Raw genomic sequence first — 72,089 nt, 5'->3', positions numbered from 1 at the left:
CGTACAACCCGTGGCAGATGCGGATACCTGATGCACAAATGGAAAATAAAATGTTTTATCCATTAGTGTGCGACAAAACAGACCGTAGCCCAACATAATAACGACGCAATGCCCCGATCCACAAATACCAAGGAGACATCACAACGATACACGACTGCGCTGGCTCCTGACGCGGTAGTCTGGGCTTGTACCACCTGAATGTGAAGCTGCAGTCGTTTCTCTGCATCTGCATGAGCATCCGCAGCACAGAACAAGGAGAATAACAAACTGCGCATCGTCACAATCGCCAAGGAAGCACGGACAGGTGGCAGGCAGGCGCCGGGCGGCGAGCCGCCACCAACGATTGGCCAACCTTTGGCTCTTAAGATGTTTTCAGAAAGTGACCGCGTGCTCGTGCACGTGGGCGCCTGGAGAACACCCCGCGGCACTGGGATGGGCTGAGACTCTGAACATCCACGCAGGGAAGGAACAGATGACGGTGCGCGCGCTTTGCCGCCCTTGCCGCCCTCTGCTGGCGAGCCGGTGTGGGGAGCGCGCCGTGACGCCCCGCGGAAAGTAGACGAGTCTCGCAACATTCGCGCGATCCCACGAAGCCCTTCCCTGAATCCCTGGCCTCCAAGTGCGGGATTGCAGGCCACGTGCGTGGCCGCCACCACCACCCCCCACTACCAAAAAAGATCCCCCGTGTAGCCTTAACAGACTGTAGGGGCAAGTGCAGTTAGCGAGCACCTCATCAAGGCCGGCACGGCACACGAGGAGGGTAGGTGGCCTACATCACGCCAGGCCGCCTTTGTCTCCCCAGTGGCGATGTTTACACACCGCACCAGGTACTCATTTGAGGCTGAGTCGACCTAGGGAAGGCCCAGGACCGTTCAGATAATCGTCACTGGTGTTGGCTGTGAGCGGGAATCGAATCTCGGGTCGCCAGGTTCGTAGCGCAGCGCGCTAACCGCTACACCACCGCTCCCCATTACTTCCGCGACCGCCACCCCCGCCACGGCCACCACCGCCACCCCTGCCACGGCTGCCGCCACCACTGCCGCACGGCCACTTCGCTCTGCGCGCGAACCGATCTCATCCCGACGCTCCATCTCCGCGTTGGGTTCCCGGGAATCTTCCCTCCTTTGGCTGCCATTCCATCGCCGGTTTCGTCCCTTGGCCGTCAACCCTTTCTCGTGACTCGTCCTCCGTCAGGCCCGCTTGCTTGTGCGCAAGTCAACCAAAATGTTGCGACTTTCAAGTCAGTCCTCTGATGTCTTCCCTTTGTCCGGAGGCCACGTTTCTGGCGCGTGCAACCCTCTGGTTCATCCTGGCGAACCCAAAGACGGTGGTCACCGGTGCGCTTCTGCGGCCGTCTGGAACGCTCTTTCTTTCGATATTAGGAAGCTACTGGAGCTGTGTACTTTTCAATAATCTAGATTGAATTGTCTTTTTTTTTAGAACTGCTTTGTTGTGTTTAGTGTGTTGTCCTTCCCCCGCTCCTCCGATGAGCGCGGTTTGGCTACGTACGGTGCGAGAGAAGTTCAACGTACATCACGTGACATACTCCACACTATTGCCTCCACGAGTCTCAACTCTCTGCTCGTTCGTCTGGCCGGCGTCCTGATGGTGTCATCTGAAAGAGACAAACCAAGACCTCTGCCGGTGTTGGACAAAGGGAACCCGCTCCACTCGGCTTCCCGAGTGGTGGAAGGATCATCGCCAGTGAAGTTTGCGTTCACTTATCCACTCCCACCCTCCCCGTCGGGACGTGTTCGGCAGCTGGGCAAAGTGGGAACAGCTGCCCTGTGTCTGCATGACTGTAGAGCAGCGATTTGATCTCGCCCCCCTCCCTGCCCTTTCCCGGGGGAGGGAGGGGGGGTGACCGCAGGCTGCGGCATGGGTACCGTGCAGGGGAAATTTCATTTGCTTGCGAAAAAAATCAATGCCACGTTGTGTGACAACAAGACACCGACTGATACACACCGCGCGTTACCAACACAGTCGTGACAGGAGGCATGGACACGTGATGTGGCCTCAGTCACTTTCGTCGCATTTTCTGGTGATGGGCCCGGCTCCACATCCTTTCGGATGGGGGGGAGGCGGTGGGGGGGGGGGGGGGTAGAGCTGCTGTGTGTGGGGGGTCACCGTAACAGAGATTCGCCGCTAAGGTGGAGAGTGAACGTGGGGGGCAAAGGGACATTTGGTGGTGCAGGGCCCAAGATCGACCACGCTCCAGCCTTGGGCCCTGAGTGGTGGGCTGGGTGCGGAGTTGGGGGGGGGGAGGCAGCGGGAATCGAGGAGCAGTGGTCTTGATTGAGGAGCCATCGCTGCTCCAAAAGTGTTGAGAACCACCGTTCGTGGAGAGAATGTAGCCCTCTGTTAATGCGCGACGGACCCTCGGAGGAAATGCCACGCGGAGCCCCGTGGTGTCATTTCCGACGTGTCTCGCCAGGAGATGTGAGGCTCATTGGAGTGAAAGTTCATCGCCTTGACGTCGATCCCGCGACATGGCCGGTGAGTAAATTGAATAAATCCCCAATGTTGATGTCAACGCATTAGTTTGGTGATGCTACTGCTGCTGCTGCTTTGGCAGTGCTGCGCACGCACAATGAATGGCATAAAATGCAAATATAATAGGTGACGTTTTGGGCAACGGTCCTTCTTGAGAGGCACCTAACGAGTGCAAATTACAACATTATTATTATTCATGGCACAACAAGAAGGGCCTTGGACTAAAACGTTGGCCGATTATAGATGTGTGTGTGTGTACATGAGAGGTAACGCCTTCAGTAAGAGCCACACGGAGCACTCGGCAGCAGTGGCATGGACACACGGGGGATGAGCCGCGCCACGCTGCCCCGAGCCATTCCTCGGCAACACGGGAGGCAGCAGCAGCAGCGATAGGCACGAGCACACGGAACTGCGTGAGAGGGCGGTGGTGGGTGGCGCGAGGCACGCAGCCTCGAAGCGCGCTGCTCGGAAGGTCGCAGCAGCAGCAAGAGGAGGAGAGAGAATGAGAGAGGGGGGGAATGGTGGCCTCGAAATGTGAATGCAAACCACATGTTGAAAAAAGACCCCACGGCCAATCCCACCGATACTGGGTTTCAGGCCGGGAGAGCGATGTGTGTTGGTGTGTGTGTGTGTTGGTGTCTGTGTGTGTTGGCGCGTGTTGGTGTGTGTTGGGGTGTGTGTGGGTGTGTGTGGGTGTGTGTGTGAGTTGGGGTGTGTGTTGGTGTCTGTGTGTGTTGGCGCGTGTTGGTGTGTGTGTGGGTCCGTGTTTGTGTGTGTGGGTGTGTGTGTGTTGATGTGTGTGTGTGTGTTGGTGTGTGTGTGGGTCCGTGTGTGTGTGTTGGTGTGTGTGGGTGTGTGTGTGTTGGTGTGTGTGTATGTGTGTTGGCGCGTGTTGGTGTGTGTGTGGGTCCGTGTTGGTGTGTGTTGGTGTGTGTGTGGGGGTGTGTGGGTGTGTGTGGGTGTGTGTGTGTGTTGGCGCGTGTTGGTGTGTGGGTGTGTGTGGGTGTGTGTTGGTGTGTGTGTGTGTGTTGGCGCGTGTTGGTGTGTGTGTGGGTCCGTGTTGGTGTGTGTTGGTGTGTGTGTGGGTTTGTGTGGGTGTGTGTGGGTGTGTGTGTGTGTGTTGGTGTTGGTGTGTGTGTGTTGGTGTGTGTGTGGGTCCGTGTTGGTGTGTGTGGGTGTGTGTGTGTTGGTGTGTGTGTGTGTGGGTGTGTGTGTGTGTTGGTGTGTGGGTGTGTGTGTGTGTTGGTGTGTGTGTGGGTTTGTGTGTGTGTGTGTGGGTGTGTGTGTGTTGGTGTGTGTGTGTTTGGTGTGTGTGTGTGTTGGTGTGTGGGTGTGTGTGTGTGTTGGTGTGTGTGTGTGTGTTGCTGTGTGGGTGTGTGTGTGTGTTGGTGTGTGTGTGTGTGTTGGCGCGTGTTGGTGTGTGTGTGGGTCCGTGTTGGTGTGTGGGTGTGTGTGTGTTGGTGTGTGGGTGTATGTGTGTGTGTGTTGGTGTGTGTTGGTGGGTGTGTGGGTGTGTGGGTGTGTGTTGGTGTGTGTGTGTTGGTGTGTGTTGGTGTGTGTGTGGGTGTGTGGGTGTGTGTGGGTTTGTGTGTGTTGGTGTGTGTGTGGGTGTGTGTGGGGGTGTGTGTGTGGGTGTGTGTGGGTGTGTGTGTGTTGGTGTGTGTGTGTGGGTGTGTGTGTGTTGGTGTGTGTGTGTGTTGGTGTGTGTGTGTGTTGGTGTGTGTGTGTGTTGGTGTGTGGGTGTGTGTGTGTGTTGGTGTGTGGGTGTGTGTGGGTGTGGGTGGGTGTGTGTGTGTGTGTGGGTGTGTGTGGGTGTGTGTGTTGGTGTGTGTGTGTGTGTTGGTGTGTGTGTGTGGGTGTGTGTGTTGGTGTGTGTGTGGGTGTGTGTGTTGGTGTGTGTGGGTGTGTGTGGGTGTGTGTGTTGGTGTGTGTGTTGGTGTGTGTGTTGGTGTGTGTGGGTGTGTGTGTTGGTGTGTGTTTGTGTGTTGGTGTGTGTGTGTGTGAGCGCCAGTGTAGCGGTGAGCGCGCCGCACTACGAACCCGGCGACCCGAGTTCGATTCCCGCTCACGGTCAACACAAGTGACGATTATCTGAACCGGTCCTGGGCCTCCCCTACGTCGACTCAACCTCAAATGAGTACCTGGTGCGGTGTGTAAACATCAGCGCTGGGGAGACAAAGGCGGTCGTGCGTGATCCTGGCCACCCACCACCTTCCCTTGTGTGCCATCATAGGTGCTGCTACACGCTGACGTCACTTGTCCCTGCTAAAGGCTATACGGGGAACCTTTACCTTTGCTGTACATGTGGCGGCGTGGGGGAATGAATGGTGGTCGCGTTCGCATTCATCTTGCCGGCGATCTCACCCAAGAGGATCAGAATGTACTTGCTCAGGAAATGCTGGTCGCTCTTTGCGTTGCTCAGGAATGGATGTGCGCTGCTTACACGCGGTGGCTATGATATGTCAACTCCCTCGCCTGGCGTGCAGGAGGTCGTGGGTTCGATCCCGACCCTGACGCCTGCTGCTGCTGCTGTATATTTGGGTGTCTCTCTCCCCGTGGTCGCCTGGATTTCTCTCCGGTATTTCCCTCCACATTTTAAATCAACATCGCGCGTTTAGACTATTTGGCTGCGATACATTTCCACGTGACGATAGGCCGCTTCGTTGAGCTGTTATTTGTGATGACACGCGAAACTAAAGTATGACACTTTTTTCATTTTACCAGATGAGGCTCCACTGAGATATAGCTCCTTTTTTTAGAAGTGACCTCGCCATCACAAATGATAGCTCAACCAAGTGTGGACATTCATAGGCGCTAAAATACTCTTAAACGCGTGATGTCGATTCTAAATGTGAATGGAAAAATCGGAGGACCCGGACAAAAATCACGCGACCACGGGAAGAGAGACACGCAAACTCCAAATATACAATAGGCGTCAGGGTCGGGATTGAACCCACGGTCTCCTGCATACCAGGTGAGGGAGTGAACATCTCATAACCATCGCGGCGCCCACACAACGGTGCCATCTGTCAATCCAAGGCAGACGGAACGGGTGAACTCGAAGACCACCGGGCTCGAGTCTGCAAAGCTGATTGGAAAAAATGTAAACGAATTTAAATGAAGCCCAAATAAATGTCCAAGGTACGGGTACAGCCCTGCCATCGCGCGCCTACGCCACTGATGGTGCAAGGGTCCCCATTAGACGGAGGCTTTAGCGAGTTCGTTTTAAAGGGTAAAGTACTTGGCCTACTCTTCCACCGGGGTGAATCAACCCATTGACACAGGTGGGTGGGCAGAGGCGGTGGCGTTTGGGGAAAGTCGTCCCCGTAATTATTTCAGCTGCCACTCCGGATGGCTCGGCACGAACCGTTGCGCCAACGGCGGCATCCCCCAATAAATGTATTGCGTTTGTTATCGCGACACTGTCCACTCTGCGTGTTCACTGGCAACGTGGCTCGCACGCTCCTTCTCCATGTGTGGCCATTCACGGATAAGATCACTCAGAAGCGCCCAAAGCAATGGAGATTCGGCAATTCGACAAGTCTATTTATTACATTTCAACAACCAGTGACCTGAAAATAAATACAATTAGGCGACGTTTTGGGCAATGGCCCTTCTTTACCGGCACACAGAAAGATTCGCGCCCGACTGGACATCTGTGGGAAAGAAAAACAAAAGCTTCATCGCTCATCGGATTTCACCTCCAGTCTAAAGAAATGTTTCAATTCTGATGTGCGGTGGTGGTGATGACGAATTGACAGGTGACAGCAAACAGTGGCTCGCGACATCAGCAAATCCATGATAGGTTAACACTTTACAGAAACGGGAGGATTTATCCACGAATCTGGCTGCCGCCTGATGATGCTTGTTGTAATTACTGGCCAAACGTCGTACTCAGATTGTAAATGTTGTGGGTTTGCTATCCAACACACCGGTGTGCTGTACTAGTATAGTACACTACACTATACACTAGTGCTGTACTAGTATAGTACACTACACTATACACTACACACTAGTGCTGTACTAGTATAGTACACTACACTATACACTACACACTAGTGCTGTATTAGTATAGTACACTACACTATACACTACACACTAGTGCTGTACTAGTGTAATAAAAGGACTCGAACACTTCTTTCTGTCTTCGTGTCTTTATTCAGGTTCACGTCTTTACCCACACGGCACTCTGTTATAACTCCTGTATTTGTAGCCCCCGGCTATTCACTGCTATTATAGCTTCCTCACCCCTCTGACTCTCTGCTTCATCTACTGTAACCTCCTCCCTGCAGACTTGCTGCTACCCCTATGTGCAGACCCTCTGGCTGTCACTGTATGCAGACCCGCTGCCCACTCTCTCTGTGCAGCCCCGCTGCTGACTGCAGCCTCCTTGCTGCTTCGGGTCGGTCACCGCTGGCCAACGGTGCCGATCCTCGCTTCCCCCGTGTTCGTGGCGATCTCGCCACACCCCGCTTCGCCCTACGTGGCCTTCCTCTGTTCCTGGCTCCCAGTCACTCCCCCTGCTCTTCCGGTTCCCCTCCTTCTATACTCAACCCCTCTCCCCCCACGTGACCTAACTCCTCCCCCCCTGACGGCACCTCAGAAGGGCCGTTTACAACCGCATTACATCACCCTCCCCCCTAAAGAAAATCCAGCCGACCTCGGCTGAATTGCAACCTGAAAAGCAATGCGGGTGTAAAGGGCCAACACGCAAAAAGACACGAAGCATTGAAGAACATTATAACAATAACACAACACAACACAATCTAACGAAACGTGAGGGATTTCGAGCGAGTACGGGTAGCCGGGCCGTCCCGGACGGTCGGCGGCCCACCCGCCGAGCGGGAACGTGGAAGGGTTTTAGAGGCGACGGGCGCAAGTTCTTCCGTCGCCATTGGAGGCCCGCCACTGTCCCGCTCGCGTCCAGAAACATCCCGTACTCGCGTCCGCGGAGGGATAGGAAGAGCTGCAGGTCCCGTGGGTTCTGCGGCTCCGGTCGGCGTCCCACAAGCGGAAGGTCCTCCTCCCTGCGCTGTCACGGCCGGCTTGTCTGTGAAGGGTACGACAGGCGCTCTCGCAAGGTCAGCAGACACAGGCAAGGGCGAGTCGGCAGCAACAGACCCCGGCAAGGCAACTTGGGGAGATGACGCATCCGGCCGTGGGGCAATGTATGGCTTCAACCGGGACGTGTGCACGAACCAACGCCGTGCACCAACCTGAACACGCGCCGACTGTGGGTTAGGAACCTCAATGAGGCGGACCGGACCCTGCCAAGGTCGATGTAATTTAGGAGATGTACCTGGCCGCACCTGTGGGCAATGAAGCCAGGCCAGGTCCCCCTTTTTCCAGGGACACTCCCCCTTTGAACGTCGGGCACACCGCTCATTCCTGGCCTGAGCCTTGGCAGTAGCCATGCTGGCATTTTCCCTCGCCTCAGCGACACGCCGAACGTTGTCCTTAATATACTCAGGAAGAGGCTTAACAGGCCCCCTCGCACCGGTTCCCAACTGGTCATGAATCGGCGGCACGTTCTCACGGCCGTACATAAGGAAAAACGGCGAGTATCCAGTAGCCGCGTGCGGCGTCATGCGATACGCCGAAAGCACCCCAGGGATATGCAAATCCCAATCAGATTGGTTTTCCCCGACTGTATGGCACAGCATGGCGGACAGAGTCCGATTCAACCGTTCCACCATACCATCCGTTTGCGGGTGGTAGGGGGACGTCCGTATCTTTTTAGTTCCAAGAGCCGCACACACCTCCCCCAACAATTTAGACGAAAAGTTACGTCCCTGATCCGTAAGGAGCCTCTCCGGAGCCCCTTTGTCCATTACATACCCAAATAGAAAGGCGTCCGTGATAGACGCCGCTGACTGGTCAGGCAAGGGCCAGGCCATCGGCCAGCGAGAGAGGTACTCCACCCCCACCAGTAAATACTTATTCCCTTTAGCTGATGGCGGAAAGGGTCCCAAAATATCTAACGCCACCAACTCATTAACCCGAGATACTTTAATCGATTGTATCGGCGGAACATATGGATGTTTAGGCGGCTTACGGCGGGCACAATCGGGACACGCGCGAACGTGACCGACGACATCCGTCGTCATGCCGTGCCAATAATAGTCTCGTTGCAGCGTCAATAGGGTTTTCTGCACCCCCAGGTGTAAAAGTGTGTCACAGTGCAAAGATCGAATCAACTCATAGCGCAATGACGCAGGCACAACGAGACGCCAGTGTTCCTGTATCCCTTCCCTCCACATCAGTAATCCATCTCGGAGAGCAGTTTCCGAATTACCACCCGCACCGACTTCCTTACCCGCCTTCTCCGTTCGTTTCCGTAACGACACCAAAGAATCGTCCAACATTTGCTCCCGAATCCACACAGACCTTGGAAGACGCAAAATCCCGTCAGCCGGTCCCCCTTCAACCGGTCCCGGTGTAAGCGGAGGTTCGAGAACATCCACTGCCCGCGCGACAGGTTGAGGGGGGGGCTGAGCCGGTCCACACCTATGCGTCCCCGACGCACACGCACAAGGGGATTGTTGCGGCAACCTGGACAGTGCGTCCGCGTTAGCGTGACGCACACCCTTTCGATGGTGAATTTGGAAGGAGAATTCTTGCAACGTGTCCAGCCATCTCGCCAATTGTCCGGATGGCTGGTCCATCTTAAGAGCGTACTGCAAGGCCGCATGGTCCGTTCGGACAATAAACGACCGACCGTACAGATACGGTCGAAATTGGCGGAGAAAATACACAATAGCCAAAAGTTCCCTGCGAGTGACGCAGTAACGAGTTTCCGCGGGAGACAAAACCCGACTCCCGTACGCCACCACACGCTCAACACCACCTTTTGACTGGGACAACACCGCCCCAATCCCGGTGTCACTCGCATCAGTATCCAGAATGAAGGGATGTTCAAAATCCGGATAATCCAACGTCGGCGCAGTAGCCAGTAGGTCGCGCAGGCTCCGAAACGCCGCCTCCTCCGGCGGTCCCCACACAAATTTGTGCCCCTTCCCAGTAAGGAGATGCAAAGGCCTGGCGATAGTAGCGAAATTCGGAACAAACCTCCGGTAATATGAGGCGAACCCCAAAAACCGACGCACATCACCCACCGTGGCGGGGGTTGCCCAATCCCGGACACACGCAGTTTTCTCTGGATCCGTGGCCACCCCGTCCGCACTAACAATATGTCCCAAGTATCGAACGGAACGTTGCAGTAGATGACATTTCTTAGGCTTGAATTTCAAATTAGCAGAACGCATTCTGGCAAAAACGGCCTCCAACCGCAATAAATGCTCATCAAATGTGCGGCTGAAGACAATAATATCATCTAAATAAATGAGACATGTCTCCCACTGCAACCCCGTCAATACCAACTCCATCAATCTCTGAAAGGTGGCAGGGGCTGCATTCAACCCCATCGGCAGACAGTTAAATTGGAACAACCCCTGCGGCGTACGGAACGCTGTCTTTTCCCGCGAGGGCTCGTCAAGGGGAAGCTGCCAGAAGCCCGAAGAGAGATCTAGCGTTGAAAAAAACTTAGCCCCTGACAAGGCGTCGAGAGAATCGTCCATACGCGGCAGGGGATACGCATCTGCCACCGACACTTTATTTAACTTCCGAAAATCCACACAAAATCGTAATTTACCATCTTTCTTTTTAACCAACACGACAGGCGCACCCCACGGGCTATTAGACGGAGATATAATATCCGCTTTCAACATGTCTTCCACTGCCCCTCGAACGTGCTCACGCTCAGCCGGACTCATCCGACGCGAGTTCAAGCGGATAGGGGCCGCGTCCCCCGTTTCGATGTGATGAGAGAGCAGCGAGGTGCGTCCCAAGTCCAAATCGTCCGAGCTAAACACATCGGAATAGCTCGCTAATAATTTATGAATCGCACAACGCTGCTCAGCGGAAAGGGCCGAATTTTCCGCACATAATTCGGCGATCCAACGATCGTCCACCCCTCCGTCGTGTGAAACACCACCCACCAGCCCCCCGTCCGGAATGTCACTCTGAGCCGTAAACGCCGTAGTGGCGTGTGCCACAACGGTACCAGCCGGCACACACACGCTTTCAGAAGTCGCATTTAACACCTGCAAAAACGGGCGCTGATCCGGACGGACAATGGTTTGCGCCCCCACCAGTGCCAATCCGCCCGTAACAGCGGCGGACGGCGACAGCAAAATTCCACAAGCACTCTGCCGACCCGGAACCGGCTTCCGGTATCGTAGGGGAATGAGCATCTGCGAGCCAGGTGGAATATCAACTGAAACTTCCGATAACGCCTGCACCTGGGCAACCGGAGCCGGTCGCCCCCAGGTGGACTGTAAAAACGCCAATTTGCGGCCCCCTGGCAGTTCAATGCAATTTTCATTGATTCTAATTAAAATGGGCATCTTAGCCAAAAAATCCGTGCCCAACAAGCAAGGAACCGCCAGGGACCTCGAAATTAACACAACGCCCGAGGCCGAGACCCCCCCGATAGAAATATTAGCGTCCACCTGTCCCACGATGCCCATACTACCCCCGTTCGCAGCGATGCAGGAAGCGTAAGCCGGCCTCACGGCCCCCGGTGGGATGTTCAAAAGATGGAATATGACATCCGAAATAATGGTCGCGGACGCCCCGGAATCCACCAAAATACGCACGCCCACCCCTTGGATCGACCCCGGTACAGTGGACGAACCTGTAGCGGCCGCGACAACCCGCCGAGCCAACTTACGCCACTGCGTTATCGAGCGACAAGGCGCAGATACTGGCCTCCCATATTTTAGAACATCCGCGTCGCACAACAACGGCGATGAGTGAGGTGTCAGGCCTTGCCGGGTGTCTGGTGCGCACCGACTTGCCTGTGCCGGAGGGTCTTTCTTTGGGACGTCCGCGATCGAGGCCTCCTGCTGGGGCGGCCCCGGAACCCGGGCCCAGCAGTCCCTGGCATAGTGGCCCCGACGGCCGCAGCGGAAACAGTCGACGTCGGGTCGGCGTGCAGCAGGCACCCCGTCCCGACGTGGCCGCGCCGGCGGCGGAGCCCGCGGCCCCGGCTCGCTTCGAGCCGGCCACGGAGTGGAGGCGGCCGACAGCTCCTTTGGGCCGGTCGCATCCGGCACGTACACGGCCTTTGTAGGGTCCCACCCTACGGCCCCCCCATCGACGACAGGACCGCCCGTCCACGCCGTGACTTGTTTCCAGCGGCGGAGATTGAACTGGGCGTCCAAACACTTAGCCGCGGTCCGGGACGTGAGTTTCTCGTGACCGCAAGCCGGCATAGGAATGCCCAGATCCCGGGATAACTCCAACATCTTCCCCAAGATGAGAGGTTCCAGCAGGTCAGGCTCCGTCTCCGGGTAAGCGGCCATCGCGAGTTCCAGCACGGCGCCCCTGTACGCTACAGGCGACTCCTCCGGTGCGCGTTGCCGCTGCACGAAGCGGCGATGGGCGTCATCCGGTGGCTCGTACGCGTCCGCCATTTCGTCGAACACTCCACGCAATGTTTTCTTCTTCGCAGCTTTTATAGAGCGAAAAAAACGAACAGACTCATCGTCAAGGAGAGTCGGAAGCACCTCCAGCGCCTCGGCGTCCGTCCACCTTGCCGTTCGTACCGCCGCCAAAAATCGACAAGCGAACGCACTCCAATCGCCCCCGATGGAGAACTCCTTAACAGTTGTAAGGTGACGACTGCGGCTCCTTGGCCTGCTTCCGTCCGTCACCGACTCTTCCGGCGGCAAGTTCAGCAAGGCGTCGCAACGCGGTGTCGCCAAGATGGCGGACGATCTTCGTGGCGGCCCCAAGATGGCGGCTTCCCGCCTTCCGTGGTGCGCCACGCCCAAGATGGCGTCTTCACGCCGCGTGGTCGATGGCGGCGCCATCGAAGACGACCCGGGCTCCTGCCGATCACCACCATCACCTTCCAACGCCGCCCTTGGCGTGACAAGGTCACACAACTCCGTGATGACGGTTTTTAGGGTCGCCAGTTGCTCCGCCATCCGGGTCCATCTTAAATCTTCGTCCTTCAACGCAGATGGGTCGGGCGCAGCGGCAACCTCCTCCACACCCGGGCCCTCACGGATCTCTCCCTCCGCCGAAGTGAAGCCGACCTCAGGAGGAAGATCGTCGTCGTCCGATGATGAAGCCGACGCCGGAGATGGGATATTCTTCTTCCTCAGTTGTTTCGCCATGCCGTTTCACTTCTGACTCCAGTGTAATAAAAGGACTCGAACACTTCTTTCTGTCTTCGTGTCTTTATTCAGGTTCACGTCTTTACCCACACGGCACTCTGTTATAACTCCTGTATTTGTAGCCCCCGGCTATTCACTGCTATTATAGCTTCCTCACCCCTCTGACTCTCTGCTTCATCTACTGTAACCTCCTCCCTGCAGACTTGCTGCTACCCCTATGTGCAGACCCTCTGGCTGTCACTGTATGCAGACCCGCTGCCCACTCTCTCTGTGCAGCCCCGCTGCTGACTGCAGCCTCCTTGCTGCTTCGGGTCGGTCACCGCTGGCCAACGGTGCCGATCCTCGCTTCCCCCGTGTTCGTGGCGATCTCGCCACACCCCGCTTCGCCCTACGTGGCCTTCCTCTGTTCCTGGCTCCCAGTCACTCCCCCTGCTCTTCCGGTTCCCCTCCTTCTATACTCAACCCCTCTCCCCCCACGTGACCTAACTCCTCCCCCCCTGACGGCACCTCAGAAGGGCCGTTTACAACCGCATTACACTAGTATAGTACACTACACACTAGTGCTGTACTAGTATACTACACTATACACTACATTATACACTACACTATACACTACACTACACACTAGTGCTGTACTAGTGACGAATTGGCACGTTCTGTTTACTTTACAAACCTTACTAGCTGGCTGTGTCGGGTGGTGGCGGATTTAAAGACACATTTATATATTTTTGCGATCTAACCCAAAAAATCTATATCACGGATGATATTTGTGGCACATTAGGAATGGACCACTCTTTTAATTCTTTCCTCGTGCAGCAATGGAGTAAAGTGTGGTTTTGTGAAGGTCCTTGTGCGCTGTGCAGAACATCAATGGACGTGTGGACACCAGCATGCGATACTGAGTCGGGCCTGTAGGTGGCTGGCAGGGCTATGGAGTAACCTGACCGGTACACCAGTCACGTGGCTAATGGCGACTCGGAAACTGCTGTGACACCACGTGTTGTTGCATTTTACAGATTACCACAATAAATGTGTTTGCCCTCGATTTGGAGCACCTGCCCACGTCCTTCATTTCGAGTGTGCAACATATTGGTCGCAAAAGCCTGCTACCTCGTGTTAAACTTCACAGTTGTGTACACTTTGTGTTCAAGCGTCTAATTCTCCCGTCCAGTTTCGTGACGCAAGTCTCGAGCGGCAACGCGCATCAAAGCCGTGGCGAGGGCGCGACGCTTTGCCGCACTTCCCCTGCCCATTCCGGAGTGCGTTCGAGAATCGGAATCTTGATGTGGGCTGGAGGAGCTATTAAAGCTCCCCCCCACCCTCCCCACAGACGTCCAGTCGAGGCGGGTCAGAAAGTTACGACGACGCAATCACGATGGGGGGTGGGGGTTGCAAAGTAACGTTCATAAATCAGTCGCAGTTGTTCGTTCCTTTGCTCATCCGCATGGCGATTGACAACCATGCAACAGAGTCGATGTGTAAAGTAGTGTCAGTGTTGTGAGCCATTTTATGGGATTCAGAGTGGCTGGAGTGCAGTCCGCAGTACAAGTCAATTGAGGTAAAAATTACGAATTTTGCCCTCCAAAAAACAAAAATACCACGTGGTGCTTTCTGGAGAAAAAATAAAAACTTCACCGCATTGATATTTTGGTGGAGTCCTTGATCGTCAATTCATAGAGGAGATATCGACACCTTCGAAGTGATGTTGGGACTTGATTGAGAGCCCCCCCCCCAATCCCCCCGCAACTGCTGTCAGGGGCAGAGAAACCAGAGCTGTGCCCTCCTCACGTCTTGAGTCTAGTTACGTTCTTCAGTCGCAGTGGAGGCATTCCGTGAGTGCGGATGGCGTCTGTGTCAGTTTCCATTGACTCGGAATGCCGTGAAAATCTACAAGCTGCCAGGCATAATGGGAATCGATGTCTTTTCTGGAATCTGATTGCTATTGTGGTTAGTGGTAAAAAGAAATGTAAATGCCACTTTGCTCTGTACGTGTGCGCACCGCTGCCAATGCAGCAGCAGCATCACCAAATAATTCCTCATTATCTGCTGCTTTCACCACTACGCGGTGTTTTTTCTCACTTGCGATGCTTTTTAAACACTCGACCTGCTTGTGTACAACATCTCCGCAGCATGTTAGGGTGCGCCACGGTGGCGAGATGTTAACTACCTCGCCTGGTATACGGGAGGTCGTGGGTTCGATCCTGACTCTGACATTTGCCGTTTGCATGTCTCTCTCCCCGTGGTCGCGTGGATTTTTCACCGGGTCCTCCACCTTTTCCCTCCACATTTAGAAACATGCGTTGAGACCAGTGGTTCTTAGCCTTTACTGCAGCCCTGTGGTTCTCAATCGTAAAAGTATGTTTCATACATAGTTTTGATGAAACAAAGTAGTTGTACTTATGTGTGCGTACTTAATGTGTTTCGATGATTTACCTTAAAAAAAAAACCTGGCCATGCCTCGCACCCCCAGGGAGTGCATGCACCACCCCAGGCGAAGAATCACTGGTTTAGAGTTATTGGCTGCTATACATTTCCACATGAATTACTTTCATGAGAAGGATGTGCTCAGCGAGCCTTAACTGTATCTGGGCAACCCCATCTGAAGTAACCGATTGAATCCAAAACTATACGGGCTCACAGAGAGCGTTGTACATTACAGGAACTCACAACTTTGACCCGCAGGTACAGGTTTATTGGAAGCAATTTCAGCACAGCCCCACACACACAGTATAAGCCAACATGCAATATGCAACTGCAAATACGTGCAACGAAGTGTGTGTGCTTTTTTTTACGTGAGAAAAGTTTCCACCCGTGTTTGAGAAGTCCCCAGCACGCCTCACGGCTGCGTCGTTCTGACGTGGCTTTGCAACGATTAAGAACACATCTGCAGACTGTTGCCAAAAAAACAGAACGGGTACTTGCCAGACTTGTGCTCAATTTTTCCTCAGAAATTCTCTACCGGCTTTACCAGTATATAAAGGCGTACCAGACCGCGTATTTCCATCAAGCCAGGCGGTGGCCTTTAAAAATCAGCCTGCAAGCTTTTAGGAATGTGGAATTTGTCACCAATGGCTCAGTGCCACCAATGCAATCGAGCACTGTAGCTGATGTCTGGTTGACTGAGGAGATTCTACAACTGGTCGTCATTGGCAGCAGCAATGGGTGCAGATGGTGGCCACGTGACTCAATGGGGTTTACGGTGACCACGTGGTTCAGCAAGTTCAGAGTGGTCTCATCACACCACAATGTCATCACTGTTGAACTACAGTCGGAAGCTGGCTTTCGGCCACCCTTAATTAAAGAGGCCCACAAATGCAGCGACTTAATTGTATCACAAACGATTGTTTGACCGTGGTTCTATTTAAAAAATAAATGCTTCGGCCCGACCGATCTCTAAGACGCACCCGTCAACAACTGACACACACGGCAAGCCGCCCAAGCGCCGTAAAAACTACCGCGTGAGAGGCAAAGTTAAAGTGACTCCGGGAGTAGTTCTGTAGTCATCTTCCGGGGGCCCATTCCCGGTCCCTGACGGGAAGCGAGGCTCTGCCATAACCTTGGGGGGGGGGGGGGGGAGTTCTGCACCCCCCAGACACGATTCATGGTAAAAGCACGCGCACAAAACGCGTGCGTGTACTCAACGCATCATTTCCTTGGCCGAGTTGAAACCTGGTTTTAAAAGCAAACCGGTCATGCCTGCTGAGCGATTTGTGTTGTAAAAAAAACGACCTGAAGTAACGTAAAAAAGAGGCTCAATCCTTCACAAATCGGATCAAACGTTATTACATATTCACAGAGATTCGAGACGAACTGAGAATGAGAAAAGGAAATACGCGTGCGGCGTGCAAGGCAGTGACGAGGAGGGGACGATCACGGCGACAGGAGCGGCGGAGAGTCGGGTGCGCGGAAACCCACGAAGGCTGCGACGTGGCGATGTAAGACAGAGGAAGAGAGAGAGAGGAGCTGAAAAGATAAAAGTGCGGCTCTTCATGTGCGGTTTCGTTTTTGAATTCGTTGCGTTGCACTCCCAAGGTGAAGCCGCCGACACCACTGCGTGCAAACGCTATCATTCGCCGTTTAAATACAAATCGGTGGCAACGGTTGCGGAGTAGGCATTCACCAGAGACCCAGAGGGCCAGTGGCTGAAACGCGGCGTGTTTCCGTTGGAACCGATGAGGCAGCGTGAATGTGGCATTTTATTTTTATATTGTGTGTATGCATGTGTGTACGTCGAACTCCGTTCGCGCCGTACGTAGCCAACCGTGCTATTCGTTACGGCGGCAGATCGGTGTCCGATTAAAACATTGGTGAACACCCAATACACAGCCCAAGTTCGATCTTAAACCAGGCGAGCAACTGCTGCCCACTATTCAGGCCATCAAAACAGCAAAAAGGGAGTGCTATTTATTTTAGTTCAAAGTAAAAACCATTTGAATAATTAAACCTGCATGGCATTTACACAAGTTAAAACCAAGGTGCTTTTTTAAAACAATTAATTGTAATCTCCTCGGGCTATAGAAGACAAAAGAAGAAGTCTGCTCTTGTTTGTAATTCAGCTGCACATCAGGTGCACAACATTAACGCGTTACCAACCAATCACAGTACACCTTTATAATGTCAGCTAGCAAAGGTCCAAAGCCAACCCACGTGTTCTCAACTGCATGCAGTAGGCCACAATTACGAATTATTATTATTGAACCTGTGTATCCAAGAAGGGGTCTCACTGAGAATCTGGAGCGGATCTGGAGAGTTTGGAGGGGCACCACAGTGGCCAGATGTTAACTACCTCACCTGGTATACAGGTTTTCATGGGTTTGATCCCAATCCTGACGCCTGTACATGACGAGTTTGCATGTTCTCTCTCCCTGTTGGCGTGGATTTTTCTCTGGGTCCTACGGGTTTTCCCTCCACACTTAGAAGCGTGCATTTAGAGTACTTGGCGGCTTTCTATTTCCACGTGATAAGTCACTTTGTGAAGCTATCGTCACTTCCGAAAGAGTGCTGTATAGTTCAGCGGGCCTTACCTGGCTAAATAAAAAGTTTAGTTTTATATGATAGTCCGTTGAGGCCTTCATCCAGCAGCGGATTATTGATCATCAATGATGATTGTTTGGCCAGGAAAACCTCTGAAGACTCTTTCAGGAGGGCCATGCCAAGTTTTCACAGTCGTGGGTGATGTTGCTATGTTCACTCTCAATTCAGTCATTTTCACTGAAATGTTCAGCATTGGGATGCTTTGACCAATACCAGTAGTGACATTGTATTTTTTTTAGCTCTGGGAGGATACCGTAGAAAACACGGAGGAAATCCATGCAGAACAGGGGGAGACAGAACACATACAATCTCCACGCAGAATACTCTTTGGTTCTTTCGGTAAAGTCACGTAGGTAGAAAAATAAAATAAAACATATATCACGAATAATCCCGCAGCAGAACTGCTTAACCAGACAGAACACGCCGCAGTAGAACTGCTGAACCAGACAGAACTCGGTTCAGCAGTTCTACTGCTGAATAATTTTGTCTGCCCGAGGACGATCGCTTGTGTTGCGATCGAAACGTCGTGATAGATTATTTTTTTATTTTATTTTATTTTTCTACCTACGTGACTTTACTGAAAGAACCAAAGAGTTTGGATTCCTGCAGTCACGAAATCTTCAAATCAAGATCCACACAAAATGGCACCCCGATTCTGGAAGAGAACTCGGCACGCAGGCGTTACCACCGTGCCACCCTGCAGAGATTCCACGATTGCTTCGTGTGAACGTGCAGCTCAGCACACGGCAGATGCCTGCGCAGCGCGACTCACGACCTCCTCTTGATACCAACATCCAGGACGGTCACGTCAATGTGCCACTTCTCGGTGGCTGCCCCAATAGTCTGGAACGCCGTCATCCCTCTGCACATTCGCAGCATCACCTCAATCGTCTCCTTCAAGAGACACGTAAAAACTCACCTCTACAACCACGCTTTCGAACGACTCCGAGCTTGGATCCGCGCCTCTGAGTGAATTATTTATCTTATTGTCGTTAAAATGCAGGCTTAGTTTATTTCCTGAAAAGTTGTACGCACTTGGAAAATGTGGTGAACCGTAAGTAGAACTCTGAGATGACCGACATATTTCATTAACCGGCACCCTCCGTTCCCCATGGAATGCCGGATAACAAAACTTTTTTGCTGAATTAGTATTAGAAATTGGGGTTAAACGTTCAGGATTAAGAGACATTGTTAAAGGTTAGGATAACGGTTAGAACAAACAGAGGCAAGGGCTAATTTATTGTTTGGCGGTGAAGTTACAAGCAGACGCTAGGGGATCGGAGTTAGTGGATGGGGTTAGGATTAGCGTGAAGATTAAAAGGTAGGGTTAACGTTCGGATTATAAAACCATGCTGATGATTGGGAAGTTAAAGCCGGACTTGTGGTTAAGGGCTCGGAATCTGTGGTTGGGCATAGGGTCATGGTTATGAGAGAAAGTCTAGGGTTAGGGAGAGGGGTTTTAAAGTCTGGGGGCAAATGTTTCGGATGAAGAGACGATGCTTAGAGCTGGGCATCACGAGACGGAAGGTTGGGGGACAGGGTCGGGTGGCCAGGGTTTAGAAGAGAGGGGAAGATGGTTTTGAGAGGAGGTTGTAGAGGCGACAGTGGACGAGGCGAGGGGGGTAGTAGGGGATTGAGGGAGGGGTGTGCCGGGGCAACGGCGTGGTCACGTCAGAGGAGCCTGTAGAGCCGCACTTGGCTCTGAATGTCGGCGCGGCAGAGGGGGCAGGAGGTGAGCAGCGCCCCGCAAGCGGCGCAGCAGCACACGTGTCCGCAGGTGAGGAACACCGTCTCCGGCTGCACGAGGCACACGCAGCAACCCACCCGGGGGGTTACACACGCAGGACTCGGTGCGCTGGAGTCACTCTGTAGCGCGGGTGAAATCTGTTCTGCCCTCCACCCGGTGATCGTGAGCACGCTCAACTTCCCACAAAGAGGTGCTCGTTTTATCTTCCTCAGAGGGATGTGTTTGTATGAATGTGTGTTAGTATATATGTGTAAGTATTTATTCCTGTGTTTGTACATAACACAGGCAAATGTGTATGTGTACATGCATGTGTACACATGTGTATAGGCATGATTGTGCATGTATTTGTATGTGTGCATGCGAGTGCTCCTGTATGTGCGCATGCATGTACGTGTATGTATTCAAATACATAATTGTGTATTCCTGTGTGCGCATGCACGTATGTGGATAAATGTATTCAAACACACACGTGTGTACGTGTTTATTCCTGTGCGTGCACGCTAGCGTGGTGGGCCTGTAAACCGCGCGACGCGCGCGCGCACGCACCTTGCGCTCCATGCACACCACGCACTCGGCCTGCTCGGCCCAGGGCGAGGGAGACAGCGGCGGCAGCGGGGAGAGCGGCGGCGGCGTCCACGTGGGAGAGGGCCACTCCGGCACAGCCGGGGCCGTCGGCTCGACCGGCGCCCTCCCCGTGGCAAACGCGGGCAGGCTGGCGAAGGTGGCGCTCGCCAACGCTGCACGCGCCGACGACGCGATGGGTGCAAGCAAACGGTGGCGAGGACGCCGAGCGGTGAAGGAGGCGAGCAGAGTTCGATTCCGCCGCTCCCTACGTGCAGGCTGATGCACGACTGCAGGCCCCGGTGATAAAATAAACTTGTGCTGCACAGGGACAGCTGGGCACTGGGGATGCCCTTTGAACCGTTTAGATAAATAAGCAATAAGCGGCGTTCATCTGCCAGCGGAAAGGAGGGCGGCGCTATTATCAACAGCGAATGACTCGTCGCTGTGAGCGGTGGGTACGTCATGAGCGATGGGTACGTCATCAGTGGTGGGTACGTCATGAGCGGTGGGTACGTCATGAGCGATGGGTACGTCATGAGTGGTGGGTACGTCATGAGTGGTGGGTACGTCATGAGCGATGGGTACGTCATGAGCGGTGGGTACGTCATGAGTGGTGGGTACGTCATGAGCGATGGGTACGTCATGAGTGGTGGGTACGTCATGAGTGGTGGGTACGTCATGAGCGATGGGTACGTCATGAGCGATGGGTACGTCATGAGTGGTGGGTACGTCATGAGCGGTGGGTACGTCATGAGTGGTGGGTACGTCATGAGCGGTGGGTACGTCATGAGCGGTGGGTACGTCATGAGCGGTGGGTACGTCATGAGCGGTGGGTACGTCATCAGTGGTGGGTACGTCATCAGCGGTGGGTACGTCATGAGCGGTGGGTACGTTATGAGCGGTGGGTACGTTATGAGCGGTGGGTACGTCATGAGTGGTGGGTACGTCATGAGCGGTGGGTACGTCATGAGCGGTGGGTACGTCATCAGTGGTGGGTACGTCATGAGCGGTGGGTACGTCATGAGCGGTGGGTACGTTATGAGCGGTGGGTACGTTATGAGCGGTGGGTACGTTATGAGCGGTGGGTACGTCATGAGCGGTGGGTACGTTATGAGCGGTGGGTACGTCATGAGCGGTGGGTACGTTATGAGCGGTGGGTACGTTATGAGCGGTGGGTACGTCATGAGCGGTGGGTACGTTATGAGCGGTGGGTACGTCATCAGCGGTGGGTACGTCATGAGCGGTGGGTACGTTATGAGCGGTGGGTACGTCATGAGCGGTGGGTACGTCATGAGCGGTGGGTACGTCATGAGCGGTGGGTACGTCATGAGCGGTGGGTACATCATCAGTGGTGGGTACGTCATGAGCGGTGGGTACGTCATGAGCGGTGGGTACGTCATCAGTGGTGGGTACGTCATCAGCGGTGGGTACGTTATGAGCGGTGGGTACGTCATCAGCGGTGGGTACGTCATGAGCGGTGGGTACGTCATGAGCGGTGGGTACGTCATGAGCGGTGGGTACGTCATGAGCGGTGGGTACATCATCAGTGGTGGGTACGTTATGAGCGGTGGGTACGTCATCAGCGGTGGGTACGTCATGAGTGGTGGGTACGTTATGAGCGATGGGTACGTACCTGAAGGACCCAATTTCGCCTGCGACTCGACCCTCTGCTGGGCCCCCTTAATCAGCGCCACACGGACCTCCTCGTCCGCAAGCCCCATCTGCACCGACGGCACGCCACAAGGAAACAATCCGCCTCCTCTCTCTCTCTGTGTGTGAAGCGGCGATCCATATGGCGGATTTCATCGCTCCGTCTCTTTGGCGGACGAACATCACGAGCACGTTTGCCCCGTCCGCTGCACTCCACCGTTGGGGTATTATTTATTTGATTAGATTAGATTGCAACAAAATTCGAGCCCGATAGAGCGCACCGCGAGGCTCACGTGACCGGGCAATCGCAATTCACGGAATACGGTTCCCGACGCTACTGGACCCATGCGAAGGAGGGTGGGGGGGGGGGTAAAAGATGGGGAAAGGCCTCCCCCCCCCACCCCCCCCGCTGCCCAAGCGAGGGACACCAAGTCGGGGGAGAAGATGAAAGGTTAAATGGGAAGGGGGATAACAGGGGAGGGGGGATATAACCGAACTGATGAGGAAACCCGAGGGTAGATGGGGGAGGAGGGAAGAAGGGGGGGGAGAGGAGGGGGAGGAAACAAATAAAAACCCTAAAACCAAATAACAAACAAGCAGCTCGTGACCATCCACCACTCCAAGTCTCGCTCCACGCTTGGCTACGGAGGGGCTATTCCCCCTTTTTTCCAGTCCCTGTTCCATCATGGGGTCCTCACCACTGACTACTCTGTGCCCTTCAAGTAACGAGAGTCCTGTACAAGCCCATGATTCGTTCACAAACATCGCACGTCTCTTTCTACGTCTCATGATTGTCGTGCACATAAATTGACGAGATGTAAATTGTGACCACCCTGAACATTAACCATCTCAGAGATCCTGACGACAAGTCATTACAACACCAAATGTGAATTAACCGCAGGAGACGTTAGAAAAACTTAATGAATAAACCTGCAACTTTGGGGTGTAGATAATTACAGTAATATCCCGGGTTACGTCGGGGGATGCGTTCTTGAAAGGTGCGACGACGAATATCGAATCGACGTCAATCAAAGCGATTGACAGGACAGCGGGTGGAGGCGGTGGATAACGAGAGGACGGACGGTGCTGTCAGCGACGTAAGTAGGGGGATGAGGCGACACAAATCACTTCACAATTGGGACATATCTGTGGGAGGGAAGCAACTGTAAAAACGAGTGACGGACTGCGGTCCGAGTGATGGGAGTAAAGAGGTGGACGAGGGCAGGAGCAGCGCTACACGACGGCAGACAAAGCTCGAACGAGCACGCCAAGGGGGGCGTACCGCAATCAGATCCTCGTGCATCATCGCCGCCAGGGCGGCCAAGGAAACGCGATGGCGAGCGAACAGGGGTATCAGGCCTGGGGACCCAGTCTCGGTGAGGAGCTCCTGCAGCCCGACGTCCAGTAACGACTCCTGCAAGAAGCAAACACACCGGGTCTCTCCCGCGCCTTTGGGACCGGGTGACTGGAGGTGGCTTGAGGCCCAAGCCTTCTTAGTCACGGCTTAGCCCGGACTCGGCTCTGGCTCAAGCGAGCTGTAGCTTGAGCCGGCTCTGGGTCACAGGGTCGCAGCTCAGCTCAGAATTTCTCAGGAGCTGAGCCCGAGTCGAGCCACGGCCGAGCCGTTCACTCACGCGACTCTGACAGCAGCTGAGCGGCTCAAGGGCCGAGTTGAGCCATGTTAGAGGCAGAGTGACTCATAATGGCCATGTCAACGCCACGAAGTACCCACATCGGAGTCGAGCTTGCAGCTGCGAGGTTTTCAAGTGTAGCAAGTTGCTAGAGAGTCATAGTTTCAGCTTCGCAGTTGGCGTTACATATCCCATGACGTCATTCACAAAAGCAGGCCATTGTGTGCCAACGTCAACTCCCAAATTGGCCAAGTTCAAAAGTTACACCGCAAACACCTCGATTGGCAGATCAGTGCCTGAGATCACCCTTGAAAGTGAGACTGTCCTGGTGTCTCGAGTTCACACCTGATTTAACAAAATAAACTTGAAACTTCAATTCTAGATTTGAAGCTTTCGTGACTGCAAGGATTAATACTCTTTGTTTTTTTCGGTAAAGTCACGTAGGTTAAAAAAGAAATGTATTTGTTTTCTTTTTTAACCTACGTGACTTTACCGAAAAAAACAAAGAGTTTGAAACTTCAACTTGAAACTCAGCCTTGTCACCAATGATTGCACCGAAAAAATCCATCATTATTTTGCATTTAAGATCATCACTACTGACTTTACACAGATGTACAGTCATTTTGTCTATGAACCAAAAACAATATCTGCCCACCAATGGGTCGTCTGGTTGAATGTATCACAACCAGAATTTGCTTATTAAGCAAGGCAGACATCAGATCAATTTCAACGCCATCGAGTCTCGTCGTACCGCATGTGCTGCTGCGCGCCTATGCTCCAGTGGCTGATATAGCAAAGGGCAAGTCGATCATGAAGATTCGTGTAATCCTCTGGGCTGGCCAGGAGAGGTGGCAGAACAGCAAATAGGTTTGTGATCTCTGCTGTAGACCTTTAAGAGTTACCTGCTTGAATGAGTTACGTTTTCTCCGTGTTCTCTATTTAATTCTGACACAAAAAACACTCCATAAGATCAAGTTGGCCTCATATTTCAATAGAGGACACTCCAGAACAAGAGCGGTGAGAACAAGGAAGGCTTTCCTGTATAAAGTATTATTACTGTCATTATTGCCCACAAAATTTACTTATGCAATTACCAACATTTCTACATTTTATTAATCAACCAATGGACTTTTTCAATTCTATATTTAATATATCTATTCTATTAGTTGTAATGGGATGTCCTATCACAACTGTTGGGATCAATATAATGACATAGATATATTACCGTAGAGATAACACTGGTCAACAAAAAAAACATTTTTTTCTGGCCTGGACTTTTGCAGCTGTTTTAGACTAATTTCAGGGTCCCGATTCCAAATCTGATCTCAGATTTGCTCTTTCACATCTCATTTTTATGCTATTGGCATACCCCATTTTCATTGATTTTACCCGAAATTAACTGCCATTTATGATTGCAAGTTGATGTGAGTCAGTGACTGCTTTAGTGTTAAAATATGGTGCTGTATTTTTAGGATGGTGTGTTTATAATATCATTTTATGTAGCCTATCCACATTTATTTAATATTTTTATTCTGCAGTTTTTATTGAAATTGCAATATTTGATATCTCAAACCCGATGTGATAGACAAAAACTAATGCCAGATTTGGAATCAGCACCCCAAAATTACCTTAAAACCGTTGGAATACCTTATGCCAGAAAAAGTGTGTTGACCAGTGTAATAGATGTAATGTCGGCATACGTGCCACTGTGTGTTTGCTATGTAGGTGTCACGTGACACATTGGACACTCTCACAAACGAGATGCTGCATCTCCAGGGGTTATCAAAATTAGGCGAGAGGTTTTAAAACACAGGCGTCCCTCGCATAACGCGTGACGTGCGTTCAAGAAAAACAGCTCGCAAGTCGAATAGCGCTGCGTGAAGCCGATCTTCCCATAGGCAAACACGTCGTACACGGAGGTGGCGTTACTGAACAAAAAAGTGAGTATCATTTAATTTAATAAGTTTCGTCCTGGATTTACAAAAGACCTATGCAGCAGAACCCCTCTTAACGACGGTGCTTGGTTGCACGACACCGGTCGTGAAGCGAGCCCAGGAAACAGACTTGGTCAGACCACTTTGGAGTTCGCTGATTGGCCGAAATTGTCTGTCGCGTGCTCGTCGCTAACAGAGGAATGGTTGGTACGCTTGTCGTTAACAGAAGTGGTCGTTAAGAGGGGTTCTACTGTAAATGTTATACTTAATAATATGATTAACATTACAAGCAATACTTAACATGGAGTTTAATAACAATACTAATTAAGATGAAAACATTACTTCATAAGGAGTAACTTCAGGGCTTCCTGAACGCTTTTGTGGGCTGCTTGCAGTAGCAGCAGCGCGCATAATGCAGAGGCGGCGGATCCAGGATAGCTGTGACACTGGGCGGTGCCATGACGCGGTGATACCATGAAGAAGTATTTTCTTGTTTACGTTTAAATGTTATCATTGAAAATTATACATCAAATCTTTAAGATAAATGTAACAATTTTTTTGTTTAAAAAAAAATAATTGAGCGCGTAAATGTGGAACGCATCGCACAAGTGTGAGGTATGTCCCTAAAACAGAATCGGGTAACTGCGAACACGCGGTACGGTCGCATTACGCGAGTGACGCCTGTATTTAACAAACAAAAAAATCTTCTTGTTTCTTTCGGTAAAGTCACGTAGAAGGGAAGTAATAAAATAATAAAAATAAAACATAATAAAACAATTCTCACGACGTTTCGGCTACAACGCAAGCAGCCGTCTTCAGGTGAAGAATGAGACACTACCAAACTAGGAGCTTATATATAAGCTGCATTGGGGGTTGAAGAGCGCCTTAACAAAAAGAATGTGCATGTGAAGAGGGATTTAGCATATTCATGGAAAATGCGTAGGCGTTGGGCGGGGGGGTGTCAAAGTCATATTATGCCCATGCATTATGCAGGATCAGCAGCAACCAAGGGGGGTGCAGGGATTAGCAGTAACAAAGGAAAGGAATGTTAATGATATGTAGCTGCAGTTACTCAACAACCACGTAGAAAACTAAAGTATAAACTACATAAAAAACTAAAGTATAAACTGCATCGCACCATCAGTATACTTACTATACTCTATAATAAGCTGAGTTACTAACAGCAAGTAATACATTACAATTTTACCTCGTAAAAATTCTATAATATGCTTCCATCTAAACCTTATTCTCTTACATCACACGAGCATATACCGTACTATATACTGCCATAGATAAACCCAACATTAAATTATATACTGTATTGCTGTAAACCAACCTATATCTTATACATTTAATATCACACTATGTATTATTCTACACACCCTAATGTGTATCGAAATGGTTTATTACGTCCTTCCAATGATTGCTGAGCCAGAATCCATCTTCTCGGTTAAAGTTGTCTCTGTGTTTGTATATGTGGATCGCCTCATGAACGAATCTCTCATGATAGCCAGATGGCTTGCAGAGAACCTCTGTCTTGGAGAAGTCAATATCATGTGAGCCCACTGAGTTGTAACAGTGATCTGCCACGGCTGAGGTGTTAGTCCTACCGTGTTTCAGGTCAGCTTTATGTTCACGGATGCGGTCCGAGACATGTCGTTTGGTTTCCCCAATGTAACTGCTACCACAGAGGCAACTTAGTTTGTAGACGCCAGGGTACTGTATGTCTGGAACCACATCTTTTACAGACGGTACCAGATCACGGATTTTATGTACTGTGTTGAATCGGACCTGGATCTTGTGTTTAATCAGGATTTTGGAGATCTTTTTTGTGACCCCAGCAATGTAGGGTAAGGTGATGGTCTTGAAAGGCTCCTCAACAGGATCCTTCTTGATGGTTGGAGTGATGGCTTTGCGGATTGTATAGTCGGAGTAACCATTTGCCTTAAGAGCTTGGCGTACGTGTTTGAGTTCACTGGAAATGTGTTCATGGTCGGAGATGCATTGGGCTCTATGATATAGAGTCTTGATGAGGGAATTCTTCTGAGATGCGTTTATTAAAGGCAATCGCTGGAACACCCGTGATGTTGCCAAGTGTCACTGGCAGGATGGCGGCCACCTAAAGCATTGCCGCTGGCGTTAACAACGGTGCGCTGTGTGTCGCAAACCTGCAACCGCAAAGGCTGGGGCTTGGACTGCATCAGGCGCTGGTACTGCACGAGCCAGTAGTCCATCGAGTCCTCCTCGCGCTTCTTCTCCATCTCCTCCTGCACGGGGCCATCACAACAACAACAACGACGTCAACAACGACGACAGCAACGCAGGTGGAACAAGAGTTGGGCCGGCCGAGTGGATCGAGGGGCACGTGTGCTCGGTGGATTGTTACATCACAGGATTTGGAGATGGCGACACCTTTTTGAGGCCTTCATCCAGCAGTGCATTCATCATCATAATTATTATTCCTATGCTCGCTTCGCCCGGAAGGCCTCACCGACTCTCAAGACTCATTTTTAGGAGGGTCATGCCATGTTTTCACAGTCAAGGGTAATGTTGCTATATGCAATGCCAATCGAGTAATTTTCAGGTACATTTTCAGCACTCAGATGTTTGGCCAATGCCACTTACATCTCATGTTTTTTTTGTTTTTTATGGGAGGAAACCGGATAGCCCGGAGGAAACCCACGCAGAACAAGGGGGAAGAACATACAAACTCCATGCAGAAAGGCGCCCGGGTCGGGAATCGAATCCGGGCCCTTTTTTCTGCAATGCAGGAGCGATGCCACTGGGATCATCATTGTCGTCATCGCGGCCGACGATGACGATGATCATGGCGCAGAGGTCGCAATCGGGTACCCGATAACCGTACCCGATACCCGGCTACCCGTACCCGGCCGGGTATCGGGTAGGGTATCCGTTTGCAACCCTGGTGCGGCCAGGTAGGGTAAGGAATCAAAACCCGTTTGCGACCTCTGTCGTGGCGACGCTAACGAAGAAGAGCGTTGCACTCCGCGCTCGGCGGCTGGGATGAGGATGGCGCTGTGCTCTTCGGCTCTGAGATCGATGGGGAAAAGAAGAAAAAAGAGGGGGGCAGAGTTCACACTCACGAGCAGATCCTGCAGCTGTAGCTCCCGTGCTCCCTTCTCCTTGAGCAGCTGGTGCAGGAGGTCCCCCAGCGCCTGCCGCTCCTCCACCAGCACCCCCTGCCACGACGCACGCCGAGAGGGGCCATCCGGTCAGCAGTGGCGAGATGCGTCGCAAACCAATGACGGTGCATCTTAGGGGCCGTATTCTTCGTCACGGCTCAGCTCTGGCTTGGCTCTTCCTCGAGTCGCTGGGTTGCTTCGAAAGACGCACGAGCGGCTCAGCAGTGGCTCGGCTCAGGCTCAGCTCGTGGAAATCCTGAGCGTGGCCGAGACCACGCTCAGAGCCGTGGCTCGCTTGAGCAGTGGCTCACTTGTCGCTGAGCAGCGCTCACCTGCATCTGCTCCTGGTCCTGACCCTTCCTCTTCATCTCCAGCATAGAGATGTGAAGCAACTCCTGCTCGATGAGACCGATCTGAAATGAGACACAGCGAGGCTGAGGGGCGCATCAGTTACCCGTGACCACAAGAGCCACGGCTCAATAAATCAGAATAACAATATTTATTTACACTGGAGAAATCCGATGAGCTGTAAAGCTCTTTTTCACAGATGGCCAGTAGGGGCTGGTAAGAACGTTACAACAGTAAAATAAAAAAAACACAACAGTAGTGCAAAGTCCAAGAAAGGTTAACAAATCAGCCAAACACATTCAAATAAAACTGAACCATTCCCATTCTACCAAGCAAAGCCCACTGAGGTATTCACTTAGTTCTCAGAAGCGATCTGGCCACAAACGATAGCCGAGACGCAGAGCCGCCGCCGCCGCAGCCGAAACTCCCGGCTCGAATTTTGGAGTCAGCAGCGCGCGATAAAATCAACTCGCAAGGTTTCAGCGAGTTTAACGATTGCCGCCCGGTCGCAGTGAAAACATTTGTTATTAATTTAATTATCCATATTCCAGACGAGGGTTAAGTATTTTGCTTCGATTGACGCGTGTCACAAGCTCTTCAGAGTGCAAGAAAGGGCGCCGTCTATTGCTCGAGTGAGGCGGTGACCCGAGGAGTGGCTGTACCACCGCATCTTGGCAACGCCAGATAATTTCCAGTCAAAGCAAAAGAAGGTCACTCTCCACCTGCACGGGAATTCTGAGCGTAAATCTTATCCGCAAGAGATGTGGTTCTCACCAGGCGAATGCTACAGGACGCTACGCTGTCACGGTAAAACCTTCATAGGTTCAAGTTCTGACTGTACTGAGACATCACCAGAGTTTAGCCCCATTAAAGCAATACCATTGGATGTCCCGATGTTCCGCGCAAAAAGCAGACACCAACCGCTTTGCCATTAACAAGCTATTTGGTGATATTGCGTCGGAAGTGGTACATAAGCACGAATAAACAAACACTCGCATTCGTCAAAATAACCGTGGCCTTCAAAGGAAATGAATAAATAACTATCTTTAAACGGCCCATCGTCATCGCACATGAAGGAGGGTCGTTGCCCCGCAACATGCGCTACGAAGTGCAACTGTTATTTAAGGCCGTGGTGTTGATGACCAATGCTTTGATGTCTTTGTTTGTCATGAACAGATAAAACAAAACGGGACGGGTCTGGGAGGTGCCGTACGACACTGCGATGGCGCCGCCGGACCTGATTCCGTATCCTGGAGTGCCAAGCATCTCGTTGTAGCTGGAGCATTTCAAACGCCTCCTTTTGTATTAATTCCTGCAAAGACACAAGAGCGGAAGGCTTTCGTCGAGTTTCCGGTTACAACGCTTGGCTCGCTGATGTGAGGTCGCGCATTACAAGTTCCAACTCGACCAATCATCCCTTCAGGGGTCGAGACGCGTGGTGCCACATTGTGTGACGTAACTATTTGGAATTTCTACCAATGGCTCAGGGCCGCCAATTCGAATGTGTTGGTTGGCTAATGTCCCTTTGTGTAAAAAATCATGCTGATAGAATGGGGCAAATCAACAACCTTTCAATGTATTTCGGCACGATGCTAATCTGGTCACGTGACACTTTTAAGTTACGTATGTCTATATCGCAGTGTAAATGATAGCGGTGATGCGGTATTTCCAGTTAGCCCTTTATAAATACATCAAATCCAGCAATGCTTGGACGAAAATGAATTTGACAAAAATAGCAAAGCCGGATGAGTTCAAGTAATTTGTTATGACCAGTCAACTCGTACACACACATTGCGCAGAGTTAAAAATTAACAAACACGTTTTGGTAACATGCCAGAATTTCTAACCAGATTCAGATGCCACTCGCCACTGCTGACGATGTGCATCAAGGCCAGGAATTGCACCCCAGCGTTCATAGCACGGTGGGTGAACAACCACCCCGACACAACACACGGGGGGGGGGGGGGTTTCAGCAGTACCTCCTGCAGAATGCTGGCGATCGCCTGCTTCTGCCTGTCATGCCTTCCACTGACCACGCACTGCAACTTCTCTTCTTGCTCTGTCAAACTGAAGGAGACGGGGATGCGTCTTGAAACCTACGCACACTACAAAACTCACCACGCACCGTTGCCATACACTACTTGCCCGGACACCGCACGCGGTTCTGTGCCAGATATTAGAGGGTAATCGCAATACCACTGGGTCATAATGTCGCATCAGAGAAGGGACGCGGAAGTCGACGTGCAAAAATTACCTTTGAGATAAATTAATTAGGTCTCTTATTTCAAATCGTCAGGTTCATAGCGTAACGTGCTAACCCTTTCGCTATGAACCCGGCGAACTGAATTACATTTCCAGGCATCGGTCCCGGGCATCCCCTTTCCCATCCCACGTTAAGCAGCAAGGAGCAGTGTGCGGTCACACCCACAATCATTTTGCTGCTATAAATTTCCAACATGATAAGTCACTTTGTTGAATCATAATTTGTGGCCAGGTCGCTTTTGAAAAATAAGTTAATACCTCTGTAGTGACATCGCGGATGTCACTGTGTAATGCCGGCCCTAGAGAGGCACGGCTTACGCTGTAACATCGCGGGCACCACTCACGCGGGTGCAGTACCGGCCCTGGAGGGGCTCGGTGAGCGCTGACTGACAGCGCTGGATAGCACCACGCTCTGCGTGCAGTGCCGACCTCTACAGGATAGGGTGTGAGAATGCCGGCCATGGGAATGGGGTTACTAAGGGCCATGGCACTCTGGTTGACCCCAAAGGACACGTGACCGGTAAAGTCTACACAGGGCCGCCAGGTGGGGGCTAGGGGTGGTCACGTGTCAGGGCCGAGATCCTGCTCGGTGATTCTGGAAGGTGGTCGTGGCCGAGGGCGGAGCCAGCCACACCGCAGAGGATATAAGCCGGGTCCCTGAGAGGGACCGGCTGCTGTTGTTCATCCTGAAGAAACTACGTTCTACGTCCTGCAGAGTCTCCAACACGTGGACCTGGACCCAAGCTGTGGTCCGGTCCATTGTAGCGAGTTACCGTGTAATGAGTGCAGTTAGCCTGGTGGTCACCACCATAGGTTGTTATAGTGTCAAGGGGCAGTTATCCCGTGTGTTGGTGTTAATGTGTTGCCTCCAAAGAGTACGTCTGCGACTCAGTTGAATCCACTACACCTCAGTGGCCTCTTTTAACTGGTAAGATAAACATATATTTAGTTTTATTTGTATATTTTAAGTGAATTGTTTGCCTTCCCTAAACTTTGTACTCCGATCGTGGTTTTGTATTGTTTGTTGTAATGTTCTGACCTGCCCCTACTGGACATCTGTGAAAAAGAGCTTTATAGCTCATCAGATTCCTCCAGGATAAATAATCAGATTCTGACTGAAAGCCGTGGGAAGGTCTTCAACCAGCAGTGGGTTTGTAAAGGGCCGCTCTTATTTATTCACAACCCTTACACACCCTCCATTAAGCAATCCTACTATAACAATTGGGTTTCTAATAAAAGTAATTGCATTAACTGCCACTGATGTGGGAATTTAACATCTGTGAGGCTACGTGGTGGACAGCAAAGGGCAGCGCATGCTAAATTCATGGAAGCAACTTTTATTCTCCCACACCCATGCTCCCCACCTTCACTAAACAACACTGACCGGCGTGGCGAAGAACGGTCAAATAGCTCCCCATCGACCCACACCAGCAATGGGGGGGGGGAGGTGGAATGACAAATGGTACGGCGCACATTCACCCACCGATTGCCTTCGCGCCGAACCAAGTTGACGTAAAAAAACAAAAAGCTCAGCAAAATGAGCCGGGTTCAAAAATCCTGGGCACGGGCAAAGAGGGAGGCAAAACCAGGCAGGGCGGTCTCGTGAGTGCAGGCGGGCAGGGACCCCCACCTGCTGGCGGCCTGGTCACACAGCTCGTCCCTCTGCCGCTGGTACTCCTGCCTCAGCAGCTCGTTGGACTTGGCCTCCATCAGCATCTGCTGCATGGCGGCTGTGGGCACACGAGGCACCTGTGTGTGTGTGTGTCCACGAGCCTCGAGGCTCAGGGGAATGAAACGATGTTAATTGTGGGTGAGGGGTTGGGGGTTTGTAGTTATCGTCTGGGGGGGGGGGCAAGGGGTTCGCTTTGTCCCTCGCATTAGGAATCGTGGGTGCATATTGAATTTATTTATTTTTGTATCTTAATTGTAAACTCTTGAAAATAAATCAATGGTGAGAATAGGTTTTCCCATTTTTCTGGCAACAAAACAGCTGTGTTAAGATGTTAAAACACCAAACTGAAACCTTTTACAAGGAATCATGTCTGCATTAACCACAATACTTGTGGTCAGAATGCAAACAAAAAACACTCCGATAATATATGCATTGTCTTTGAAACTGATTGGTCCACACCAGAGACAGCTTTCTTTTGAGTCGAGCCTCAAACGGTGTTAGACCAGAGAACGCCAAAAGGCGTACACAGCACAAACACAATGCACTATCAGAGTAATGAGAGCTCGGGGTGAGCAGCGACATCATGATGAAGAAAGCTGTCTCTGGTGTGGACCAATCAGCTTCAAAGACCATGCATATATTATCAGAGTATGTTTTTTGTTTGCATTCTGACCACAAGTATTGTGGTTAATGTAGACATGATTCCTTGTGAAAGATTTCAGTTTGATGTTTAAACATCTTAACACCTGTTTTGTTACATTTTGATTTAAAGCTTTCGTGACTGCAGGGATTCATCTTCTTGGTTCTTTCGGTAAAGTCACGTAGAAGGGAAGTAATAAAATAATAAAAATAAAACATAATAAAATTATTCTCACGACGTTTCGGCCACAACGCAAGCAGCCGTCCTCAGGTGAAAACCAGGTCTGTCGAGGCGACAGAGTCTGAATGAAACAGCACACGAGCTTGGAGCATATATATAAGCTGGGCGCCTTGACAACGGAATTTGCATATCAAGAGGAATTTAGCATATTTATGGAAATGTAGGAATGTGATTAGTACTACATATGCATGTGCATTATGCAGGATTAACAGCATCAAAGGGAGCTGCAGTTACTGCTGCTGCTGCAGTTGCTGCTGCTGCAGTTTCTGCTGCTGCTGCAGTTTCTGCTGCTGCTGCAGTTTCTGCTGCTGCTGCTGCTGCTGCAGTTGCTGCTGCTGCAGTTGCTGCTGCTGCAGTTGCTGCTGCTGCTGCTGCAGTTGCTGCCTTATCCATTTTAATATAACACTATGTATTATTCTACCCACCCTAATGTGTATCACACTGCTATATATTTACTATACAATTACGACACCATACATTACTCTGCACACTGCACCATGCCAGTGAGTGGAACGAGGTCTGAAAGTCACCGTAAACGTAAACACAATCAGTTAAGATCCGAAATGGTTTATTACGTCCTTCCAATGATTGCTAAGCCAGAATCCATCTTCTCGGTTGAAATTGTCTCTGTGTTTGTATATGTGGATCGCCTCATGAACGAATCTCTCATGATAGCCAGATGGCTTGCAGAAACCTCTGTCTTGGAGAAGTCAATGTCATGTGAGCCCACTGAATTGTTTTGTTGCCAGAAAAAAGGGGGAAAACCTATTCTCTTATTTTGGTACTGGCAGAGGAGGTCCCATAAATGAGCGGTGTCCACCGTTAGGGTGGGGCGTCGCCTCTCCCCCGCCCTCCCCACCGCCCCACAAACGCCGCCCATGCGGCGAGGCGATTGCCGGGGGACGGTGGGCATAGGGGTATTCACGATGCCTCCATAAGCCAAAGGAAGCTCGGAAACCGACAACTCCCAGTTCCCAGTTGGGACGAAAATAGAAAACACGACAAGACACTGGCGGGCGGCCACATGTGCGGCTCGTGACATAAAAAAAAAATATACAAAAATAAAAAGCACGCTAGTAGGGGCACAAGGTTAGAGTCGCAGTTCGGGGTACAGACTTCTTTGCGTGGCATTTTTAAGCAACCGAGCAAGTTTATAACAGTGTGCGGTGGGTATGTCATGCTTTTTGCTGTTTACAGAGACTCCCGTACAGACCCACACAGAGACCCACGATCTCCACGAACTTCGGAGTCGGTCACACAAGCCATGGGACCAACCCGGTCGGATGATGGCACCTCGTACCCCACCTACGCAAATGAGCCTTGGGGGGTGGTGTTCATCTCCCTATGGCGGTCGGGAGGCAAGTCTATTCGAATAACCACCGTTGACTTCCCTACAAAGTGGTACTCGATTTATCTACTCCAGAGTAACTACTGGCTGAATCCCATCCCCAACCGGAATTTGAACTCGGCACCTTCCTACTAAGAGCCGCCTTCGCTCTGCCGCCGAGGCATCCGGCCGGGTTTACTGCAAAGCATTGGGCTATCCAAGGTGTGGAGTCGTAACGGCCTCACCAGCCACGTCGTTCCTCCTCAGCGCCAATGTCTCCTCCTGTGTGATGCACACCAGAAGCTCCATTTCCAGCCTGCGCGCGCACACACACACACACGCACGCACACACACACACACACGCGCGCGGCCCAGCACAGCACCACAAGCAATCCACGTGCGGCCATGCAACAGAGGACGCAAAACCACAGGCCCAGTGCAAACGGGAGGCCAAACGATGACAACACCGGTTTGCTTTAGCCAAGCATCACACTTAAAAGGATCATTTGCCAACATGTGATTCGGGCAGAGGATCTAGTCACTTCTTAACCATCAGTGAAAATCTATCTGGCTCTCTTCCAATAACACTCGTGCCCACCCAAAGTGCTTGCCACAACTGACCCACAGTACCTCGCTGATCTCGTCAAGGAGCATAAACCATCACGCAAACTCCGGTCATCCTCGCAGCGGCTTTTGGCTGGCCATCGAACAAAGACGGTCACCGCATCGCACGCTTTCAGATGCGCTTCTGCGGCCGTCTGGAACGCTCTTCCTTCCGACATTGGCAAGTCACTGGAGCTAGGTACTTTTAAATATAGATTGAAAACCAATTTTTTTAAACTGCTTGTGGTGTTTAGTTTGCTGTCCTTTTCCCCGCACCTTCAATTAGCAAAGTTGGCTACGTACGGTGCGAAAGAAGCTCCATATACATCCGTACAGCATGCACGTGCAAGTGCACAAATCAAACGTCAGGGCACATTCACAGGTGGCCAATGATACAGAAGGAAAAAGCCACCTCTCTCTGTCCATGGCCTCCAGGAGATCTTTCTTTTGTTTGAACCTGCAAACAACGAGACAGAAACACTTACCTAACTATGTCACAACACCCACAAACGCAACGCCATAGGGCAGGACGCGACACTTCTTGATGGGTGGCTGAATCACATTACCATGCTCATTCTCCCCACTGTTAGCGACGGAAACAGGCATCCTTCCTCCAAACGACGGACGAAACAGAACAATGACCAGCACGACGATCGGGCCGTGTCTCTCTCATCTCAAGCGAGAGGCGTCACTCACGTCTACCAGCGCTCCTGAGCGAGTGGTGGCAATTTCCGCATGACTAAGGCGAGGGCTTAGATGCTTGTTCTGTGAAAGACCGGCTCTTTCCCGACGAATGACATTTTTTCAGCGATGGGGCTGCCTGTGTCACAAGACAAAGTAGCCATTCAGATCTCTCAGAGCAGCGCAAACCCTTCGTGTTAGGAAACGCTCATACGGGAGGATACCAAGCTTCCTCCGAGATCTTTTTCAAAAGTGAAGTCTCTAGTCGACACTGGAGGGGTGGCGCTTTCGTACTCGCGATGGAAAATTCCAGATAAACTCACCCCCAACCCCCCGTAGGGAATTCCTACCAATGGCTCAGAGCAGTGGCTTACATGAGTTTAAAACAAGAACGCAACGCACGAGGTACCTCACAGGGGGCCATCTCTCAGAGTCGACCGCGACAGCTCTCAATGGGCCGATGCCTCGTTACGAAAGTCAAACACCTGCCCATTTATCCCACGAGCGCACGCCCACACGCGTACCAGTCTCTCTTGCTGAGGATGTGCGACACCAGGTCGCCCGCCTTCTTCTCCATGCGCAGGAGCTCCTCCGTCATCCGCACGCGGGTGGCGTCCTGACGCCGTCGCTGCCCGTCCACTTCCCTTTCCAGCTCGGCCAGACCCTGCGCAAACAACCATAGCCCATAGCAGACTGTTGGGGCAAGTGCTGTTTAGCGAGCACGTATGAAGACTTGAACGGCACACGAGGGGGGTGGGTGGCCAGCACCACGCCCGGCCACCGTTGTCTGATTTTACACACCAGCACAAGGTATTCATTTGAGGCCGAGTCGACCCAGGGGAGGCTCAGGACCGGTTCAGACATTTGTCACCGGTGTTGGATGTTAACGGGAATCGAAGTGGGGTCGCCGGGTTCGCAGCGCAGTGCGCTAACCGCGACACTACCGCTCCCAACACACCAGAGCAGACTCGGCGGTAACAGTCGTGCCTCACGGCGAGAAGGACCTGGGTTGTATTCTTGGCTCGGGTGCCTGTGTGGAGTTTGTATGATCGCGCCCTGCTCTCCGTGGGCTTTCTCCGCGTCCTCTAGTTTCCTCCCATCGCTAACAACAAACAATTTAGTCCAATTGAGCCAAGAAGCGCTTTTGTAAATGGCGATTGGTGTTGGTCACACATCCCAAAGCAGGACACCCTCCTGTAACAGGAACTTCAAACTCAGCGTAACTTTATTGGGGAAATAATTACGGTCATACGATTCATGTCTCCCCCTTACATGTCGTTTAAAAAATACGTTGCCATTTTATTATTAACACCGCTGGCCGAGTTGCGTCGACCTCAACCTACGGTCTTATGCCGCCATCCTTTCTAGTATCCGTCACCTCTCAGCCTTCGCATCCACCTTTCCTGTACATGAACCACTTTGTATAGCGCATAAAGAAATGTAGCGTACTGTAGGGAACAATATATTATTTATGTAGTGTTTGGCGATTGTTTATTTTAGTGTACTGTATCTTATTGTACCCTGCATAATTTGTGTTCAAGTTTACTGCTGTTACACTAGTGTTGAGTGCAGCATTTTTAATCACTTAATGTAACGTTGTGGGTACGTCTACAGCTTCACCGTACCCTCCGTTGCGTTTAGCTCACGTGGCGTGCAGACAACGATCGCATTTATTGAAGTCGTTTCGATATTCGTCGCAACTTTCCGGAACGCAACCCCCGATGTAAACCGAGGCATTGCTGCATTATAATTATTTTCGTATTTTGACGTGACGTCAGTGGCACAGGTGGGAATATAAAAAAAAAAATTCCCCGTTACATTTCAACGTAGCTGCGCCTAACCGTGTCGCGCCGAGTGGTGTATTGTGACGACCGCGCAATGGGTGCGTGGGCAGAGCGAGAGAAGGAATTCGCGTCCGTGACGATGCCGCGAGGGTAGCAACTCGAGACCTCTTTGACCGAGTGCAGCAGCTCATCCCTCTGCAGCGTCGCGTCGTTCACCAGCAGCGCCATGTCCATGTGCTGCTGGCCCAGCGCTCGCTCAAACTCCAGCTGCTCCTTCCGCCGCATCTCCTGGAACCGCGGCGCACGCGTTTCACACGGCGACACCAACCAACCGGTCGATCTTTCGTTTTTACGTGCCAACGTCGCCCTCAAATGAAGTAGCCATCGGCGCACATCGCACCAGAACGGGAACGGCACAGGGGGCACGGAGCAACGGGAATGAGAAGAGAAACCCGTCACGACCCTCAGCGGCTAACGCCGACCGAGCAAAGTAAATTTCAACCGCGCACAAAATAAAGTGCAACCGTGCGCAACGAATAGCATAGGAAAGGTAAGTAGTAAATGCAAATGAGATAAATGAAAGGTAAAAAACAGTTTTTAATTTTACGTGGAAGACAAGTCTGACTAGGTGTCTTGCAAAGACCACAGAATTGAGAGACACTTGGTAGAAAGGCCCCGGGGTGTTCCAGATTTTTGGAGCTGCTCCCTAAAGCCACGGCCTCAACAATCATGGGTGGTGACGTGGCCTGAAGCTCGCGATGAATCGGCTGTCGGATCGACTAGGAGCAGAATCGATACAATAGATGCCTCGATTTAACTTTCTTCCATATATGGGCTGATCTGCACAGGAACTTTCGTCCAGGACAAAAGAGCGTTATAACGAAACAGCGTTATAACGAAACAGCGTTACAACGAGACAGCGCTATAAGAGTGTTGTATATGTCGGGTTATGAGAGGCAGCGCTATAAGAGGCAGCGCTATAAGAGGCACGCCTGCACTAAGTTGGGATGACACAGAAATATCATCACGAATTCGATACTACTACAGACTATGTCTGTGGAATAAAGCGCCTCCCTTCGTGATAGCCTTGTTATCTAAGCATGACCCCACACTCCGCTGGCCTGCTATTTTGAACACAAGCTGCAATGCAAGCTTCTGCAGAAAGGAACGCAAACAGCATTATTAGAACCATGCAAGGCAGCGCCTTGCAAGTAACCACAGAGTCAGGTGTGACACGGCATTTCGCGAACACGTCATAATCGTGACCCAACTAACCTTTTTGTTTTCAAATTCCTTGAATTTGTCCTGAAAAACAAAAGTTGGGGGAAGTCGTTACCAGACCGTTCACCGTCACTGAACCTGTGCTCGCGCCAGAAGCATCCATTGCGAACACATCTCTCTGCTCAATTAGCAAGCTGCGTTAGAGCAACATCACGGCCACCTTGCACGCAGGTTTATAAATAGCTGGCACCGATAACGACAGTCTCCATCCACATCTGAACAAAGAAAAACATAAAACTATTCATGTTTACATTGCGGCGTCGTTCATGCAATTAAATCTAACAATCGCTGCGGAACCACGGTCAAGCGGGACGGGTGGCAGATGCGTGCTCCTTCGCTATTTATGCTAATACGTCTCTTCCTAGAAATTGCAAGGATCGACGCCCGGGCGAGACGACGCGCAGGTAGGGCACGCGCAGGGCCGCACGGCGGTGCGTGGCACGGGCAGAAAAGGCCACCGAGGAGCATAAAGCATCAGGCAAACTCCGGTGGGCATCCTCGCAACGGCGGCTTTTGGCTAACCATCGAACAAAGACGGTTCACCGCATCGCGTCAAATGAGCATCTGGAATGCTCTTCCGATATTAGGAAGCCACTGGAGCTATGGACTTGTCAAACATCTAGATTGAAAACTATTTTCTTTAGGGGTGTTGTCCTTCCCCCGGCACCTCCCGATTAGCAGGGTTGTCTACGCATGGTGCGAAAGAAGTTCAACATACACACATACCCACACCAACATCACCAAACCGCAACCATTACTACCACAGCCAACACTGCCACCACATACCAGATTGAAAACGAATTTCTTTAGAACTGCTTTTTTGTGTTTGGTTTGTTGTCCTTCCCCCGCACCTCCGATTAGCACAGTTTGCTACATACAGCGAGAAAGAATTTCAACATACGTATGACCCACCTGCCACGCGGCTTGCTGAAGGCTGTGCTGGAGCTCGGCGTTGTCCGTCACGTCGGGGCAGCGCTGGGGGCTCGCGGTGAGGACGGACAAGAGGTGCTGGGACGGCGGGGAGTACTCGAGGCCGGATTCTGCATCATGAGACCAGGTAAGGGCAGAACCGTCACCGCAAAACCAACGGCCACTGCCGATTGCATAACCACCACGCCTTCGCCATCGCCTTCTACCTTCAGTTGACACTTGACCTCCAAGGACAAGTCTTCGACCCTCATCGCCATCGTCTGGATTCAGATCTTGCTCTTGGTCGCCAATCTCTGCGTGCCATTTCAACGCCTGTCCCAGTAACCTGCCCCTCCGCCGTGCTGCACAGTATCCCACCCAACGGAACCTCTTTTCTCATGATTACTTCTACAGTGCTTTCCTAGCACGTTGTGTTGTAAACTTCTAAGTTGCAGACCCGATCCCGATGCATAATGCTCATCATATTCCACACAGCTATATACACAATGTGACGTTATCACAATTAAACTAATGCTTCTCTACGAATTCAAGTGATCCAGATGGTAATCTATTCGACTTGACTTCTCACCACACTTACAACCACAACCACATTGCCCTGATCCTCAGATCACACAACTGGCTCCCAATACAATCATTCCTTGCAGCAGCAGCTTTTGGCCGGCGATCGAACAAAGATGGTGTTACCACATCGCGCGATTTCAGATACGCTTCTGCGGGCGTCTGGAACGCTCTTACTTCCGATACGAGGAAGCCACTGCAGCTATGCACTTTTAAATCCAGATTAAAAACGAATTTGTTTATAAATGCTTGTTGTATTTAGTCGGTTGTCCTTCCCCGCACCTCCGATCAGCACGGTTGGCTATGTATAATGCGAAAGAAGTTCAACATACATACAGGGACTCCATAAATATGAGTGTGCTGTACTAGTGACGAATTGGCATGTTCTGTTTACGTGACAACCCTTACTAGTTGGCTGTGTCAGGTGGTGGCGGGTTTAACGACACGTTTATATATTTACGCGATCTAACCCAAAAAACCTCTGCTATGGATGATATTGGTCGTGAAAGCCGGCGTGTTATACAGAGACTCCTCTACTTATGAACAAGTTAAGTTCCAGAGGTCTGTCGATTTCAAACATGTTGTATGGCATGTACACTAAACATGACGAATGATTTTAAAAGTTGTATAATTTGCTGCGGATGCCACTGGTTCTTCACGTTCTACAGATGTAGATGCCACTGGTTCTTCACGTTCTACAGATGTAGATGCCACTGGTTCTTCACGTTCTACAGATGTAGATGCCACCTCCGCCGTCTATCGCGCGGTGGTTGAATTTACGACTTTCGGTCCAAACACGTAACTGGACATACGGAGAGGTTTGTTCGTATCTCCGAATGTTTGCAAGTCGAATGTTTGTAAGTAGGAGTCCCTGTACATAGAACCTTATGAACCCTATGATCCTACAGCGATAAAATGAGGCTTGGTGTTGCTGTGGCCAAAGTGCTCAACTTACAATCGGACCGCGAGGTGTCCAAAACCACATCGGGCGGGGGGGGGGGGGTGATTGAGTTCGCCGTGATCATCCCCTCTAACAAAGGTCAAGCGACCACCACGGTGCAAGCGGCCACGAGCGGGTGGCTGCTCTACGAGGTGTGCCGGTGCACTGTGGTGGCGACCGCTAGCGCCAGCGAGCCGACCTTCGCACAGGAAGCGCTTGACAGCCTCGGTGCCCTGCCGGACGACGTCCTGCGGCGGAAAGGAGATCCTCCCCACGTCCAACTGCAGCGTCTGGCGCAAACAACAGCAGGAGGAGGAATAAGCAGTGGACGCTACTGCAAGTGGCTCTGCTGCAACTGAAGCGCAACGAACGGTTCCTGCCCCTGCCTTCCCCTGCACGGTGCTATACAAGATTGTCACATTTCAGGGGGTCACAATTCAAGAATCGATTCTTTTTGCTCCTCAATTGGACTGCCTCGCAGGGTTTCGTAAACCTCCCTTGTTCATCTCGTTAGCCTAAAAGTATGACGATTGTAATATACAGGCGGTCCCCCACTTTTACGACGTTACAATGTGTTCCTGGAAACCCCATCATATATCGGAGGGTATTTTCCCATAGGCAGTAGAAACATTGAGAAACATTACTTGCGTACGTATTTTTCCTTTTATCAGCCATATCTAAAGGGGTTCAACAAATAAAAATCCACAAAAACACTTAAGCTCTACGCCAAGTCACATCGGAAACCAAACCGACACTGTTCAAATGCGTTCGGAGTCGTGCCGGAAGACGCATCATAAATCAAGTTTTATATTTCTGCATTGATCCATAGTGAAGTGATATAAACGTTGTAAACGTGGATCGCCCTAAAATCGGATCGTCGTAAATCGAAGACCGCCTGTACAAATAATTCGCAGTCCATGTGGAGCATCTACTGCTAGATGAAGGCCTCCTCATGCTGGATGCTCTTTAGATCAAACTGACAAAAGTTAACATTTTCATAAGTGTTACATGCATTGTAAATAATCGTTCTTTACACTCACGATTGTACGCAGCTATGGTGAGCGGAAAAGTTTGTTTAAATGAATGAATAATTCTAAGACTACCAATCCACATTGTGAAATTTAACACGTAAACTTTCGCGACCAATATTATGCATAACTAGCTTGTTTGCCCGTCCTAGGACGGAAGCTGTAATATTTACGAAAAAATTGAGCAGAGGATAATTGTATGTCGTGTAAATTTAATGTCAGTGAATCCTGCACGAAAGTATGTCAAACACTTCACTGCAGTTCAATGTAGCGCTGTATTAATGGCAGTGAATCTGGCACAAAACGAAGTCATAAAACACCTCACTTCATGTCACTGTAGCACTTTATATAGCTGACCTTCAATTTGTTCAAATTTACTGCTCTGATACTTTATTCTCTTCTGCTTTCGGTTTGTTGCGGTTGAACCCAAATCAAGAGCCGAATGGCTCACAGGGTAAACCCTAATAAATAAATAACTGAAATGAAACTGCTGGGGTTGAAATAAATTGGAATTCGATACAATATCTGGAAAATCACTGAGAAATGTCTATTTTACCATAATGCAGAAGCATAAATTAGACTTATCTTTAGTGTCAAGTGCTGAAGAAATACAGACACCAAATCCACTTTGTTGCTGCGTAGAATTATTTATTAGATTCACTTTCAATAAAGAAATGTCAAACTTAAAGCGAATTTGCAAAAAATATATTTCCACTCGACCTTCTTCTGCGTGAGTGTAAAAATCCACCAACTCATGAATATTAATGATGGGGGAGGGGGGGGTGCGGCATGTGGAGTGACGTCACGCGCATTACACACAAACAGACATTCTGGGCTCATCATAGCAACAATAACGTTTTTTTTAGTTAGATCGCATAAATATGTGTTAACCCACCACCACCCGACACACCCAATGAGTAAAGTTTGTCACGTAAATGCAACGTGTTCAAATTAGTTACTACTTCAGCACACCGGTGCTTTGGTGACTAAACCCACAACAACGTTTGCTATTTGAGTACCGTGCCGTTTCGCTGGTAATCACAACCAACTTCATCGGGCGATTGTTGCAAGAAATCAGTGGCTGTGTCAGATGGTGGTTTGGCTAACGACACATTTATATTTTTCGCGATGGAACCCAGAAGAAAAACCCTTATTACGAACTACATTATGCACCGCAATGCGACGTGGCAACGGCTCACGCCTGAGAGTGATCTGAGGTGCTGAGATAAAAGCCTTGGGGCGACGACGACGACGTTCCAAGGCCTTCCATTCCAGGCCATGAACTTTCCGTGCCCCTCATACGAACAAGGCAGTGAGTCTGTATACATAAGTTACAATAGTCACCAATTATCTGTTATATTTTTTCTGTAACTTAATTGTAATTGTACGTTGATCAGCCTGAAAATATTCTGCACGAGCTGACTTGCACTACAGGGATTTTATTATGAAACATTGATTAATATTCTTTCAATATTTTCGATTTCTCACGAGATACGGAAAATTTTGTGCCGAATTCTATTTTCTTCATTGCTGTGGTGTATTCGTTTTGCTCTTGTCATGTGTGATCCAGGTCACACGTGACTAACCTGGCCTCTCTCTCGTGTGTTCTCACTTTGCTCAGCAACAATCCACTTGACACCTACCTCGAGCGTGCGAATATGAGCCAGGCTGAGCGGAAGTTTGGAGATCTGGTTGAGGCTGATGTCCAAGTTCCTCAAACTCTGCAAGCCGTCCAGATCCTTCGGCAATTCCGATATCTTGTTATCTTATCAGACAGCAGCAGCAGCAGCAGCAACAGCAACAGCAGCAGCAGCAGCATCGCCAACACAGCGATATTAGATACCGTCACTAGAAAGGGACGGCGCAAGGCGGGGCTGCCGTGGCGTTCCTCCGCACCTCGCGACGCCGCTGAACTATTTGAAATCCGAATGCACGACAGTGGCTGCCGAGAAGAGAGCAGCACGTCCGGCCTGGCAATCCGGGGACTGCCCTCTTCAGCGTTCATGCGCAAGGTCTGCGGTCACTCGTGTGCTGCTCATATCAGTCGACTGAATCGTACAAAGACACGCGGATCATGCTAAGAAGTTTCTCTCAGGCAGTCATCGTTCTTCCGATGCCGACTCTATGGCATCTTTTACCCGGCTGGGTGACGGCGTGGTTAGAGCGTTCAACTCACAAGCGGAAGTCCACGGCTTCCAAGGAGTCCTGAGGTGGCCATGTGGCTCGTGTCGGAGCACTAAGCAGGCAGGCACTGAGATTCTGCATTTGAATACAGGTTTCAGCCACCCGTGGTTAAACCAGGTTCTCAAATGTAGCCAGTTCATGGTCTCAACCTAACCATCAATGACTACAAAATAAAACCTATCATTGAACTTTGCTTTTGACTTAGTTTGGCTTATTCCAGCTCTGAGAATTAAGCAATTTTGTTCAATTGACATGTGATAAACACTTTTCTGGATATATAAATATAAGGTATGTTTCTCTTGTGATATACAGATGCAAGTGAAAGTGGGTTCATAAGCAATTACGTGATGTCATCTATGATACAGGGTGGTGCACCGCTAGCTCCAAAAAATCAAGTCTTTGTCTAATGGCGACGCCAACCGCTCAACTGGAATAAAACTGGGGGGAGGGGGGGGGGGCAAGAGATACAAAAATAAGTATAACCCGTAAAAACAAAGTTTTTCACTATAAATCCTTTATATGCGTGGCAGCGAACTTAATATAAAGGATTTAAAAATATATTCGCCTGTGGAGGACGCGGGGATCAATCCCGCGACCTTTGGCATGGGAAGCGAGGGCGTTACCAACTGCGCTACTCCACCACGGCCTGTGGAGGGGTTACGCTCTGGGCTCTTATACTGTGACGTTCAGCCAAAGCCATGAATGAGTTATATTTAAATATATGTAAAATAAAAAAAATTTGCCTAAAAAGTGTAAAATTTTGGGAATTTTTTTTCACGAACATTAATTGTCTGGCACAACGAGTCTGTGTGGAAAATGTCAGCTCGATTGGATCACGGGAAATGGGTTAAAAAACGACCGAAAGATTTGCACGGTCGTAAGCAAGCAAGCAAGCACGCAAGCAAGCAAGCATGCGAACTTAATATAAAGGATTAAAAAAGTGTGGGAGTTCAAATCTGGGTCAGAGGTCAACTCGGCCATCATGCTTCTTGGGTTGATAAATGAGTACCACTTTGTGCAAAGTAAACAATGTTAATCCATACCTGTCAACCCATACCGGTTTACCCGCATTCTTGTACAGCGAAATTGGGTTTTCAGGTCCATAGGGTGTACAGCCGTTTCAATATGGGAAAAAAGGTCTATTTGTTATTGTTTCTCCTATGTGATGGGAATTTGTAGGATGAACGTTGAGATTTATAAGAGCACGGGGTGACCAATAAGGTCTGAATTGGTCTGTAATAAGGTAGGCACCGATAAGGGGTTGAACGGTATGTTCATCCTACTCATTTATTTGTGACCCATGAATGTCTTAAACTTGGCGAAACTTTGACATCGTGGCAAACGGAATCCCAGGCGCGCAGGCAAGGCCCTCTTTGCTTACCCCGCACGTTGAGCGTCTGCAGCTGTCTCAACCGAACCACGGATTCGGGCAGCGCCATCAAATTGTTGCCCTCGACATTCAGCACCTGGGAAACGAGAAAAAAAAAGGACCGGCTACCGTTTCATCACCGGGTAGAGTTTACTGGAGCAGCGTCACGGCGTCACGGTAGCGCGTTTGTACGCTTGCTGCAGGAGGGGTCGCGGTTCAAACACCCGGCAAGCCCGCCCTGGTTATCGCGGCGATCGACCGTGGCCGTAAAATACACGCCGCTTCTCGGTGGAGGCGAACAATCCCATGACGCAATTAGAAAAAGAGCTTGCCACAGTGTGCCAGTGTCATGGTCCAAATTTGAAAGAAAAACCAAAACATTTGAAAATTACTCAGTTCGGAAACACCCCCTAGTGTGAAACTACTGCATCTCTGTGATAATAAGGGTGCGAATATAAAAATGTACTATCTTACTTTCTTATCTGAGCGACAAAGAGCACGGTGGCAGAGCCTCAACACTTACATTAAGAACCTAGGAGAGGGACTGTGTTGATTGATTGACTATGCACCACGGACGATGTTAGATGTTAGATGCCAGCAATCCAGTGCTCTTCAGGCAAGGGATGGTGGATCACATAGATGTGGGGAACTTACAAATTCTCTAGGCCTTGGCGTGACCAAAAGACGGCAGGTGATGTGGCCTTGTGCGAGTGGTGGCATTTCTCTGGGTACTCATGTTCAGGTTTATTTTCTTGAACCAGGTGAGAACTCAAGAGACAAGGATGAGCATCATCTGCAAGAAGTGACCTGGGCCATCAGTCTGCCAGTAGGGGGGCGATGATTGCGATGTATAATCCCAACTCAGTAAAAGGTTTCCTCTCATATACAAAACCCTTCTTTAAAAAAACAATAGGCCAAATATTCAGACTCAGAACCCTCTTGAAATAGTTTTAAGACTCAGCGAGGTTTTCCTGGATAAATGATTAAGACGACATATTTATACTCTTTGGTTCTTTTGGTAAAGTCACATAGTTAGAAATAAAATAAAACAAATCACTACGTTTCGATTGCAACACAAGCAATCATCATCAGGTGGGAAAACCACATCAAGAAAAAACTGCTGAAGTGGGAGAGAGCTGCCATTATTATTATAATATTAGAAGTTCAAGGCCTCAGGGAAGTTCTTAGCTCACATTTCCTCCACCGTATCCAACGTTGTGCTTGCCTCTTTACGTTGTCAAACAGCCTTCCATCCCTTCATTGCCAAGCAGCGCTTTTCTTTTCAAACTCGTGTATTTTTTTTCCCTTCCAAACCTCCTTCTCGAGCTTCCTCCGGCAAACTTTCACCTCTGACAATATGCGCTGCTCAGCTGTTTTGGTCCTCTGTGAGTGTAGCTCCAATTCGACTCTGTGAAATCCCCTCCAGAGCTTTCGGCATTATTCGCCCCGTCAATCTCATTCTCTCATTCGACACCACAGCCACATCGCAAAATGTCCAGCATTCTGATGTCGTCCCTTTCTCAATGGCCACATCTCAGCGCAATACAAAACCATCCTCCGCACTCAGGGTGTTTGTGCGTCTCTGTAATTCCCAACTCATCCGTCGTGTGAGCAGCTTTGCTCTCACCGAATGTAGGTTTTCTCAAGGCAGTGTTCATTCTAATATCCCTCGAGCATCTGCCGCCTTGTTTTACAAAAACACTTCCCAGATACGTGACCTGTCTCGCCCATTCTAGCTCAATGTGATATTTTTCCATGTTTCCAAAAATGTTTATAATTATAATCGATCAACTTTCTTTCTCTTAACACTGTCTATCAGCTCCTCATCTCTGCTAGCATCACGGTAGTTTCTACAGCCACTCTCTCATCGTCCCTCTTCCTTGTCGGTGATACTAAACCTAACTCATTCATTATTATCGGGATGCATGTGTAGAGGAGTAAAATGGGGACGTGACATCAGGTGTGCCTGTTCAGTGCGATGACGTCACGTCTCCTAGAGTACTTAAGGGAGACTCCGTGACGAAAGCGGGGTCACTGTTGGAACGGGTAGAGTACGAAGGGTGAAGAGGGAACCAGGGGTAGAGAGAGGGATCGAATAGTGAGTCTGGGGAGAAGCCGGTGGTAGCCGATAGAGGTGCTCTCTCTCCGGTCGGTGGAGTTGGCAGTCCCCGATCCGACACGAGAGACCGGAGCTAGCCGGGCAGGAACCAGGACTCAGTGTAGGACCCCTAGCCCCTGGGAGTTGTGTACCCTTGTGTGTTATTGTTCACCTTTAATAAACCTTGGCGAAAGCCCATAACTTACCTCCGTCTACGAGTGCGTCCGTGGGAACTCCCCAACACATGCATTAATCCTGCCTCCGACTTTAGGATGCAGTCTCTACACTTGACGAACTGCCCAAGACTCCAAGAGCCAAACTGAGGCAGCCTATTAGATTTTTTTAAGACTAAGCGGAAGAACCTCTCAAATTGGCCGGCAAGGCATCGTTAACCTTGGAGATGAGGTAATCTGCAGAGGACATCATTAACCTTGCACGGAACATGGTTCAGACGTTGGGCTGATTATTGCCACGCTGCCTCATTGACTTATAATGTTCACTTACCTGCAGAGCTGAGAGTTGCCACATCTCTTCAGGCAGAGCCTTGAGCTTGTTGGCATGCAGATCCAGCACCTGCACCACGAGGCTGTGTTAATATCCACGTGGATGAGATAACTGACCTCACACAGGAAAAGGGTGGCAGGAGGAGTCATGGATATGTCCAGGTCCCATTATGGAGAGCAGTAAGTCCCCTTCGTCAAAATGCATGTTTTTTTAAATGGTTTAAATAATTCATTATTGATTTGTTTAACACGTAGGCTTTCGGGACCAGTATTATCCATGTAGTGGGTCAGAAACCAGGGGAGACACCAGTTGAGGTAACACGATATTTATTAACACGCTACTTTCTACAGGGTCCCTAACACAAGGGGTAGCGGCCCCTTCACCCGATACCTGGGGAGGTATGGCCTCCGGACTACACGGGCCTAACACTGGGACCCCGCTAATTCCCCGTCCTCCGGCTAGGGGCCCTAGGGGAGGCCATGCTGACCGTGCCAGGGTCTTCGGGTCCTGACCACTGGCCTCACTCAGCTGCGGCCCTTAGAAGGACGGCGGAGCCTGGGGTCCAGGGTCCTATCCACAGCCCGGCCTTCAGTCTTCGGCTTGGAGGTGACGGACTCTATCGTTGCGAGGCCCGACTTGTATACAGGTCCGGGGCTTGCTTCCAGAACCTTCCACCAGGTCCTGGAAGGGTGACGTCATCCCCCCATCTCCCTTCCCGGGGTTTGGGGGATTGTGTCCCAGGATCCGTTATCCCAGAGATCACCGTTGGCCCCTTTGGCCATAGTCCTTTAACATTGGCGTCGTCACTCTTCCGCCCCCTGTTGACCCAATAGTGATGCTACCCGCTGACAACATGGGGAGTGCGGAATAACACCTTAACATACGTAAGAGATTTTTTTTTGGGTTAGTAAGGTTTGTCACGTAAACAAAAAATGGCAATTAGTTCCTAGTGGCTTTACTCTCCAACACACCGGTGTGCTGAACTAGTAACTAATTGGCGTGTGTAGAGCAAGCGTCACTTCAATAAAGTAAAAATAAAACAATTTGTAACGCGCACAAAACAGTTCAACCGTCGTTCGATCGCGAACTCGGTTCCTCGTGTGCCATCTTTAAACCAGTGCGGCGCCTTCAGCTGACCACTGAAGGTAGAGGGGAGGTTTGACTGCCTTTGTATGCACTGCGGGAGATTGTTCCATAATGCTGGGGTAGTCATAGAGGAATGCGCTCAGCCACAGCAGCTCAATGATAAAGTTTTGAACCCAACATGGAGGTTTCTCCCTGCTCTAACGAGCTTTGCTCCACTCAAATAACAGCGGTTACCCCATGGATAGATATCGCTTCCTGCCATGGGAAAGTGGAATTTTCTATGCTAGCACAGGGCCTTCAACAGACACGAGCACCACTCCACTGATTATTTAAACAGAGAGACACGCTGAGTGACTTGTGATTGTTATAGTGATTCTCAGTGCGTTGGTAACACCTCCAAGAGTCACCTTCAAGCCAGAGAAGTCCAAGATGTTTCCACCACTGGTGAGAGAGGTGAGACAGTTTGTGTGAAGGATCAGGACCTGGAAATAAAAACATGACACACCCAGGCTACAGGTATGTACACAATGCAACAGCACACAAAGACCCCCAGTGTAGCAGTATATATTTAAGGTCAAGTGCTCTTACAAGGCTGGCGCGGCACTCACGATCACAATCTGGCCAGCACCATGCCTGGCCGTCTTTGTCTCTCGAGTGTTGATATTTACACACTGCACAATATTCTCCTTGAAAGCCAAGTTAACCTAGGTGAGGCCAAGAATGGGGAATGGATTTGGATACCATTTGCCACGAACGATGTTTAAGTTTAAGTGCATGGCCAGAAAGAGAACCCAGGTCACCCAAATGACAGCACCTCCACTGCTCGTCATACGCGAGGGCATCTCAATAATTGAAGAGACAAAAGCTACTTTGCACTCAGCTGTGCTCCGGAAGGAACCTTGCAGTCCTATCGACTGCCTTGTTCAGTCTCGCCTCTGTTTGGGCCAGAATAAGCCGATCCTCCTAGTGGGTCGGAGTGCTTGGGAGGCATCTGTCCAACGGCAGCATGTGTAGGAGGCTGTGATACACCAGCCCAGGGGCTGGACTCAGGGTCCCTGGCGGTTCAGCACCAAGTGCTGTAATGGCCACCGCTGGGATTGGAAAATGCTCGTCACTCAAAGCTCTTGCATGACACTTAGTTATTTATTGAGAATGCTGCACATTCAGCAGACTCGCTGGTCTCACGATAAATACATAAACAGGCAATGCCCACACCATGCCCATCATCAGCCTGAGCTAGAGGAGCCTCACAGTCCTTGAGCACACGATCCCTCTTCTTGATTCAAACTCTCTCAGTGGCAGGGCGCCGCTGTTGCGAGATGTTAACTGCCTCGCCCGGTATACTGGAGAACGTGAGTTCGATCCCGACCCTGACGCCTTGATCTTTGGAGCTTGCATGTTCTCCCTGTGGTCATGTGGATTTTTCTCCAGGTCCTCCAGTTTTTCCCTCCACATTTAGAAACATAGATTTATAATTTTTGGCTGCTATAAATTTCCACGTAATAAGCCACTTCGTTGAGCTATCATTTGTGGCCAGATCTCTTCTGAAAGAGCTATATCGCTCAGTGGGCCTTATCTGGTAAAGTAAAAATTGTTAATAATTTCGTTTTTTTAAAGATTAAAATGGATTTTTGCTATCACAATAAAAGCATCAAATAATGCGTGTCAAATGTATTATTTTAAATTAATACATTGAAACTCATTTATTTAGAGCTGCTTTTTGTGTTCAGTTTGTTGTCCTTTCCCCACACTTCCAATTAGCACGGTTGTCTACGTACGGTGTGAAAGAAGTTCAACATACACGTGTTTGCATTTGTACTAGCAGGAACCCACCGATGGCGAATATGTACAGAGTCTGATGATTTCATAAACTGATGATTTCATACTAAAATATAGATTTTATATATGCTAAAAAGAAGTTACAATTATCGCACAATTGTATCTCAATAACAATACAATAACAAGAACAAACTATCCAATTCTTTGCAGCCAACACTGGGAAAGAGTGTGAGAGAAACAGACACATGAACACGACATGTACAGTAAGTACGATGAAACAAAAACTTCGGGAAACACACCGAGGCTGCAAGCTCTACCCACTGCGCCTGCAATTGAGCTGAATGGATGCACTACCTTTCTTTAAGAAAGAACATGACGTCATCACACCACTCCCCCCACCGTCTCTCAACGTCATCACACCCGTCCCCCACCTCACCACCCCAGGTCTCATGATGTCATTACCCCCTTTCCTCCACCTCACCCCAGAGGTCGCAAACGGGTTATGATTCCTTACCCGTACCCGGTCGCACCAAGGTCGCAAACGGGTACCCGTACCCTACCCGATACCCGGCTACCCGTATCCAGCCGGGTATCGGGTAGGGTACGGGTACCCGATTGCGACCTCTGGGATGAAGCCATGTTGCAGGCGCGGGTGGGTTGATTCTAGGAACTTGAATTGTGAGAAGAGACAAGACGTTGGGAAATGAGTGACAAACGGTTACTCACCAGTGACTCACGGCCTACCCGTACCCGTACCCGGCCGCACCAGGGTCGCAAACGGGTACCCGTACCTGTACCCGGATGGGTACGGGTAGTCGGGTATCGGGTAGGGTAACGGGTACGGGTACCCGATTGCGACCTCTGCCTCACCCCAATCCCGTGTGACGTCATCACACCTCTCCCTCACCTCCGCAGTGTCACGTGACGTCATCACCCCTCTGTTCCCCCAAACTACCCCAGCTCTCGTGACGTCATCACTCACATTCGCTCCCTCCGTATCTCGTGACATCATCACCCCCTCTCCTCACAACCTCAACACCTCAGCATCTCTGACGTCATTGACCCCTCCTGGTGCGTTACAGGGTGGATGGGGTCGATTCGAACATCTCCACTCGAGATCATGAGGGTTTGTTAAGAGATTGGATGGGCTTCATTGCAACGTCCTCACTCAGTGGCGTTGGCCCAGTACCGTGCCCTGGTCGCCCATGGCCCCATGGCATCCAGCCACCTCAGGAGGAGCCATTTCTTACCTTCTTCTGCAGAACCCTGCATGTCGAATACACCGCGGAAGGGATCTGAAACAAGTGCAGTACATGAGTAACATTGACATCTGACATGCACACAACTCCCGCTCGCCGCTCAAGGAGCGATAGCGGTGCTCATTAACCTGGAGCTGTGATGGTAATTCCACATTCCTAAGGCCAGGGCCAGTGTCTGGATAGAACAACCACCGTTGACTCTCCACAATGTGGTACTCTTTTAATTAATGCTGGAAGGATAATAATGATGATGCTGATGTGTTAAAGCACAATCTTCTGTGAGTTGGCAACTCAAACCACATTGAGTACCAAATAAATATTAACTCCCGCTTCATCCATACGGGCACATTATGCAAGTCTCTCCAATAACGGAATGCAGCATATCCGGAAGCAGGCTTACATGACATTATTTTAAAAAAGCATCTTCTATCTCACTCAGACAGAGTTACGTGACGACGTGCAAGTGTGTCTGGAGGCATGTAATGTAATGGCTCCTCAATTAGAATTGATTCTTAGACTTATGATATATGTATTACATAATATGCGTGAAAATCTATTTTACACATATCAAATTTATATCAGTTTTAAGTGAACTCTGCATTCCATTAATATTCCAGACAGATCATAATGATAAAGTTTAAGGGCATGGCCAGAAAGATTTGAATTGAAACCCTGAATCGCTACAATTCACCGAATCACCGGGGGACTTGTGATTAGCTCCGTGTGCTTCCGTGCAAAGAAACCGCACTGGGGTATCCAGCGTGCTTCCATGGTGACCTGGAAAGTAACCTCTGTAATTGATGGTTACTCAATATTTTATACGTAACATAATACAATTCTGTATCTGGTATTTCCCAAAGTAGCGAAATTTAATTAGTTTATGTTTTTATTACTTTATTCAAAATGATTAAACATGGGCAACAGGGGCATTCTGCTCTGCCTGGAGGCCACGTGTTGTGATCTGTGTGCAAAGGCTCCGGGTGTGCTCACATTAACCCACGCAACTGACATCATTTCCTGCATTTTCTTTGTTATAAATATTTTTCTAAATGTATGTAATTATGCTAAGTAACTGAAAAGTGTACATTCATACCTAACTACTGGCATGTTCTTGTGGTAATCTGACCACGGTAATGCATTCCCTACACACTGGATTCATGGCAGTGAGAGAGAGATGGTGAACGTGTTGGGGTGATGGGACTCTGACATTTCACAGATAAAGTCCAGTGTGTCGCTGTATAGTGTTAAAAGCGTTGGAGGGGAAACCAACACTGCATGACTGGAATATAAACTCACCTCTCTATTCAAGCCAACAAATGTGTGAGTGGGTCTTTTTGGAAGAGGTGTGTGTACGTGCGCGCACAACAGGAAGCGGTTGCACAGCGAACAGCACGATGTGCTACGAACCCCGTGACCAATGTCCCTGGCCATGGCTAACTTCAGAGACAAGCGACGTATGGACAAGTTCTGAGTCTCTCCTAAGCTTTATCGGTGTACCTGGTGGGGTGTTTTAATTATCAGAGATGCGCAGCTGCTGCACGCCATCGTACACCTGTGCAGGCGTTAAACAGTGTTTACTCACAGCACTTGTCGTCCCAACTGTCTGATAAAGGATATAAGGGATCACTGTCATTTATATAACGAGAAAAATATTGACACATGTGGCCTCACTGGAACCAGAATTAATTCGAGTAACTCAGCAGACAAAGCCCATGGGCTATTTAACCTGAGACCTTCAAAGAATAAAAATATGTTTTGATAACAATGTATCATGTTGACCAACTTCAAACATTAAAACAAAGCCCTCTCCAGCTCCTAAAGTTGCATATATCTGTCACTTAAAAGGTTAATTCAAGAAAAATGCCCAAAAACAAATCCAGCATTCCCTCGTTATTCACCAAGTTGCTCTCCACGATTTTGGAGTATCCACGAATCGCATCTGAAACTCTAGACGCTGCATCGAGAAAGTGATGGGATAAATGTGTGCGAGATACAATTACGGGAGAGAATGCGATGCAAGAAAGTGATAATGACGCTACTGTGCAGCATCCACATAATTTAAGGCAAGTTGATTTATAAACTATTATTATTTATACTTTCATATTTATTGTTATTTACTTTGTTTATTACAACCAATTTGTATTGTTTTGTGTTATTAGGATATTTCCATGTATTTAATGGATTATTTATTTAAGGATGCTTGTGTTGCGCCCGAAACGTCGTGATTTTTTTAATTTTATACCTCCGTGACTTTACCAAAATAAAACAACGAGTATAGAAAGATTGGTTTTCATAGGCCAATGTCATTATCCACAAAATTTGCTATTCACGAGCATCTCTGGAGCGTATCCCTCTTGAATAACGAGCAAACGCTGCAACTCGTTGTTTAGACACCACACACACAGCACTGCCACAGATGTAGCCGCCTATAACCACGGCCTCAGCAAGCAGCGAGAGTCCTCACCTCTGTGAGGTCGCACTGTGACGCGTCCAACACGTCATCCGCCCCAGCCTCCTTTGCCTGGCCAGACACAGACCACCACAAACCAGATTCAGCAACACCGATGTGTAGATATGGATGTGTAAATATATCGTCTTAAAATGCCTTTCATGAGTGTTTGTGACGAACGTGTTGAGTTGTATTTTAGTTATTTGCGCACCGCTGCCAATGCAGTTATCACCAAACAATTGGTTTAGTAAAAAAAACCCTCTGATAACAGATTTAATTGTCTGTTATAACGATGAGTGGGAATGTGCTTAAGAGAGCCTGGCTGTAAAAATATGTGAGTTCAGATCCCGATGACGGACAGACCAAACCCATAATCATCATCCCTTCAGTGTCGATAAACAAGTACCATTTTGTGGCAAGTGAACCGTGGCTGTGACATGAACAGAGCAGGGGGTGGTAGTCAACCTGTGGCACTGGAGCCGCGTGTGGTGGTGGCTCCCCATATCTGGGCAGTGTGCTGATGACCGGCTCCAGTTAAACAGCAGAGGTCTCACTCCGAATCAGTCGAGCGGCAATATATTTTCATCGGTTGCGTAACGCTGTGTGGAAGCTACCTGGTCTGTCGCTCCGCACGAAGCTTCGGGTCTTCTGGGCCACAGTAATTCCCTCCCTTCTCTACGCTTGCGAAACATTGGACCCCCCTAATGGAGCATCTTCGCCGGTTAGAAACATTTAGGCTGGCCTGCCTACGATCCATCCTGGGTTTAACCAGGCTGGATTGTGTGAGGAGCTCACATCCTTGAAAGATCTGGGCAAAGTCCCATCGGTGAGCTCCTCCGGCAGGCAAGGCTGCGTTGGCTGGGTCATGTAGCCCGCATGCCCAGCCACCGCATGCCTCAACAGCTTTTGTTCGGCCGGATCGAGGGGGCTGGACGGGCGCGGCACGGGCTGGAGAGGAGATGGAGTGATGTGGTACAGGAGGACGTGGAGCTGAGTGGACTTGCCGATGACTGGTACCAGCGGTGTCAAGATCGGCCTCTGTGGAGGAGGCTCGTGAAGGACGCTACTGGGCAGTGGCAGGCTAGGTCCACCTTGACGTTACTGGGCAGTTGGAGGCAGTCGCCCTCCAACAACAACGGAGGGCGGAGGAGCGACGCTCACAACAACGAGCGGAGCGCCGGGTGGCTAAAGCACAGCAAGTTGGCACAGTAGGGGGCACAGGTGGTGCATCAGCCAGTCATCTCGGTCATCTCGGTCAGTCGACCCGTGGCACCTGCTGGGTCTGCCCCGTGACCTCCTGCCAGCGGGCGTTCGACACTTCACGTGATAGCCTCAAGGTGCACATGGCCTGGCACAAGCGTCGTGGTGACGTCACCGCCATTTAGTGGCGAATGGCGGTTGTTGTTGTTGTGTGAGGGTGTGTGTGAGTGAGGGTGTGTGTGAGGGGTGAAAGTGTGGGTGAGGGTGTGGGTAAGGGTGAAGGGTGTGTGTGAGTGTGTGGGTGAGTGTGTGGGTGAGTGTGTGGGTGAAGGGTGAGTGTGTGGGTGAGGGTGTGGGTGAGTGTGTGGGTGAGGGTGTGTGAGTGTGGGTGTGAGTGTGTGAGTGAGTGTGTGGGTGAAGGGTGAGTGTGTGGGTGAGGGTGTGTGTGAGGGTCCGGGTGTGTGTGGGTGAGTGTGTGGGTGAGTGTGTGGGTGTGAGGGTGTGTGTGAGTGTGGGTGAGGGTCTGGGAGTGTGTGGGTGTGAGTGTGGGTGAGTGTGTGTAAGTGAGTGTGTGGGTGTGAATGTGTGGGTGTGAGGGTGTGTGTGAGTGTGGGTGAGGGTCTGGGAGTGTGTGGGTGTGAGTGTGAGGGTGGGTGAGTGTGTGTGAGTGAGTGTGTGGGTGTGAATGAGTGTGTGTGGGTGTGAGGGTGTGTGTGAGTGTGGGTGAGGGTCTGGGAGTGTGTGGGTGTGAGTGTGAGTGTGGGTGAGTGTGTGTAAGTGAGTGTGTGGGTGTGAATGAGTGTGTGTGGGTGTGAGGGTTGTGTGTGAGTGTGGGTGAGGGTCTGGGAGTGTGTGGGTGTGAGTGTGAGTGTGGGTGAGTGTGTGTAAGTGAGTGTGTGGGTGTGAATGTGTGGGTGTGAGGGTGTGTGTGAGTGTGGGTGAGGGTCTGGGAGTGTGTGGGTGTGAGTGTGAGGGTGGGTGAGTGTGTGTGAGTGAGTGTGTGGGTGTGAATGAGTGTGTGTGGGTGTGAGGGTGTGTGTGAGTGTGGGTGAGGGTCTGGGAGTGTGTGGGTGTGAGTGTGAGTGTGGGTGAGTGTGTGTAAGTGAGTGTGTGGGTGTGAATGAGTGTGTGTGGGTGTGAGGGTTGTGTGTGAGTGTGGGTGAGGGTCTGGGAGTGTGTGGGTGTGAGTGTGAGGGTGGGTGAGTGTGTGTGAGTGAGTGTGTGGGTGTGAATGAGTGTGTGTGGGTGTGAGGGTGTGTGTGAGTGTGGGGGAGGGTCTGGGAGTGTGTGGGTGTGAGTGTGGGTGAGTGAGTGTGAGTGAGTGTGTGTGGGTGTGAGGGTGTGTGTGAGTGTGGGTGAGGGTCTGGGAGTGTGTGTGTGTGAGTGTGAGGGTGGGTGAGTGTGTGTGAGTGAGTGTGTGGGTGTGAATGAGTGTGTGTAGTTCTGAGTGTGGGTGAGGGTCTGGGAGTGTGTGCGGGTTCCTCACCAGTGGGGAGCGGTGGTCAAGTGGTTAGCGCTACGCTGCTCTACGAACCTGGCGACCCGGGTTCGATTCCCGCTCACGGACAACACCGGTGACGATTATCTAAACCGGTCCTGGGCCTTCCCTAGGTCGACTCAGCCTAAAATGAGTACCTGGTGCGATGTGTACACATCGCTACTAGGGAGACAAAGGCGTCCGGGCGTGGTGTTGGCCACCCACCCCCTCGTGTGCCGTGCCTGCAATAATAGGTGCTCGCTAACAGCACTTGCCCCTACAGCCTGTCAAGGCTGCACGGGGGATCTTTGTCTGTGTTGCTCACCAGACACAGCTGCAGCTGGAGGCGGCGGTCTGCGTCTCTGCTCGGCTTCTTGCGCCCAAACAGCGGCATGGCGCTGACCACGTCGCCGCCGTCGCCTCGCAGCTCCCCTCCCCCCTCCCCTCTCCTCCCCTTCCTCCTCGCTGCACCCTCCAAGGCTGCGGCTCCCTTCACTCCTTCACCCTCAGGCGGCAGCGGCAGCAGCGGCGGCAGCGGCGGTGGTGGCGGACGGACTGGGCCAGAGCTGGTGGAGAAGTTAACCCACAAGGCTGAGGGCGGCTAGATGCCTCCTTCGCGTTGCCGAGCGGGCGGGTGACAGGACAAGCAAACTGCTCACTTAGAACGATTGACGCCTCGGGGTTGTTGTGGTGGTAGGGGTGGGGGTGGTGGGAGGTGCGGGGGGTGGGGGTTGTTGTGTGCTGGTGGGTGGTGGGGGTGGTCGGGGTTGTTGTGTGCTGGTGGGTGGGGGTGGTGGGGGTTGTTGTGTGCTGGTGGGTGGTGGGGGTGGTGGGGGTTGTTGTGTGCTGGTGGGTGGGGGTGGTGGGGGTGGTGGGTGGGGGTAGTGGGGGTGGTGGGTGGGGGTGGTGGGGGTTGTTGTGTGCTGGTGGGTGGGGGTGGTGGGGGTGGTGGGTGGGGGTGGTGAGGGTGGTGGGTGGGGGTGGTGGGGGTTGTTGTGTGCTAGTCCGGCAAAACAACCTCCTACCTCCTCGCGGTGCCGGACGGGCAACACTGTCGTGGACATTGCTGTGGGGGGAGGGCCAATGCCCATTGGCCTCTCCCCTCATGGCGTCTGTGACCACCACAGTGGCTAAACGGGGGCTCTGGACGGGTGTGAGGGGCTGGTAACCCATCCACCTTCAATTCATTACCACTAAACCACGAATTAAACATAAACCTGTAACAAATAAGCTTGTGCCGGAGGCCCCGGGGGGTCAGGCTTTTATGACGTCTCCTGGCCAAACCCCATTTGGCGGAGCCAGGAGATTGAATTTTCACCCTCGGGGCTCCTCCAGAAACAACAAAAAACCATTGCGGATGGCCACGTGGAATGTTCGAACGCTCACTGCGGAGGAGAGGCTGCCACTCCTCTGTCGGGAGCTGGACCGGTACCGCCTGGATCTCTGTGGCATTCAGGAGGTCCGGTGGACCGGTTCTGGCTCCTGCCACCATGAGGGGTGGACAGTCCTCTACTCGGGGCAGGAGACTGCCAAACAACAGGGTGTGGCTCTTCTTCTGAACAAAAGAATGAAGGGGGCGTGGGAGCGTGGCGGTGAGGTGTGGGAAGCTGTAAGCCCCAGGATACTTTGGGCTCGCCTTCCCATCAACCAGAGGCGAGGAGTGGTGGTCGTGGTTACTTATGCCCCCACCGAAGACGAACATCCGTGGAGGGATGCAAGCAAAGCCGATGAGTCAGACGCTTTTTATGACCTCCTGTCACAGGTGCTGGCTAAAGTGGCCACTCGGGACAGAGTCATCTTGTTGGGTGACTTCAATGCCCGAGTTGGTCATGATGCTGACACCTGGTCTGGAGTGATTGGAAGGCATGGGCCAGATCAGCTCAATAATAACGGTAGGAGGCTGCTAGATTTTTGTGCAGCCCATGGGCTTGTAATTACCAACACGCTCTTCCGGCATCGGCGCATCCACACAACATCATGGATACATGCCGGGTCCAAGCAAGAACATCTGCTGGACTACATAGTGACGGACCAGCGGATGCGAACCCATGTCCTTGACACCAGGACCTACCGTGGAGCTGATCTGTCCTCTGACCATCGACTAGTCATCTGTAAGATGCGCCTGCCTTTCTTCCACTCCGGTGGTGGGTGTACACCCAGGATCCCATTCCAACCAAAAGTGGCCTGGTCTCAGTTAGCTGATGAAAGTTGCAAGCGAGAATTTCATCATCGCTTGCAGCTGGGGTTGGCATCGTCCCCCACTCCACCTGATGTCGAGGGTAAATGGGCGAGGTTTAAGACTGTGACTCATGCAGCTGCTATGCCTGCTTTGGGTACGCGGTCCAGACCTCCCCAGAAACCCTGGCTGACAGAGGAGGTGTTCAGGTTAATTGAGAAAAAGCGACAGGCCCACTCTCATCGCCTACAGCATCCCACGTCAGAGAATGAGGAGGTTTACCGCAGCCTTCGCTCGGAAGTTCGGAGAGCCGTAAGGCGTTGTAAGGATGGGTGGTGGTCGCGGGTTGCTGAGGAGATGGAGTCTGCCTCAGTGGCCCGTGATCACAAATCACTATTTAACTCCATCAAAAAAGTAACCTGCAGCGCCACACCTATTACCATCATTAGAGGAAAAAACGGTGATCCAATCTCCGACCCCCAGGAACAGGTTTGCAGATTTTCTGAGCATTTCTGTGAGGTCCTGGGGGAGGGAAATTCTCTCAGCCAGGAAAACATCATGGCACAAAGTGGGGATAACCCTGCTGAGGCTGCGGTGCCTCAAATATTGGAAGAGGTCACCCCCTGTGAGTGGCTGGCTGAGGTTCCAGCTGTTGAGGAAGTACTGAGGGCGATCCGGAGTCTGAGACCAGGGAAGGCACCGGGCAGAGATGATCTCCCAAGCGAAATGCTGAGGGAGGGTGGCGTTTGTGCACAGACTGCCCTATATGACATCATAACAACAGTCTGGACCACTGGACGGGTTCCGCAGGACTGGAAGGATGCCCTGGTGGTCCCCCTCTTTAAGAAGGGGGACCGCACAGACTGTAACAACTACAGGGGCATCTCACTCCTCAGTGTGCCGGGTAAGGTCCTGGCAAGGATTATTCAACATCGCCTTGCTAGGCACGCTGAGGAGGGGCTTGCGGAGCCCCAATGCGGTTTCAGGAAAGGGCGGTCCTGCACAGATGCCATATTTTCTGTCCGTCTGCTACAGCAGAGGTGTAGGGAATTCCAAAAAGACCTACATCTCTGCTTTATTGACCTGGTCAAGGCCTATGATACCATCAGTAGGACTGGACTCTGGGTTGTTCTTCGTGCTTTCGGAGTCCCTGACCCTCTGCTCACGATCATTAAGGACCTTCATGATGGTGAGCGGGCCCGGGTAAAACTACGTGGCCGGGAGTCGGAGCCTTTCCCTGTACACCTTGGGGTGCGACAGGGATGTCCTCTGGCTCCCACATTATTTAACATCTATTTTGACCGCGTAGTTCGTGAAGCCTTCAATAGCTGTACCGGAGGAATTTCCATTTGGTACAGATATAATGGGAGGCTGATCGACGCCCGGGTGCGATCAAGGGATGGCTCCCTATTGGTCAACCACGTTATGTATGCCGATGATTTGGTAATAGCTGCTCATTCAGAAGAGGAGTTGGAGGCGCTGTTGCTGAGACTGGAGCGTGCCACTAAGAGGTGGGGCCTTACCATCAGCCCCACCAAAACCAAGCACCTGCCTGGGTATTTTGTACCATCGGACACTCCACCCCCACAACTCCCAATTGGTGATGGGGCAGTTGTGGAGAGAGTGGAGAGTTTCCCATACCTGGGCAGTATGCTTATGACCAGCTCCAGTCTATCAGCAGAGGTCTCACTCCGAATCAGTCGAGCGGCAATATCTTTTCATCGGTTGCGTAACGCTGTGTGGAAGCTACCTGGTCTGTCGCTCCGCACGAAGCTTCAGGTCTTCTCGGCCACGGTCATTCCCTCCCTTCTCTACGCTTGCGAGACGTGGACCCCCCTGGTGGAGCATCTTCGCCGGTTGGAAACATTTAGGCTGGCCTGCCTACGATCCATCCTGGGTTTAACCAGGCTGGATTGTGTGAGGAGCTCACAAATCCTTGAAAGATCTGGGCAAAGTCCCATCAGTGAGCTCCTCCGGCAGGCAAGGCTGCGTTGGCTGGGTCATGTAGCCCGCATGCCCAGCCACCGCATGCCTAAACAGCTTTTGTTCGGCCGGATCGAGGGGGCTAGACGGGCGCGGCACGGGCTGGAGAAGAGATGGAGTGATGTGGTACAGGAGGACGTGGAGCTGAGTGGACTTGCCGATGACTGGTACCAGCGGTGTCAAGATCGGCCTCAGTGGAGGAGGCTCGTGAAGGACGCTACTGGGCAGTTGGAGGCAGTCGCCCTCCAACAACAACGGAGGGCGGAGGAGCGACGCTCACAACAACGAGCGGAGCGCCGGGTGGCTAAAGCACAGCAAGTTGGCACAGTAGGGGGCACAGGTGGTGCATCAGCCAGTCATCTCGGTCATCTCGGTCAGTCGACCAGTGGCACCTGGGTCTGCCCCGTGACCTCCTGCCAGCGGGCTTTCGACACTTCACGTGGCCTCAAGGTGCACTTGGCCTGGCACAAGCATCGTGGTGACGTCACCGCCACTTAGTGGCGAATGGCGGTTGTTGTTGTTGTTGTTGTGTGCTGGTGGGTGGGGGTGGTGGGGGTGGTGGGTGGGGGTGGTGGGGGTTGTTGTGTGCTGGTGGGTGGGGGTGGTGGGGGTGGTGGGTGGGGGTGGTGGGGGTTGTTGTGTGCTGGTGGGTGGGGGTGGTGGGGGTGGTGGGTGGGGGTGGTGGGGGTTGTTGTGTGCTGGTGGGTGGGGGTGGTGGGTGGGGTAGTGGGGGTGGTGGGGGGTGGTGGGTGGGGGTGGTGGGGGTTGTTGTGTGCTGGTGGGTGGGGGGTGGTGGGGGTGGTGGGGGTTGTTGTGTGCTGGTGGGTGGTGGGGGTGGTCGGGGTTGTTGTGTGCTGGTGGGTGGGGGTGGTGGGGGTGGTGGGGGTGGGTGGTGGGGGTGGTGGGGGTTGTTGTGTGCTGGTGGGTGGTGGGGGTGGTGGGGGTTGTTGTGTGCTGGTGGGTGGGGGTGGTGGGGGTGGTGGGTGGGGGTAGTGGGGGTGGTGGGTGGGGGGTGGTGGGGGTGGTGGGGGTTGTTGTGTGCTGGTGGGTGGGGGTGGTGGGGGTGGTGGGTGGGGGTGGTGGGGGTGGTGGGTGGGGGTGGTGGGGGTTGTTGTGTGCTGGTGGGTGGGGGTGGTGGGGGTGGTGGGTGGGGGTGGTGGGGGTTGTTGTGTGCTGGTGGGTGGGGGTGGTGGGGGTGGTGGGTGGGGGTGGTGGGGGTTGTTGTGTGCTGGTGGGTGGGGGTGGTGGGGGTGGTGGGTGGGGGTGGTGGGGGTGGTGGGTGGGGGTGGTGGGTGGGGGTGGTGGGGGTTGTTGTGTGCTGGTGGGTGGGGGTGGTGGGGGTGGTGGGGGTTGTTGTGTGCTGGTGGGTGGGGGTGGTGGGGGTTGTTGTGTGCTGGTGGGTGGGGGTGGTGGGGGTGGTGGGTGGGGGTGGTGGGGGTGGTGGGTGGGGGTGGTGGGGGTTGTTGTGTGCTGGTGGGTGGTGGGGGTTGTGGGGGGTGCGGGGGGCAATTTGAGCGGCCCCGGAACGCGGATGGCTTCTTGTGTTAGAAGCGGCGTCAAGATGCACGCGGGTAGATTGCTAAGATGGTTCACTCGCAGCGTGTGTGTGTGTGTGTGCATATTGATTTGAATCTTTCGTGACTGCAGGAATCCATACTCTTTGGTTCTTTCGGTAAAGTCACGTAGAAATAAAATAAATGTAAAATAAAGTAAATAATAAAATAAATAAATAAAATTTCTTTTATACCTACGTGACTTTACCGAAAGAACCAAAGAGTATGTGTGCATATTTTTTGGTCTATTAAACTATTTAATCATGGGATTCTTTTTTTTGTGCCAGTATCAAAATATGAACAATTATAATAGGCGTTTACCCTTTTCTGGCAATTAAAACAGGAGTTATTAAGATGTTCGAACACCAAATAGATACATTTTGCAAGGGATCAAGTCTGCATTAGCCACGCACATTACTTGTGTTTATGTGTGGTGAGCATGCAAACAAACATGCTCTGAGTAAATGTAAATTCCTAATTGCTTATGCCTCGAATGTACAGGAAATGGCTATTATTCCCCACAAACTTTGCTTTTGCGAATTTGAGAAAACAGGCGAATTTGTGTCTTTTCATTCACATAAAGTCAGAAAAAAGCAACATGACTCGAAATTAACATGTATTTATACTAAAGTAATACAAAATTACTAAAAAAGATTGAGAAGTGAGTAGATGGAAACATCACAGCCAGTTATGACTTAAACTGGCAACTTTGAAACACTTCAGCCGTGGCTGATCATTGTATCAATGCGGTTGGCTCACACGAAATAGATTTTTCTGAAACGATGGCACTTTGCAAGCCCACTGGCTATCATCAAAAAGATTCGTTCATGAAGCCATCCATATGTAGCGGCATTGTTGAGCACTGTGTGCGATCGCCACGACTCGTGGCCTGTAGTAACGGCCCCGTGCCAACAGGGGGCGGAAGAGAGGCCGATTCAGATGAGTCGGGCCAGAGAGGATCGTGACCAGAGGTGCAGACCCCAGACCCCCAAGAGGGGGCTGGGGGATGACGTCACACTCCAAGCCCCTCTAGAAGGTTCCAGAAGGGAGGAGTGGCTCGGGGCGGAGTGAGGCGGGACTGGGTATAAAAGCCGGACCCCTAAACGGGACCGGCAGTTGCCGTCCACTCGAAGATTGAAGAGCTACTCTGAAGACCTCGGAGCCGGAGCCAAGGACCGTGGCTGGGTAGGGTCAGTGTAGCCTCCCTAGACCCCGATAGCCAGAGGACTCTATAGTGGCTAGTCCCCAGTGTGTAGGGTACGCCAGTGAGGAGGACGTACCTCCCTAGGGTAGCGGGTGGAAGGGGCCATAACCCCTTCGTGTTCTGTATCGTTTATTGTTAAATACACGTGTTGCCTCCAGAGAGAAGTCTCCAATTTGTACCCACTACACATATATGCAAACACAGACACAATTTCCACCGAGAGGATGGGTACAAACTCAGCAATCATTGGAAGAACGTCATCAACCAATTAAAGTCATAACTGGCTGTGAAGTTTCCACCTTGTCACCTTCTGATGTTAATTTTAATTTACTGAAGAAGGGACAAGCAATTCCAGTCGCTGCGGTGTCGCCCCTGCGTTGGCCGTACCACAAGTTGTTAATTTCTCCACGGCTCATGCGTCTACCCGTTTCTTGCTCTCCGATCTCACATTTACATAACCATCTCTGCTTCTGCTGGCTCCAGGGTGCTTGTACCCCACCCACTTCATTCTGATACCGGGACTCTTGGGCTACGCCCATTTTAAACCTTTTAAACAGCTCGCCTTTAGTGTCCTTCACCCCCTTTCTCCACGTGATGACGATCGCTTGTGTTGCGATCGAAACGTCGGAGTTTTTATTTTTACCTATCTACGTGATGATTTGAAGCTTTCGTGACTGCAGGAATCCATACTCTGGTTCTTTCGGTTAAAGTCACGTAGGTAGAAAAATAAAACAAAAAAAAATAATATATCACAACGTTTCAATCGCAACACAAGCGGGCGTCCTCAGGCGGAAAAAATAATCCAGCAGTGGAACTGCTGAACCAGCGAGAGACCTGTTACAACAAGGTCATATATGTGGCGACGGGCAAGCAAGCGGGGTCTGAGCTGCAAAGGAATTCCTTTCCAAGCACGTCAGTTGTGTTAATGGGGGAGATTAGGGAGAGAGATTCGGAAGGGAAATTAGCATGAATGAGCTTCCGTCGCCGCATAATCATTGAAGACTTGGTCCAACAAGGACTGAATCCAGATGTACCAACTTTGATAAGGCACTACACCTGGCATGGTACATTCTACAAACAAAATGAGGGTACCCCAATGGGTTCTCCCTTATCGCCAGTGGTAGCGAATGTTTTCATGGAGAAATTTGAGACAGATGCCATCCAGACATCCACCCTATGTCCTTCCTTGTGGAAAAGATACGTAGATGACACGTTCGTCATCTGGCCACATGGCCTGCCAGCACTGAACCAATTTCTCAACCACATCAATTCCATACACCCATCTATCAAATTCACCATGGAAGTAGAAAGGATGGCAAGCTACCATTCCTGGATGTTTTGATCGAGAAGAGACCTGATGGCTCGTTGACAGGAAATCCACCCACATGGATGCCTATCTAAAGCCTGACTCCCACCACCATCCAGTATCGCGGCATCTCTTCAGATGCTCGAGTCGCTCACATTTCTGAAGAGATGCCGCGACACCAAGGTAATGCCGGTCGCTTTGACACTGACATCTGCTGCTGTCACTTCTCCCAATTCTAAACGGGTTTTGTTCAGGGCTGGCCGAGCCCTGATCTCAGAGAGAATAGGATTGCTCCGATTTGAACTAGACAATTTAGACAAGAATCTCCTGAAATCACACTTAATTCGCCCCTGTCTACCTCTTCCCTCTCATATACCTCTAGAAAGACAAAGATCCCCCGTATAGCCTTAACAAACTGTAGAGGCAAGTACTGTCAGCTAGCACCTATGAAGGCCAGCACGGTACACGAGAGAGTAGGGGGTGAGCACCACGCCCGACCCCCTTTGTTTCCCCAGTGGCGATGTTTACACACCACACCAGGTACTAATTTAAGGCTAAGCCTACCTAGGGGAGGCCCAGGACCGGTTCAAATAATCGCCACTGGCGTTGGCCGTGACCGGGAATCGAACTCGGGTCGCCGGGTTTGTAGCGCAGGGTAGCGCGAACCGCTGCACCACCGCTCGCCACATCTCACTCCACATCTCACTCCACGCGCCCTCCTGCCTCTCCCCTCGCATCTCACTAGAATCCGCTCCACACACTCTCAGGTGCGCCTTTGCGCACGAGCAATTTCCCAACGAAAGTACTTCTCTGTCGCATGGAATGTGAACCCGTGCGCTTGGCTGCCTCGGTAAGCCATGTTCGTGTTCTCTCTTTCGATGTTCACAGTTGTAGTTATTTTTTATGATCAAATGTCCGCGATGGTAATTACTTTGTGTATCCGATGAGACTGTGGTGACTGCATTTATGGCATCATTTGCTCTCCCCACAGTGAGAGGTTTTCCGGATCAGAAGGAATTTTTATGAAACGAAAAACAACCTTGACCACACTCATCATCAGCAGCAACATTGCTTTAAAATAACTACATATGTAGCCGGCGACGTTTCGGACTATAGCCCTTCTTCACAGGTCCATGTGCGTTTCGAGCATGTGGTTGTGGTATGAAGAAACGATGGTTATTTATTTTTAGGTGATGCTGTGGACGAGTGAGTTGAGTATTGTGTCACCAACATCGTTGGCGTCTATAAACGATGTGATTATTGGAATGTACAAGAGGTCATATCTCTTTATGAGAAATCTCATTTATTTATTTCTAACACTCGTTCGACATCATTGAATTAAACAACACTCGTGCATTTTATGAATTGGTTTTTGCTTCATTTAGGCCACCTGGAGGACAACACTGGCCTGACTACGGCCATACATTTGTGATGGGTTCAACTGAGTCACAGACGTAGACTTATTCAACTCCAACACACGGGGTAACTTCCCCTTAACAGAATAACAACCAATGGTGGTGACCACCATGGGTCTCTGTGTGAGTCTATGGGACTCTGTGTGAGTCCATTGGTCTCTGTGTGAGTCCATGGGTTCCTATGTGAGTCTATCGGTTTTTGTGTGAGCCTGAGAGTCTATGTGAGAGCTATGGGTCTCTGTGTGAGTCTACGAGTCTCTGTGTGAGTCTATGGGTCTCTGTGTGAGTCTATGGGTCTCTGTGTGAGTCTATGGATCTCTGTGTGAGTCTACGAGTCCATGTGTGAGTCTATGGGTCTCTGTGTGAGTCTATGGGACTCTGTGTGAGTCTACGAGTCCATGTGTGAGTCTGTGGGTCTCTGTGTGAGTCTATGGATCTCTGTGTGAGTCTACGAGTCCATGTGTGAGTCTATGGGTCTCTGTGTGAGTCTATGGGTCTCTGTGTGAGTCCATGGGTCTCTGTGTGAGTCTATGGGTCTCTGTGTGAGTCCATTGGTCTCTGTGTGAGTCCATGGGTTTCTATGTGAGTCTATCGGTTTTTGTGTGAGCCTGAGAGTCTATGTGAGAGCTATGGGTCTCTGTGTGAGTCTACGAGTCTCTGTGTGAGTCTATGGGTCTCTGTGTGAGTCTATGGGTCTCTGTGTGAGTCTATGGGTCTCTGTGTGAGTCTACGAGTCTCTGTGTGAGTCTATGGGTCTATGTGTGAGTCTACGAGTCCCTGTGTGAGTCTATGGGTCTATGTGTGAGTCTATGGGTCTCTATGTGAGTCTATGGGTCTCTGTGTGAAGTCGTGTCCACTCCAAGCATTCTCCTAGGGCACGAGTGGGAGTCACACGGTGCCTGGAAGCCAGCAGCTGGATTCACAACCCCGACATGGTTTCGGAGTCGCTACTCAACTCATATCCATACGACAGAAGAAGTAGAGAGATGGTTATGGCTCGGAGGAGGCTTTCACCAAGCAGTGGATAAAGAATAGCTGCTGATAATAATAATGAAAGTGTCTCTTATTCCATGGCCCGCAGTGATGTTGCGGCGAGATTATGTCTCCCGCAACGTTTATAAGGGATTATATCTGTGCGCGCGCAGATGGCTGTGTGGATCTGTAATCCAGTGGTCGTGGGTGGGTAGTTGGGGGGTCGGATTGTCAATATTTGGGGGGGGGGGGTGATAGGGGAGGCGAACACACAAAACAAGCTCAGATGAACCTCATCTTTGAGTTTGAATCCGAGTCTCTTTCCCTCTCGCCCGGATCCCAAGAAGAGATATCAGTTGTGTTTGTTTTACCTTGTTGATCTCGTCAAGGAGCATAAACCATCTCGCTGAACTCCGGTCATCCCCGCTGCAGCAGCGGCGTGTGGCTTGCCATCAAACAAAGACGGCCACTGCATCGCGTGGGGCTTTCAGATGCGCTTCTGCGGCCGTCTCGAACGTTCTTTCTTCCGATATTAGGAAGCCGCTGGAGCTGTGCACTTTTAAATCATCTCGATTGAAAACTCATTTCGTTAGAACTGCTTGTTGTGTTTAGTTTGTTGTCCTTTCCTCGCACTTCCGATGAGCACGGTTGGTTATGGTACGGTGCGAAAGAAGTTCAACGTACATACAGAATCAGAATCTTTATTCAGACTGCAGGAATTCGATCAGCTATAAAACTCTTTTTCACAGATGTCCAGTAGGGGCAGTTCAAAACATGATAACAACAAACAGTACAAAAACATGATGGGAGTGCAAAGTATTGAAAAGGTAAGCAAATTACAAAAATATGCCAAATTAAACTACATTATTTTAATTTATTTCACCAGGTAAGGCCCACTGAGCTATTCGCTTGTTTTTCAGAAGCGACCTGGCCACAAATGACAGCTCGAACGAAGTGGCTTATCATCACGTGGACATTTATAGAAGTAGCCAAATGTTGTTGCATGTGTAGTGGCATAGCGCTGGCTGCTGGCGGAAAAGGGGATCTGCAGAGTAAGGCAGTCCTGACGTCAGTAGGCCACGATATACACGAGAGGGGGATCTAGGGGAAAAGGTCACAGAAGGGGCCCACTTAAATTCTAACTTAGCAATCTTTGCAATACGTATTCGACCAGGCTATGCGTTAATTGTGTGTTGACCGACTCTCTGTGTTGTATTACATAACATTTCGATATTTTGCTAGGTTATTTAATTTAGTGTGTTCTTTCTCCCTCTCTCCTAATGTTCAAACTTGCTTTCTTTACTACGCGTTTTCCGCGCTCATTGACATGTTAATTTGTTACGCGTTTTCCGCACTCATTGACATGTTAATTTTTTTATTTAACCCCCTCTCTGCCCCCGCCCCCTCTGCCTATTTAAGGCCACTCAACAGAGACGATCTCCCTCTCTGTACCTGTGTTACTCTCTCTCTATGTATCTTGGTGATATCTGTCTGCTTATATGTATGTCTATAGTTTTTCTGGTTAGAAAATGTTTTGTTGCTATTTCATTTATACCTGATGATGATTGCTTGTGTTGCAATCGAAACGTCGTGATTTTTATTTTATTTTACTTTTATTAATTTTAATTTTTTACCTACGTGACTTTACTGAAAAAAACCTAAGAATATGAATCCTTGCAGTCACGAAAGCTTCAAATCTAGCTTATAGACACTTCTACACTCCAGCATTGTATCCTTTTAAACCCTATTTCTGTCCCATTACTTCAGCGGCATTTCTTCCAAACTTCATTCTGCTCTTTAAAATGTCACCATCTGCGAGCTGCTGCTATTCGTCCAAGGTTCGCCGCTCTTCATCCTTTCACAGAAAATACCTGTGCAAACTATTAATTCTACTTTTCTTATTTCTGGGAGATATTGAAATTCATTTTAGCCCAAATGTAAATAACTCATATAATTGTGTAGATTTTTCTGGCAGAAAAGGTGTTGGTGTTCGACATGTCAACATCAGAGGGCTTGTGATTAAATTAAGTCAACTAAAACTAGAAGTGGCAAATTTGGACCCGGACATTTTTTGCCTTACAGAAACATTTCTCACTCCTGCCATAAATGACTTTCAGATTAGGATTAACAACGGCAACCTTTTTCTGCCTGACCGAGTGTCTAAAGGAGGTGGAATTGCCATCTATGGTCGTAATACTATTGCATGTTCACCAGCTCACTCCTTGTTAAAAAAAAATGTTGCTTTGAAGGTCTGGCTCTCAGAATAACTGTCCCAAATAATCAACAGATATTGATAGTGTGCTGCTATAGACCGCTTAGTGGCAATGATGTTGAAGCTGCATCTGCACTGAGAGAGCTTCTTGGGGGCCTCCCTAAAGGTGAAATCGTTTTATTGGGTGATCTGAATTGGAATTGGCTAAACCCGCCGGCCGTGGACACAAATGTTGCAAATGAGTTTCACCTGTTTCAATTAATAAATGTCCCCACAAGACCCAACCTAAAAAATCCGAGACAGTCATCTCTGCTTGACGTCCTATTGACTAATGCCCCTCACATTTTCACACTTACTGGTGTTCTGGGTAATAACCTTAGTGATCACTCCTTCAAATTTGGGGTGAGATCATCATACAGACCCAAAGCCCCCCCCTAAATTGGTTGATAAGCACTCCATGAGACGCTTCAGCATACAGGCATTTAATAATGATGTGCTTCACTCGGATATTGACAAGGTCTGTGATATCCCCAACCTGACTACGGCTTGGGAGACCTTCAAGTACACATTTTTCCAAATTCTTAACAAACATGCTCCGTAGGTCAGATTTAAAATTAAAGGCAACCGCCCACCATGGTTTGATCATTTGATTACTAAGCTCATGAAAACTAGGGACAAGGCTTGGGCATGTGCTCAGAAAAGTAATTTGGTCAATGACTGGCTCGGATACAGGATTTTAAGGAATAGATGCGTCAAAAAAATACGGCATGCAAAAAATGCTTACTTTTCCTCCACTCTCCTGGAATCACATGGCAATGCCAGGACTATTTTTCAGAGCCCCAAAAAATAGTCAACAATTTTAACCCTCATTTTTATGAAGCTGGTTACCTTTTTGATAGTGTACTGGGAGTCACCCCTGCTCATGCAATTTCCTACACCCCTGTCCAAACATTAATCGAATTTAGTTTCCAGCCTAACCACGTAAGTAATCTTCTTGGTTCTTTCGGTAAAGTCACGTAGAAGGGAAGCAATAAAATAATAAAAATAAAACATAATAAAATAAAATAATTCTCACGACGTTTCAGCCACAACGCAAGCAGCCGTCCTCAGGTGAAGAATGAGACACTACCAAGCTAGGAGCTTATATATACGCTGCGTTGGAGGTGTAAGAGCGCCTTAACAAAAAGAA

General features: G+C 50.5%; 1 protein-coding gene across 1 annotated transcript; it reads right to left on the bottom strand.

The window, feature by feature from the left end:
• Positions 1–15,347: 15,347 nt before the first annotated feature.
• Positions 15,348–58,704, bottom strand: LRSAM1 (leucine rich repeat and sterile alpha motif containing 1). The gene is made up of 24 exons (XM_061571555.1): positions 58,405–58,704; positions 55,418–55,474; positions 52,945–52,989; positions 50,323–50,397; positions 48,830–48,898; positions 46,240–46,324; positions 44,318–44,439; positions 41,846–41,936; positions 40,131–40,258; positions 39,213–39,242; positions 38,103–38,225; positions 36,678–36,817; positions 35,885–35,929; positions 35,115–35,185; positions 32,621–32,720; positions 30,708–30,795; positions 29,966–30,040; positions 28,713–28,793; positions 28,342–28,437; positions 27,406–27,504; positions 22,955–23,086; positions 21,656–21,743; positions 20,005–20,195; positions 15,348–19,508 (listed from the first exon to the last, which is right to left on the bottom strand). Exons 1-24 carry the CDS (start codon positions 58,471–58,473, stop codon positions 19,383–19,385), a joined length of 2,226 nt encoding a protein of 741 aa, XP_061427539.1. The 5' UTR covers positions 58,474–58,704; the 3' UTR covers positions 15,348–19,382.
• Positions 58,705–72,089: the final 13,385 nt, after the last annotated feature.

This window comes from Lethenteron reissneri, chromosome 48 (assembly GCF_015708825.2).
Source record: "Lethenteron reissneri isolate LAM-NWPU_2019-01 chromosome 48, ASM1570882v1, whole genome shotgun sequence".
NCBI classification, from domain to species: domain Eukaryota; kingdom Metazoa; phylum Chordata; class Hyperoartia; order Petromyzontiformes; family Petromyzontidae; genus Lethenteron; species Lethenteron reissneri.
Note: the sequence above shows the minus strand (reverse complement) of the source record. Positions and strands in the feature narration are given on the sequence as shown.

Excerpts from the sequence above, each read along its gene's own strand:
- LRSAM1 (XM_061571555.1), bottom strand. The coding sequence starts at position 58,473 with ATGCCGCTGTTTGGGCGCAAGAAGCCGAGCAGAGACGCAGACCGCCGC. Across the intron at positions 44,440-46,239 it reads GCAGACGCTCAACGTGCGGG|ATAACAAGATATCGGAATTG; the intron begins GTAAGCAAAGAG and ends CTGTCTGATAAG. Across the intron at positions 35,930-36,677 it reads ATCCTCAGCAAGAGAGACTG|GTTCAAACAAAAGAAAGATC; the intron begins GTACGCGTGTGG and ends CGTTGTTTGCAG.